The 60,948-nt window shown below is 36.7% G+C and overlaps 4 protein-coding genes across 7 annotated transcripts in view; 1 reads left to right on the forward strand and 3 right to left on the reverse strand.

Annotated features, from left to right (window-relative positions):
• LOC128238606 (uncharacterized) overlaps nucleotides 1-18,979 on the reverse strand; it is a 27,132-nt gene extending 8,153 nt beyond the window's left edge. Inside the window, exons 1-7 of one of the 3 annotated variants that reach the window (XM_052954698.1) lie at nucleotides 18,842-18,979; nucleotides 12,524-12,641; nucleotides 9,592-9,621; nucleotides 8,287-8,450; nucleotides 4,801-4,915; nucleotides 4,140-4,212; nucleotides 3,617-3,684 (exon numbers count right to left, since the gene is read on the reverse strand). In XM_052954698.1, coding sequence (XP_052810658.1) covers nucleotides 3,617-3,684; nucleotides 4,140-4,212; nucleotides 4,801-4,915; nucleotides 8,287-8,450; nucleotides 9,592-9,621; nucleotides 12,524-12,641; nucleotides 18,842-18,896 — 623 coding nt within the window. In that variant the 5' untranslated portion in view covers nucleotides 18,897-18,979. Of the gene's footprint in view, nucleotides 1-3,616; nucleotides 3,685-4,139; nucleotides 4,213-4,800; nucleotides 4,916-8,286; nucleotides 8,451-9,591; nucleotides 9,622-12,523; nucleotides 12,642-13,213; nucleotides 13,320-18,841 lie in introns of those variants that run through there. The other 2 variants (XM_052954699.1, XM_052954700.1) reach the window with 2 other exon arrangements.
• Nucleotides 18,980-33,569: 14,590 nt separating this feature from the next.
• LOC128236379 (BTB/POZ domain-containing protein 3-like) lies at nucleotides 33,570-36,383 on the reverse strand. Its single transcript, XM_052951226.1, has 3 exons — nucleotides 36,238-36,383; nucleotides 35,674-35,939; nucleotides 33,570-35,400 (listed from the first exon to the last, which is right to left on the reverse strand). Exons 1-3 carry the CDS (start codon nucleotides 36,247-36,249, stop codon nucleotides 34,191-34,193), a joined length of 1,488 nt encoding a protein of 495 aa, XP_052807186.1. The 5' UTR covers nucleotides 36,250-36,383; the 3' UTR covers nucleotides 33,570-34,190.
• Nucleotides 36,384-40,407: 4,024 nt separating this feature from the next.
• Nucleotides 40,408-47,142, reverse strand: LOC128239193 (prefoldin subunit 3-like). Its single transcript, XM_052955708.1, has 6 exons — nucleotides 47,046-47,142; nucleotides 45,302-45,423; nucleotides 44,780-44,846; nucleotides 42,742-42,840; nucleotides 42,163-42,301; nucleotides 40,408-41,533 (listed from the first exon to the last, which is right to left on the reverse strand). The coding sequence occupies exons 1-6, from the start codon at nucleotides 47,115-47,117 to the stop codon at nucleotides 41,472-41,474; spliced, it is 561 nt and encodes a 186-aa protein (XP_052811668.1). The 5' UTR covers nucleotides 47,118-47,142; the 3' UTR covers nucleotides 40,408-41,471.
• A 1,643-nt stretch (nucleotides 47,143-48,785) lies between these two features.
• LOC128239194 (uncharacterized) lies at nucleotides 48,786-54,286 on the forward strand. 2 transcript variants are annotated; one of them, XM_052955709.1, is made up of 3 exons: nucleotides 48,786-48,837; nucleotides 49,086-49,133; nucleotides 53,415-54,286. In XM_052955709.1, the coding sequence occupies exons 2-3, from the start codon at nucleotides 49,104-49,106 to the stop codon at nucleotides 53,931-53,933; spliced, it is 549 nt and encodes a 182-aa protein (XP_052811669.1). In that variant the 5' UTR covers nucleotides 48,786-48,837; nucleotides 49,086-49,103; the 3' UTR covers nucleotides 53,934-54,286. The 2 variants fall into 2 exon arrangements, with proteins under 2 accessions (XP_052811669.1, XP_052811670.1); XM_052955710.1 differs by lacking the exons at nucleotides 48,786-48,837; nucleotides 49,086-49,133 and adding an exon at nucleotides 51,651-52,560 and having other exon boundaries at nucleotides 53,415-54,285.
• Nucleotides 54,287-60,948: the final 6,662 nt, after the last annotated feature.

The following is a 60,948-nucleotide window of genomic DNA, read 5'->3' on the forward strand; positions in this document are numbered from 1 at the left end:
ATATTCACTGAAACAGCAAGCTTCTTGTCCTTAACATCATGGTACAAGAGAGTTACATCACCCATTAACTTGGTGATTGTAATTATACACTAAAACTAAAGCATTCAAGCATAATTTCAAAAGGTCCCATCGTGAGTGCCATGATAGTTAATTATTACTTGAAACATTTTTTGAATCCATCCTAGATACACTTTTATATAATGTATATTTAACTGTACAATCTTTTTGACTTGTGTTCACTTATTTCAACTTAGGGATCAAATTCTACAAAAAAGTTACTTACAGACTAACAATAGATCCCAGCCAGCTGATCATTCGTAAGTCAGCAACATAATTACATAATTTGTCTAATCAATTAAAGAAGTATACACTAGATTCTAAAATTTGTCACCGACATTCGTCATTTCAAATACATCCCCAAGGAATGTTTGTATCAACTAACAACTCCCCCTACTGCCCGAGGGTCACAACTCATGTGTAGGCTGTACATAACTATAAAACAGCAGCTGACAGATGACCACTGGTTAAACATATTGATTATAAATTGATTTCCTGGATAGCTAAAACTATTGCAGACACAGACCATGAGAAGGCTGACATTTTGAGATGCTATTGAAATATGTCAAAATCAAAGTTATCATTTATATGTACATGTATCATAAAACAACTAATATTTGTTTATCAACACCTAATATAAACTTCAATACATTTTATTCTTATCATAATAATTGCTTAATTAAATGTAAATGCATGAATTTAAAGAAAATAATACAGCCTGGATTTACAACAGTAACTTTAATTTTTTAAATGATAATAAAAATTTTTTATAATTATGAATGTGGTACCTACAAAAATCAGCTATCCATTTGGATGTTGACCTTTACTCTCTCATAATGCAGAAATTCATTAACAAGACAAAACACACACAGAGGAGACATTAGAATTCACTTAATCAAAATCACCAGCAATGATATTGACAATAAACGTTACGGAACTAATTATTTTTTATCACATCTTAGCTATTGCCCCCTGTCAATTATTGATGAATTCATCAGGGACTTCGTATTTACTAATAATATTGACACTTACTGTTCTGGTTAATGCATGATCAGTTGGTAAGATATATAAATGTATGGTTAAGTTGACAGAGGTATTTTCATTGATGTTTTGACTTATGGGGCCCTAGGGGCAGTAAATGTTTAATAGAACTCTGCAATGGAACAATGACTACTAAGTATGCAGTCTAGTTATTTTTATAAATAGATTTCCAATGATACAATCACAAGCAACAACATCAACAAACAATTATACTGTCTAATTGGCAAATTGAAGGTTCAATCCACAATGTCATTAATGAGGACAAAAGTATGCCTCTTGTTGGTTTGAGCCCCACCAGGCTGAGAGTGGACTAGAGATATATGTCCGTCTCTCCCCAAGAGGTTGTTGGTTTGAACCCCACCAGGCTGAGAGTGGTCTAGAGATATATGTCCATCTCTCCCCAAGAGGTTGTTGGTTTGAGCCCCACCAGGCTGAGAGTGGACTAGAGATATATGTCCATCTCTCCCCAAGAGGTTGTTGGTTTGAGCCCCACCAGGCTGAGAGTGGACTAGAGATATATGTCCGTCTCTCCCCAAGAGGTTGTTGGTTTGAACCCCACCAGGCTGAGAGTGGTCTAGAGATATATGTGTCCGTCTCTCCCCAAGAGGTTGTTGGTTTGAACCCCACCAGGCTGAGAGTGGTCTAGAGATATATGTGTCTGCCACTCCCCAAGAGGTTATTGGTTTAAGCCACACTAGGGTGAGAGTGGTCTAGAGATATATGTGTCTGCCCCTCCCCAAGAGGTTGGTTTAAGCCACACTAGGGTGAGAGTGGTCTACAGATATATGTGTCTGCCTCTCCCCAAGAGGTTATTGGTTTAAGCCACACTAGGGTGAGAGTGGTCTACAGATATATGTGTCTGCCCCTCCCCAAGAGGTTATTGGTTTAAGCCACACTAGGGTGAGAGTGGTCTACAGATATATGTGTCTGCCTCTCTCTGAGAGGTTGTTGGTTTAAGCCCACCAGGGCCAGAGCTGTCTAGTGATATATGTGTCTGCGTTTCACCCAAGAGATAGTGGGACTTAGCCCTTCCAGGACGAGTGTTCAGGTGGTAAAGGTGTTTCTCCCTTACACAAGAGGTTAATGGGCCCTACTAGGGTGAGAGTTGTCTAGTGATATAGGTCTCACCACTCCCAAGAGGTTGTGGGTTTGAGAGTGATCTAGTTTTACAGGACTGGTGTCCACCTCTCACCCAAGTATTTAAGGGTTTGAAACCCCACCAGGGTGTATGGTCTAGTGGTATAGGTGTCTTCCTCTTCCAAGTGGTGGCTGGTTAATGCCCAACCAGGTTGAGAGTGGTCTAGAGGTACAGGTGTACCCTCACAGCCAAGAGTTTTTGGGTTTAATCCCCATGAGGGAAGTATTCACAAAGTGGACGTTTCTACCAAGAGGTTAATTTTTCATGCACCAATATAAAGCTAAGAGGAATTTGTATAAACTAATCCACAAAATGCTTCAATGCTGAACATAAATCATGACTTTTTTGTGGAAAAAGTCTTCTATCAGCCTTAAAAAAACGAGACAAAAACAATGTTCAAAACATTTTAACCCATGCTACGTTAATTTTGCTTGTTTAACAAAACCTCTCTTGATTGTGACTTGTTTTACCTATGTTTTTCATGTTTGGATTTATTTCAATGTCAGATAAAAAAGACACCTGCATTAAAATAACAAATTATCCTGCTTGCAAAGGTTATACAGGGAGGCTGCGGGCATGTTGAGAGTAAAATGTTGTGTCCATGCATTACATAGTTGCTGGACTGAGTAATCTCAATATGATTCAGCAGGCTAATAAGGTCCGTGGAAAAAATGGTTCAGGGGCGTATCAAGCAGTATGGCATAGACTTGTATGCTTGTGCGTTACAAAATCAATGGAATGGAAATTATTGTTAACTGATGAGATGAGAGGGTAAATTAGGAAAATGCTCTTTATTCCCTAACCACTGTACACAAATGGCCAAATTGTGTCCCTGTATTTAACTACTTTTGGTAAAATTTACCTTTTTGAGTTCTGATATCAATGTATCATCTTTAAATACAAACATAACTTACTTTTGCAACATTTATATGGAATGATATATAAATCAAGAAATATTTCACCTATCAATAGTTTATCTAAGGTTACAATCAAACCAATTATTTTCCATCAAATACCTAGCTGTATGATTTATGATTTATGACTAAATTAAATGTTTATAGTTCACATATATGTCAATTTAAAGGTAGAAAATACTTTTGAATCAATAATATGGCAGGAGTTGATTTATTGGAAAAGTGTCTGCTTTATTATTTATTTTTACTTTTTTCATCCTTTTTCAATAAGACGCTCATTAGTTGTATATAGTTTATTTATCATACTGGTAACTGCTATGAGCTTGTATGAACCATGCTTGTGTATTTGGGGGGTCCCTTTTTTAAATCAAGGCAATGCATTCCTTGAGGTGCTCCATCCCAAAACCTTTTCAGTCCATTCTGACACCATTTAACCTCACTACATGACAGACATAAGTCATCCTACCCTGGTATTGTCCACTGCCTAGCTGTGTAGCTGGTCACTGCACCATCTATATCTGACCACTGGTATATCTGCAACCCAAATAACACATAAGAAACGCTTAAAACATGAATGGTTACTCTTAAACACAAAACATTTACACAAACTGCAAAGTTACCCCAAGACTAGTATCAGTAGTTGTATATATTTACATTGGTGTTTAATGGATGTTCTATCCTGCCTCAGTTTTGTTTTTATTGTATAAGTCAAGTTGCCATTATGACTTTGAAGCCATGAAAATGGACAGAGTGAGTTTTAAAGGTGAAGGTAAGATATTTGTCTCTATGATGAAGATGTTACACAAGCGATGTAGAGCTTTCAGCGACAAACATATCTGCAATGTACATCTGATATAGAGTCTGATATGTTAACCACTCAGCCATCGTCGCAGATTTACTTTTCTGCTACTGGAATAGACCCTATATGTCCTGTACGAAAATTAAAATAATTTATTAAACTTCATGTAGGTACAATATTGTTGCCTTACCATAAAAGACGAGTCGACAGCAATGATAAGTTGTGAGCCATCAGTTGTCCAACAGCCACATCGAACCTTACCACTGCAATAATAACATGGACATAGTGTAGTAGATCATTTAAGGGAATATCAATGGATGCTTTCTTTGAATTTCATTATTCATTCCTTCCAAATGCCGGCACACAGCAAGCAAGGACTCTCTCTGAAGTCGATTGAACCATATATTCATCACTAAACAGTCAATGAAGCCTTGACTTAAGACTGTCCGAGTTGCCTCCTTCTTTGTCGTCAGCACTATATCTATTTTATTTGACTGCACAGCAACATGGCTTCTAAATTAATTTTTGTCCATGTGTCCCTCTAACCTGTGAGGGTGAATTTCTCCCGCTTAGCAGCAAAGTTTCTCTGTAAGCCACAAGGGGGAGGTAATGGAGTCAAGCCATAATGCAATGGGACTCCTTTATCCTTTATTATCTCCAATACTGACAGACTGATTTTATAATTCATTATTCATAATTATGTCAAAGGATACCCTTCGGTACAATGTCACAATCATTAAAAGCAGAATAAAAGATAACTTCTGACATTGCATTATATGGTTTTCAGAACTATTTATGTGGTGTTTGAATTTGATCAAGGTTGCCAAATATTATGTTTCATAAATAGTTACCTGTCTATCTGCAGGAGCACCTGGGATCCCTTGTTGGTCACATGACTGTAGTAGAGACTGGCCTGCTGGGGACACAGAACACACAGAACGTCACGGCCCGGACACCAGGCAATGCCTGAAACCAATCATCAACGTTAGAATTTTAGGCATTAAGCTTGAACTCATATATTTCTCATTGAATAGGAAATTTGAAAAGCTTGGTTTTGTTTCATTTAAAAAATGTATAGGGTTTCAGCTAGGTTTTATAAAGGACAGAGAGTTGCAGAAAGGGACAGGGTGCAATGGAAGAATAAGGACAGAGTGTTGCAGAAAGGGACAGGGTGCAATGGAAGAATAAGGACAGAGTGTTGCAGAAAGGGACAGGGTGCAATGGAAGAATAAGGACAGAGTGTTGCAGAAAGGGACAGGGTGCAATGGAAGAATAAGGACAGAGTGTTGCAGAAAGGGACAGGGTGCAATGGAAGAATAAGGACAGAGTGTTGCAGAAAGGGACAGGGTGCAATGGAAGAATAAGGACAGAGTGTTGCAGAAAGGGACAGGGTGCAATGGAAGAATAAGGACATAGTGTTGCAGAAAGGGACAGGGTGCAATGGAAGAATAAGGACAGTGTTGCAGAAAGGGACAGGGTGCAATGGAAGAATAAGGACAGTGTTGCAGAAAGGGACAGGGTGCAATGGAAGAATAAGGACAGAGTGTTGCAGAAAGGGACAGGGTGCAATGGAAGACTAAGGACAGAGTGTTGCAGAAAGGGACAGGGTGCAATGGAAGAATAAGGACAGAGTGTTGCAGAAAGGGACAGGGTGCAATGGAAGAATAAGGACAGAGTGTTGCAGAAAGGGACAGGGTGCAATGGAAGAATAAGGACAGAGTGTTGCAGAAAGGGACAGGGTGCAATGGAAGAATAAGGACAACGTTGCAGAAAGGGACAGGGTGTAATGGAAGAATAAGGACAGAGTGTTGCAGAAAGGGACAGGGTGCAATGGAAGAATAAGGACAGAGTGTTGCAGAAGGGGACAGGGTGCAATGGAAGAATAAGGACAGAGTGTTGCAGAAAGGGACAGGGTGCAATGGAAGAATAAGGACAGAGTGTTGCAGAAAGGGACAGGGTGCAATGAAAGAATAAGGACATAGTGTTGCAGAAAGGGACAGGGTGCAATGGAAGAATAAGGACAGAGTGTTGCAGAAAGGGACAGGGTGCAATGGAAGAATAAGGACAGAGTGTTGCAGAAAGGGACAGGGTGCAATGGAAGAATAAGGACAGTGTTGCAGAAAGGGACAGGGTGCAATGGAAGAATAAGGACAGTGTTGCAGAAAGGGACAGGGTGCAATGGAAGAATAAGGGCATAATGCATCTGGCTGTGAAGATCTTGAACATTATAAATTTGACAGAATAAGGAATTGCATTTAATTGAAGTTTTATAAGGTATCAACTGCCAAATAAGTAAAGTTTGGCAATGTATTTATAACCATATTATAAGTTTTAATAAAACCAAAGAAATATTTTATTATCTTGAGCATTTAACTCTAAGAAGGCAGAATGGTGTCCATGCCTGTCTCCCTGAGGGCAAGAAGGTGCTACCAAAAAATTACAGGGTGCAGCACCTTTCAATAATCCTTATGCTTAAATCCTAATGTATAACACAAATCATGGATACCATACAATGTGATATCTTTAAACATTACATAAATAGATTTCAGTCAAACAAGGGGCATAACTGAACAATTATTAAATCAACAGATGAGGACTTTGATATACATTTGTATATTATCACTGACAACATGTGTACTAAGTTTCATTTGAATATCGGAAATTGTTTTGAAGTTATGGTCGATGTTAAAGTTTTGGCACAACCCAGCTGACAATGACACCAAGTCTATGACATAAACTTTTTCATCAAATAACTGACAAGCTTATATAGAATGACCTTTTTGTATTGAAATATATAGAAGAAAAACAAGTGACAATAGGTGAAACTTTGATAACTGGGTATAAAACTTAACAATTATAAACAAAACATAAAAGTAAATCTAATACCTTTAAACTTGGATTGAAATTTAAATCCTTGAAAAAAGCATTCACTTTTGTCCTTAAAATGGACTATTTGCTATGCCCCTTATACTTGCTACACAGAAACGAAATGAAAATGAATGTAATCTTAGCAAATACAATACATACATTTTCATACTCAAAATATTTAATTTTACCATGAAAGCTATAAATCCACATCAAACGAAATAACTATAGCTGATAACAAATATTTACAAAATTCATGTCTGTGATAGAATGTAGATGTCCAAAAGATTTATATCATTATATAATATAGGTGGATTAAGTCCCATTTACTCTGACATCCGAAAATGGTAAAACTGGGAGAGCATTGTAACTTTCAACGAGCAAACAAAGACATTCAAAATAATTGGGGACGCAGTTTAAATGGCTTAAAACTCTGGAACAATTTACTTTTTTCTGATTCAAAGGGAAGCATTTATAAATGCAATTACAGTTTTCAAACCCATCGATTATCTTCTTTGAAACTGGTTTAAAGCTGCATTGATCATTTCATACGTCATTTACTCTGGTTTTCAAAATAATTTACCGTTGTTAATTGAGTAATTGCAAATATTTGATCATTTCATATTGTCCTTAGAAAAGCTATGTTTCAATTCACAATGCACTTAAGCTCTCAATGAGGAAGAATTATTTTAATACCTGTAAATCACAACACAATATCCAAACAAGGCATCTAAACAAGATATGTCAAGTTGTCCAAGTAAAACACCGAAATGAGCCAAAATTATCGCTACAGGTTAAAGGGTCGATCTTTAAAGAAACTTTTTTGGTAAGATTATCAATGATACCTGTCTTATCAAAGTTTCTTTTTGTATAACCACGTTCTGGAGTATTGTACATGTATTGTAGCGTTCCCTTATCTGTTACCCATTATTCAAGCCCTATGGTTTTCAATGATTGAGACGGTATTTGTTACTTTTAAAAGGCTTGGACGAAACCACTCTTATTTATCATGCACTTGTTCACTCTCTTAAAACATTCTTCAGAATGTCATGAATGGAAATATGCAATTGCATTAATGACCGAGTCATAGATGGATATATGACTGCATTTCAGAACTTCAAAATCAATGGCCCAGTCATAAATAAAATACTAAGTGTCAAGCATGGTAAAAGCATGCGTTGTATCTATTTTTAAAATTGAGGGAGAGGGTTTAAATAGCACTGTGTGAATTTCAAACAAATGTAGATCATTCCTCCCTCCCCCTATACTTCCCAGCAATGAAACAACAGTAGACAGAATTAAATATGTTATTAATTGTATTAGACTAAGTAAGGTTAAACTGAGGTCAATCTAAAATTAATTGAAAGTAACATACAAATACTATAATTAGTTCTGCTTATATTAAACTAACTTGAACATATTTCTTTACTGCTTATCAGTACTGCCCAGTGGTAGTGGCAGTGAACTCTCACCGTGAGGTAGAGGCTGTATGTTGATTTTGCGGACCTGCTTGAAGACGAGGCTTGGTTGTTTTCCCGCGACCTTCCACACTGAAATGTTACGCTCGTGGACAACGCACATGTAACACAGATCCCCTACTACGGCCCCGCTCCAGTGGACCGACCGAACACCACGACTGTAAAACATGGTGCAAACAATAGGGACATTCTATTACAATTCATCACCTTACTTCGACATGTATTTAATACATGACATTCATATGATACATTTATGTACGGATACATAATGATTTACTGGTATATTTTTATTAGTTTAACTATATACATACTTGTTTTGTAACATGCGCAAGTTATCTTTTCAACATTTAAAGAAAGAGTTGATAGATTCCTTTTTTTTCATTTCAAACTTAAATCTTTATTCTTCTACATTACAGGAATTCTCATTTCTTGATGTAAAAGCAAAAAACATGGTCAAATTAAAAATGACAAAATACCAAAACACAGAATGATGAATGAGTGTTTTCCATTAACCATCTCCATCACCAGGGATGTGTGAATTCAAATATCAGCCATTTTACCAGTACAATGAAAATAGAAATATCTATAAATACAGAATATAAATAGTCTGCTTCATTCATCACCAGGTGGTGGAAAACAAAATGAGAAAGACAAATAATATACAAGCTTAGAGATTTAAGGCCTAGCACTGAACACAACTATGATGAGAAGACACAGATAGTGCTTTAAATGATATTAGTGTATTGCACTTATTAGTCGACCAATGAAAATTGAGTATTATTCAAATCTCCACCTGTTAACATTCCATAGAATGCAAAATAAATATGATATGTTTTAGACTATTATTAAGTCAAAATCATAAGGTGACAATCACATAAATTATTGTAATATCTTCTATAATCTGACATGGTGTACAATGAAGAAAGGTAAAACCACCACAGCAAGGGCACACTGCATTCTGTTTCATAGAGGGTAAAAGAAAATAATAAGAGAAGAGCACTCAACAATACCGACACAACAACTTTTGGTGGGCTTGTGCAATACTGTATAACTTCAAAATAGAATATATCACCTTTGATTTCCAAACTTTATCAAACATATCAGAACATATTTTCAATTTTATTTAAAATAATTATTTTCTTGAAAATTATATAACCCCCTCCACCCACAAACCATTTTATAAACCACACCCAACATTATGAAGAGTACATTAGAAAACAGTTGTCATTCTCAGTATTGCTTCTATGATTGCCATAACTCCACTGCATTCCCCTCCGCCAGAGCGGAGAAATACCATACCTCTCCTGGGGACTGCACCCGGCACCATCACTGTTCAGGAACAAGCATGTACATATATACGGTAACCCGGGTATAACAGTGGTTGTTATTATAGGGAGCGGGGCAAAGGGATCACATATTTTGAATATCATAAAATTAACAAAATTAAAACATTATGCAAGTATAAATTGTACAATGACAGCAAAGGAATTAATCTTTGCAATCATGTGATTAATGACCGCAGGTTACAAGCCAACTGACAGGTGTGGTGCTGCTGATATACACATGCGTAACATGAGTTTTGAGTTTCAGCTTGCAATATCATTAAAATTGCCTTATAAGTGAGAAAATGTGGCATTTTCATTACTGTTTGTAACAATAAAAGGCTCCAAGTTAAATGCATATTTGATTTCATAATTATTTTGTAAAAAAAATAATACTTGTTATAAATGATCAGATTATACAATAATTTTCTATTATATCAAATTCCCACGACGGCCAGTGACATCCGTCTTCATGACAGATCTAACCACTAGACACCTAGCTGTTGGCCATAACAAAATATTTACACTCTAAACCTTTAATACCATTTGAAATGTTACCAACACAAACAGGAAAATCTTGTAAATCCCCTGTTGACCATTCAGTTTACAATGTCAAAGAAAAACACTGGTCGGAGGACTATCAAATAAATACTGGCGTTATCATCCGCCTCCGCTCAATGCTGTAACTATTACCACAAGGAATGTTAAACTCCTCATTTACTGAAATAGTTTTGCCAAATAATTTAAATAGCACATTAAAATATTATAAATTGTACAAAAATATGGTAATGTTTGCCTGTTGACGTACATTTGAAGCAATTATGTGAACTTATAAATTGTTCTCATACTTTCTGTTACAGTACACTCCACGCGGAACTACCACTTTCCTCGGTGACTCGGAGGCGTTTTTAATTTATCGCGGATTTCCGCCGAGTACGCAATCTTTTTCCTCGCTAAATTTCGCCGAGTTGCACCGAGTTAATCGTTTTCTATGGAGGGTTTTATTGCCGGTAGCGCCGGTGATCGTTTCGATTTATTGACCTAATCGCGGAACTCCGCGTTTTGTGCATAGCTACTACAGTACATTGCTTCTGTTAAAACAGTATTAAATAATTAGATAATTATTTTTCAAAGTACAGTAAGTTTCTTTTTAAAAAACAATTATTGTAAATTTTCATCAGCATCGTCAAACAACTGTTGTTTTTCACATTATGTAATTAAAATATATACCATAGCGTTCGTTTGTGTTTGTTATTGTCATCTTTCTCTTACTATATTAAGGTGTTGAGAACTTAATTAGATTGGAGTAATGAAGGTGTTGAGAACTTAGTAAGTGTGAATATTTTTCGGTCATTATTTCTTAATTTGCATTTTACCACTTATTAACACTTCTTAATTTATCCGTAGTTATCAATGGTTCTAAACTTATTTATTACGCATATAAGTGAAAATCCCTCATCAAGTTAATTAAAATCCCATTAAACACCATTTTATACATGCATTGAAATGAATAACACATTCTATCGGCTTCAGATCAAACAGTCACACTGTGTGACGTCACATAACTCACAGTTTTACCCACGAGGATCTCATGGAGAGCATGTATATTGTTATGCAGGATTAATGTGTCTGAGTGGTGTTTTCGAATGTAACTTAAGTATTGCATTTCCAACTTTAATTCATCACATTAATTAGTTAGCTTGTCAACAGTGGTGTATACGGTTAGGTAGATAGATAGATAGATAGATAGATAGATAATCTTCGTCTGTGAAACTTGGTAAGTGTGAAAGTTACGATTGGTGTCCTTTGGATGTCCGAAAATTAGGTACGCGAAATAAATTATTTTTATAAATAATTACGGGTGTAGCAAAACATATCAAATAAATTAAACAAAATTAGATACAGTGGGAGATTCTTATCTGTTTTCCTCCGAGTTTCGCGGTGTTTTTACCTCCGAGTAACGCGGCGATTGTAATTATACGGTCCACTGATTAGCCTCGGTGGGCGAACGAGTAAAAACGCCGAGGAAAGAGGATTATGATGAATTGGATGTCGTGTCCGCGATGACCAAAATCCGCCGAGGAAAACGGAAAGTGGTAGTTCCGCGTGGAGTGTACTGTATGTTCTAACAATTTATTTATTTTTTTGTAAAACATGGTGAAAACATTTTTTTGTGATAACTCTGTTAACTCTGATGTGCATTACTTGGTACAAAATACAGCGATGTTCAATCTATTTGTTATAAATAAAATGTTATAGATTGTTTTTCAACATCAGAATGATTCATTTGACTAAAAACAAAATTAGTGACAGTTTATCCAAACATGAATAAAAGTATGTTTCAATCACGAAAAGAGAGGGTTACTTTTACCGCAAATGTTTACGATGTTTATCAAGCATGTCAACAGTCAGTGTTAGATGTTTTCTTGTACACCCATTAGTTCAAGCGTCATCTGTTATGTGAGAACACATTTGTTTACATTCATTTTTTACAGCCTTATTTCAGTAACATTTTTTACAGCCTTATTTCAGTAACATTTTTTTTACAGCCTTATTTCAGTAACTTATAATATAGATATGCAGCCAATTGTTTAAAAGGTGTTAATTCTTGGATTGGTCAAAGTTAGACTAAAAGTTTATTGATTGGTCAATATTTATCAAATCATTAATTTAACCCATGAATCAAATAATTTAAATGTGCAAACCAACCAAAAGATTACCTTTGGATAACATATCAAGTGTTATTCAATTAGCTGCTGGATTACATCAGCTTACTGCACCCACGAGATTCCGTACAAACCTATGGGGATATTTTGACTATATTTATAAGGGACTATCAGAACATGCATATATTTATGATGATATAGAGCATAAAGTGACTAATTTTTTTTTGTGTAATTGCAACTTACTCGAACTCTCCAAGCTTGCTTGGTTCCCGGTTCTCTATTTGTCCTTGGAAGAGGGAGATAGGTGCCAGGAAGATGCTACGTCCCTCGGTCCACACTGCTCCGTGGCTCTCGTGCACCGCTGAAATAAAGATACACAATGTATAACAGTCAGCCACAGACAAACATGTCACTAAGCCCGGGAAGAAATCACCCCCTTGATGCACGCATATTTTAAAATTATACATGCACACCTGTAAAAAGACAGCCTTAAACATTAATTAATACCACCACCATCTCTATTCTTTTCCAGAAGCATACCACCACCATCTCTATTCCTTTCCACAAACATACCACTGCCATAGATCTCTATTCTTATCACAAACACACCACCACCATCTCTATATCTTTCCACAAAGTTTGTGACAAACATACCACCACCATCCCTATTTTCCTTTCCACAAACTTACCACCACCATCTCCAGAAAGAGGCTTTAGAGACTGCACTTAATTTTATTATCTTACCTCATTACCTATAAAGTAAAGAACTTTTCTTCTTTGTTTAAGACAGTAGGGTCATATTGTCCTTTGACAAGATAGCAGAGTATTTTTTTTCTCATAAATGCGACAGTAACTGGAACCAATCATTGAAGCTTTTAAACTTTATTAAAAAAATATTCATATAGGTGAATTCATTTCATAAATGTAACTCACTTGAGAACACCTTTATCACAGTTAAGATCACTACAATAGTTATACAATTGCCAGAACTCCCACAATATCACGAAAATAATAATGCAATGTTCACAGCCAAATTAATTCACAAAGACTGTTTAGTAATAGATTTTAGTCTTAAAATAAGTTGGTAACCCGAATCTCGCAACTACACATCATCAATACAGAAGACATGAAAGGTGAGAGCGTATTAAGGCCCTAAAAACAATGGCTTATGAGGCCATCTTGGGGCGTCTTCATGGACAGCCCAAACCTGATACCAACTTGCGAAAATGATACCATCTGCCCGGGCAAAAAGTCAAATTCCTCAAAATCCTTGCACAATTAAAATGTGACTTTTAAAGCATAATTGAGGCATAATTAAAATAAATATTAGTAAAATTTAGACTAGAATTAAGGCAGCACTGATAAGGAATACTAGTTAATTGTAAACTACACAGGCCAGCAATAACAAGAGGGTTTTATGAAAGGGAGCACAATGCATTCTATGAACAAAACTGCCCTGAGACAGCTATAATTGATTTTTAAACCAATGATTCTAAAGAGGCAGTGTTTTGACATGATTAAAGAGTCGACCTCCATCCTGGAGTTTGGTTGATTTTGAAAATATAAGCTTGATGCCACCCCGCCCCCACCCCAAACTGGGGATTTTAACAATCCTCCCTGCTACAGACAGTAAAAGTGTGCAGTTCGTTTTTTTAAAATGACAAAAAGAAACACCTACGACAGTCTTCACTTGCAATTATAGTGAGTGAGGTATTTTACAGAAGTTTCCAAGCATGATTAATCTAATTGGAAAGCATATATGAGAAAAATAGTTTGAAAATATAACATATTTTCAAAGTCTATGTATATATAGTATGTACATGGCAAGCTGATTCAAACTGCTGTTTTATTGTATCCATGCTGCAAGGCGCTGGGCAAATATCAAGGCAGGATTACATATAAGCCTTTATCAATAGTTTCCATCCGCCTTGAACCTCTTGCATTGTCACACTAATTAGGTGAGATCTAATATATGTATTTATAGGTCTTTCAATAACTATCTTAAGTAAGAAAATGCACCAAAAATATTTTCATCTATTACAGGACAGATATGAAATTTGAAAAATTTAATATTTTCATTATACTCTCTTTGACCTAAGTGTTTGTTTGACATTTGAAGGCCGTAACCCTACTTAGTAGTGATAAATTTCAAAAGGAACATAATTTAAGCTTGATATTAGAAATTTGAAACATAATATAAAATATGATTGTCATATCATAACAGATATATTCTGAATCAATTTTTTGTCACAATTCACAATTTGTTAAACTAATGACTTTAATCTACATGCGAACATTTCCATTTTAGTTTTCCAGTAGGGGTCTAAATAGTCATTTGAGAACGTAATATCCCAATTTTATCTTGCCAATCTGAACAAACACAATCATAGAAAATAATAAACTTGTGTTTAATTTCTCTTCATTCATACCAAAACATCTATTACCTTCATTCTATACCTGAAAAGCCACAGTAATAGACCACACAGTTGACCTTAATTAAGCAATTTTTTGGTGTTGAATTGAGGCACGTTTCAAAATAAAGTGCTTCAATATTAAGAAAAAAAAATAAGTTAGAAGTTAGCTTGTTTAAGTGTGAAAAGGAGAGAAATACTTTTATAGGTGTCAAAATTTGAGAAACACAACAAATAAGTTACATAAATCCCTTCATGTATGACAAAGTTTTAGCCTGGACATGGACACTATCAGTATGCATAATCTTATATCATTATATGCAGCATATACCGTACTGATTTCCTCTATTAATTACCTTAAATTCTGAAAACCAGAAGGACAGATAGATTCATGGACAGACGGTGCAATTTTAATATGTCCATATCATTGAGGGTATAAAAATAAAACATTTGTCTCTTATAAAGTTTTACATTTATTTTGGTAAATCAGCTGTCTGCAGCCGTAATTGATTTTAATCAGATGAATCGGTTGATTTAAACAGAGTCTGGGTTAATAGGCAGAAAATAATCTTGACCACAAAGCTGGTTAAATTGTAAATAGTGGGACGTAGGTAGAAAAGGTTGTGTAGGTATGATTTACCAAAAAATGGTTATGCGACATGTGTTGTATTATGCCATTTATTTTGGTAAATACCTATAACCTTGAACCATTACATAGTCATCAATCTGAGTATAATAAAGATTATATAAAAATAACCTGGAGGACAAAATGACTATCTTAATGCAGCATCTGTAAATGTTTGAAATCACATCTTTCACCTGAAAACACCCTTGTCTGGTCATGGATGTCACTCGAAAGATTGTAAAGCTTGCAAATGAGATAAAACAGTGTCTGTGCTTTATGTTTCCCATGGCAAATATCAAAAAAGAATTCACAAATACAACATAATTTACAATTAAAGAAAGGGATAAAGTAACACAAGACTTGCAATGTTTTTCAAACATTCAAGGAATGTGAGTCTGTAAATTATTGAATCAACCATACTTTCTAGGGCTGCAACAATATGTTATATAGATCTATAATAGTTACCAGTAACCTTATTCATGTTCCTTTCTGACAATCTAGCCTAATCATCATAAAAATTGTTTTTTTTAACATGAAACATTAACATAAATCTAGATTGAGCAGTCAAGACAAATAGGGTTCTAAACAATTATAGAAGGGTGCTGTGCCCTGCCCTTAGATTGAGCAGTCAAGACAAATAGGGTTCTAAACAGTTATAGAAGGGTGCTGTGCCCTGCCCTTTTTGGTTGAACCTTTCTGGCCTCCTGAAGACCACCTTTGGCAATCTTCTGCCTTCATAAAATTAAATGTTTTCCTGGATAATTATACAATGTGCCCTTCAACCCCCCCCCCCTTAGCCCCTGTCCCTCTTCTGAAGCACTGTCCTTTTGAAAACCTGGCTAAAACCCATCACAAGGAAACTCTGTTGTAACATTTAACTTTGCGTGAAACATCAAAAAAAAATGTTTACGAATAATGGTCAAGTTCATCATGGTACATCTTCACAGGCAATTTCTATTATCTGGTGATGACTTTTTGGGAAATTTCTTTCTAAAAAGCATAATACAATATACTGGCGTGATAACCATACTGGGGTTCAATATCTTCAGCCAATTTATCAGATTATATCAGTATATATATTGTTGCAGCCCTTATTTCTGTTGCAGTTTATTATATGAAAGTTATTCATGCTCCACTGACTCAGCTATCTTTAATATGCACAGTATATATTACTCATATTCACAGTATAATGCATACATTTTTGTTGACATTCCAAAGGCAATTTTATAACATTTTATAAAGTCATTAAGCTAAAAATAAATTTTGAAATAACATTGTGTAAAACCAAGCAAGCAGAAAATCAAATTTATATTATTTCACAATTATACAGTTGTATACAAGAAAAATATAGCATTATAAGTTGTGTTTTTTTCAATATTAAACAAGAGCTCCAAAACCTGGTGCCAATGCTCCTCTGTTTTTCCCTGTCAATTAGGCCCTGACTCACAATTCCATAAATATAGAGTCATGGGAACTCCCTCACTTACTTGCATTTTAAAATGAAAAGTATTATTATGCTGTCACATTGACTTCTTAAGCATGTTAAAGCTATAATCAGAGGTTAACTATTTGGCATGACAACTATGACAGCATTTTTTTAAATGGTTTTCAGTGGTTTATAGAAATATATCAGTGAGATATGATTGACATTTTAATAATCCAACTGTTTCAAACAGGGAAATAAGAGTTTGATATCTGTCATTGTTTTGAAATTTAGCAGGAGTCATTATCCAAGGCTAGCATTAGCCATACATACATGGGACAAAATATCAATTTAAGTAGAGACGTCATCAAGAATTTAGCATACTTCTCCCATCATATACCAAATGATGTCAATTTAATTGAGTAAAAAGCATAATTACGGGAAAAAAAATGTTTGTTTCAGTCGTATATCAATTTGATTCATCTCGTGCACACTGAAAGATCTCATGTTTACTCATGGATGAAAATGTTCCTTTAGTTTCAGCGCTCATTCAAAAAAAAAGTTAATTGATATCCCAATGAAACCATGTTTTGACAACATCTGGACATTTTGTTAAGAGATTGGGAAGCTATCTTTGCAACAACTTCTTAACAAATAATATAATAGTATATTTTCAATACAATACAAAAAAATGAATTTTTATACTCTCTGATTCAAAATGGGAATTTTTCATTGTAAACAAAATATATAAACTTTGGACGAAAACTTTTTATTACCACGTAAACTAATGAGGCTGAATAAAATAAGAAAGGTTTAAGTTGGATTACCAGGACAACTGTGCTTTTGAACGCAGAGCCAATATCATTCTCTTATTTGTCTTTTTTTTTGGTTATATCTATGTAAAAATAAATGTCGATCGAAAATGATCCAGTCTAAAAACCAAATTTAAATGGTAATTTGACCTTACTATTTGCCCAAAAATCAAAAATAAATCTACCATCCGTGGTAGTCCAAATAATTGTATGTTGGCGGATTTTTTTTAGATTTTTAATATGGCAAATCCTTCATGTACAAATTGTTTAGTATCAAAAGTGGGTAGTTGTTCCGATCAGGATTTAAGGGTTTAAGCATATAGAGTCTATAAAATATCATAAAAACAAGAAATATTACCAGATAATGTTATTTTATATTAGTTCCGTACACAAAAAATAAATATCCAACTTATAATTATGAGTTTACCGGCTTTTCTTCATTTCTTTCTGTCAAAACATAATGATATATACATGAAGGGCACCTGCAAGGCTTCAGGGCACAGTTTTAAATCGCTCAGAACATTTCGGCCATGGCCGAGTTGTTACGATTGTATAACGAGGTCTATCTCGAAGCTTTGTCGGAGGAGGCCGAGTTATTACGATTGTATCGAGTTGTTCCCCTTCGCATATTTGTTTTCTGTGTCAGTCAACTTTCGTTTTATTGGAAAGGTAAACAACTTGTTTTAATGCATTAAATGCTTGTTTAGTGCAAAATAACATTTCACTTACATGGTAAAATATGAATATAACTCTTTATGATCAATTTCAACCATAAAATCTTTCACTTAAAACAATTTCAGTATTTTTAAAACACCCCCGTTTTTTGCACATTCCCGTTTAGATGTTAGGGATTGGAAGAATCCTGTATAACATGTCTATTATTTTAGACTACCATCCGTGGTTATATTGTATAAAAAAGGCTCTTTCAATACCAAAAGGGAAAAGACATGCATGAAAAGGTATCAAACATACGTATAACATTCAGGTTTGATGTGACCCAAGTTTGGCCAGTAGTAGGGCTTCGTTAGACTTGGAAACTTCAAAACACGCCCTTAAGATGGATTTTTTTAATCCAGACCATTTCATAGTTTTATATACATAATTGATACTTTGGAAGTTCTAGTGTGCTTTTAAATAAAATTCTCCCTTTTCGTTAATTCTATTTTTCACCTTTCCCTACCTGACGGAGTGTACCTTTTTAATAGCTTAAAATTAAATAATTAATTATTTTTCATAACAATCACAACTTAAAGTAACATAATCTATTTAATAGACAAAAAATGTATTTACCTCCATGTAACGCATTTCCACCTTTACAATGAAACTTCAAAACCCCCAAATCCATAACTTTAATTATAAATATCAAGCTTAAAAATTACGCCATAACCACTTTCAAACTGAAAATGAAACGACTCCTGTCATTGCTTCGGTGGGTCAATTTAGGAAATAAGGGAAGTAACTGTGCGTATATTTTGTTTTGTGAGGGAAGCAACTGTGACCTTTTTTTAAGGCTATAACCCACTGATTATCTACCGACCACGAGATGACTTTCAATCCGTTTTTGGCCTGAATTCAACAAATCGACCGGGAAGCCTAAGTAGGTCTTAGAATATTATTAAAATGGCGCTTTGAATTTTAACATGTTAAGTATACCTTTTTATAGCACTAGCATTGTCAAATTAGATCTCACATATGGAGCGGTAGACTCGGACCGTGTTGCACTTGAACGCCGGTGTAACGTTGTAAAGTGACCCCCATAGAATAATGACCCCCCGGTCATTATTTTATATAAAATAATGACCCCCGGTCATTATTTTATATAAAATATTGACCGGGGGGTCATTATATTATGACTGGGGGGTCATTATATTATGACTCCTCACACGTAGAAAAATGACCCCTCACGTAGAAATGTGACCCCCTATAGAATAAGGACCCCCCCCCCAATCCAAACCTTGACCTAACCTATCTAAGGTACACTTGCACAACATAATTATCTTCATCCATAGACATCGGAGGAGAGATGGCACCCGTCCGTGCATGCGTCCATACTGCACGTTTTTTTTTGACCGCAGTTAGATGGAATTGATCCAAGCTTCAGGGATTACCACTACCGATGCCTATTTGTGTGGAAAGAAAAAATGGTTAAAGTCTCCGACCGAGAATCACTTGCCCCTCACCGTTGTGAGTTCGACGCCTACCAGGGTCGTGTATGGGTGACAGGCATACAAACTGTGCGCTGCTCAGTTTATCATTTAAAACATAGGCGATGGACTGCATAGGAACGTTCCATCAACAAAATACGCAACTACTTGTTGTAATTTACGGCCTGTTTGAATATCAACAATCAAAAATATTTATAATCACAGAACTAGCTAGTTTTCAGGGGGCGAGGGTGGCTGGATTTCAATCTAGTATCGTTGGACTTCTTACCAGAACTCGTCTAATCCTGATCTGATGTAACATACTTCGATAGCTTCCTCGCCTAAGAATCGAATCTGTGCAACTGGATTAGGAGTCAACTATATAAACCTCTCTGCGATTGAAATTAAATAATTATTAATTATACAAGCAGAATCACTGTAAGTGCACTGTAAGTGACAAGTGTTTGTTAGTGATTTGAATCATTTTCGTAGTCATCAAAGTTGTATAGTGATTAAACGTCCCACACAGATTAATGGAACTAGCAATGATGAATGACTTAAAAATATTATCCCTTTTTTCTTTTCATGACCATTCGAAAAGTGGTTTTAGAAATCATTTAGCACAAAAAGGATAAGCAATTCATGCAAAAGATCTGAGTTACAGGTTAATTACAGCAACCTCTTATTATCATAAATGTTCTTTCTTCCCCAGGACTGTGTACCATTGGAACAACCTACCACTTACTGTTGCCCTCCTCCCTACCCCTGAGCAGTTCAGTGCAGCTATATTTAAGAAATGAACGCCTTCTCGCGTCGGTTCACGATTATATGAATACAACAAGTCTCGTGCATAGTTCGTAAACCCCGAAGGGGTTTACGTTAACTATGCACGCTACTTGTTGTATTCATATACCCGTTGAACTATAGCGAGAAGGCGTTCATTTCTTATATTTATATTATCATTTATATTATTTCTACTTATATCAAAAGAATAATAGTCGATTTATTGGATTATCTTCTAAGAAAATCGATTGCATCTTATTAACACGACGATCGCGTCCGTTATTCGGAAGAGCGGTGGCCAGCCCATATGACGTCACGGAGACTTGTTTATTTCGTATGTGCCAATCAGATTGCGTGACGAAATATCTCGCTCATTTTTTGAAGGAATTTAACATTAACTTGAGATATATTTTAACCTTAATTAGAAGACGTGTCGCGCACACCACCCAGATCCGCTCGTCAAAGGTCAAGGTCACACTTGGAGTCGGCGCAAAATCCGTGTCCGGAGCATAACTTCTATATGGATGGAGGGATTTTAATATAATTTGGCATAAATGTTCTCCATGGCAAGGCGGTGTGTCGCGCGAAAAAATTATGTCTCTGTGGCAAAGGTCAAGGTCACACTTAGAGGTCAAATGTCAAATAACAAGTTCAAGGTTACATAGACCTTAAAACTGAAAACGGTTTCCGCTCAATAACTTAATTATTGTTCAACCTTCAGCTGCCAAACCTGATAGGATGATCACCCATATTGAGTAAATGACCCCTATTGTTTTTGGGGTCACAATATCAAAGGTCAAGGTCATTATCATTCTTTCATCTTCACAAATGTCCATTATGAATCTTTCTGTGAAAATTTAAACCTACAAAGCGGGCTCGACATCTGCCCGTGGGCATGCAGAATGTATTTCTAGTTAACCCTTTTAAACATTCTTTTAAATCTTTTTAAACTACTCTTTAAACCTTCTTGCGATTTTGACGCGCAACCATGTCTACGTCCCCGGGGGTGTTTGACATTACCGGAAGACAGACAGACAGACGGACGGACGGACAAACGGACAGACGGACGGACATACTTCTAATTTTGACCTAATATGACTCAGTTTTAAACTCACTCGAATTAACTAGCATTCTGACCAAATTTTATAAAGATTCATATAAAAATGTGGCCTCTAGAGTGTTTTTACTTTTGTGTGAATATAGATACGGGTCTTGGTAGCATTATCGTTGAATTTGCTAGATCTGATTTTATCACATGACATCGCTTGTTTTTCATGTAATATAATCATTACGAATTTCTTTATATTTAACACGTGTAATATAACTTTGACGTGACTCATTTCCGCCAATACATTCCATATAGAAAAAAGGCGTGAAAAGCGTGCGTACTCATAGCGTTAAAAAGGGTTTATTTTATATGTTTTATTTTTATGTTTTAAGTCATGTGATAAAACGAATCTCACATTCGTTGTCAAAAAATATAATATTTTATTAAACTCGTTCAAGAAAATGTTATAAAGCTCGCCCGAGGCTCGCTATGTAACATTTTCTTGAGCTCGTTTAATAAAATCTTATATCATATGACAACTCATGTGAGATCCTATATATCCGTGGTTCGGGAGTGTTGTTCGGTATATAATAAGGACAATTTCATAAACGAAAGGACTTTTTATTTAAAACTGTATGGAATATAGAGGCGAATCCAACAAAACGTCCCAGGGTGTTGACCTGTGCTTTGGTAAAACTACATGTCACATATGTTTATATCTTAAGCTATTATTTTAGTTAGTAAATCACACAAGGTATATTTAGCACGCATTGTTATGCTCATCAGATGCAATATGTTAAACCAAATTTAGCATAAATTGTATCGTTCTCCACTGAGTTGTTGATTTATTCTTGCACGTGTCACTTATCAATTAAGTATGTTTTCGACATCGCTCCAGTCACATACTATATTGAAAATATTTGCATCCACCTCGTCAGATAACCCACGCAGCCCTTCTACATTGTAAGGCGTGTTAGTAAAAGCCTTCACATATACAGTCTTTACACTTTTGTCAAGTTTTAATAGCAAGGCTTCGTCTGCGTAACAATTCACTAAAGCAGCATCTAATATGTCATCACTTATAAGGGCGTGGTATCTTTCTGGAATGTGGTTCCGAATTCGTTTGTATGGCTTTCTTGAGAACTCTTCGCCATCTACCTCTAGCACCGGGACAAAATGGTCGCTGGAATTCTGAATGTACACTGCTCGACCCCTTAAATTACCACCAATGAGGCCTAACGGTTTGTATTCTAACCAACGCCACTGTTCCTTACTGCCATACTGTGAATAAACATACACAACGCTTCTGGTGAGAGTTGCAAAAGCAAATATCTCCACTTCTGTTCCCCAAGTGTTTTCGGAGGCCATCATTGACGTGTCTAGATATCTGGAAACCGAATCACGTGTAATGCCTTTCATTAGAGTTTCGTTTTCTTTCATGAAGTCAACAATCGCTTGCCTTATCAAGCTATGGTGTGTTTGTACGCCAAAAACTAAATAACTGAATGTTCTAAACAAACAATTGCCATCCCCACGCATGTTTACAGTTTTAGTAGGTTTGGCGTCTCGTCGTATATATTTGTCTGGACCGGATGCATACGTGTTTTTGACTGCCGACTTAAATACACTCGAGATTTGTTCCTGCCATTCTTGATTAGATGGTCTGAATTGAAATGGTTGGGGTTCTTGATTAGTAGATTCTGTAGAATTGGTAGGTTGTGTTGCAACATCTTCTCGCGATACTCTTCTCTTTTTTGGAGGGAGATTGCAGTCGTCAGATTTATCGTTTCTTTTTGCAGGTCTTTCAAACGCTTTCTCGTTTGCTTGGGTTCCTGTTTCTTTGTTTATTAGACTGTGGTCATCTTTTGGACCTTCAGTTGGTCGCTTTTCTGTGTTATCTGTAGCAGCATCGTCATTACTCTGCCTATAGCGATTCAGTCTGTTCCCACTTACACTTGTTTTCATTCCTTCTAGGAAATAAGTGCCTTTTCCAGTTACTTTTGTTATTTTGAATGGTCCTTTCCATTTTAGACCCAATTTCCCTCCTTTTCTCGTCAATTTTCTGGTGTTATGAAGAAGGACTTGGTCGCCGACTTCAAAACCTGCTGTATCGTCTTTAGGTAGTGAAGAATCGTAATATTTCTTCTGCTTCGATTGTGCCGTTTTAATATTGGACGATGCTTCTTTTCTGTTGCACGACAGTTTAATGAACGAGTCTATTCTTTCCTTTAGTGACAATTCAGAGTCTTGGTTATCATCCGATTGCATTGCTAAGTCTAGTTCTATTGGTAAGCGTGCGTGCCTTCCAAACACAAGATAGAATGGTGTTTGTTTCGTCGACTCATGTTTAGACGTTCTATAGGCAAACAGTACGTATGGTAACTTAATGTCCCAATTTTTCTGCGACAAATCTACACTGTGCACAAGCATATCGCACAAAGTCCTGTTAAATCTTTCAGTATGTCCTCCTGTTTGTGGGTGATATGCTGATGCAATTCTATGTTCTATCCCAAACTGCTTGCAAAACTTTTCATTCAAGTCGTTGCAGAATTCTCTCCCCTGATCCGTTATTAATACGCTGGGGCAACCATGTGTCGTGACAAACTTTGTGAATACTGATAGTACAGTTTCAGATGACTTGTCTGGAATCCCTTCTGCCTCTACCCATTTTGTCAAATATTCTGTTATAACGACAATGTACTTGTTTCCTGAAATGTATAAATGTAAGCATTTTACAATACTTATTTTAATCAACGATGCATTGTCAAAGACAATACTAGTATATCCCCAGCCGATAGATGTTTCTTTTCAAGTTTGAGTTTGCATAGAAACTAGAATTTCATTCTGCATGTCTACGGGCCAGCATCGCAGTTTTAAGATGTTGCATAAAAATTCCCTCATGCATATAGGATATCCTCTAGAAAAGCACTTCTAATGACCTCTGTTATCTTTACCTTTAACTGGAGACCTGGTTGATGCGTGCGACACTAGATCTCATGGTAGTTAACATTTGTGTGAAGTTATAGTAAAAAAAATCTCTTCATGCAGTTACCAGATATGCCCTGCACAAGCATTTATCAGTGATCTCTAAGAAGACCTTTACCTTTGACCCATAAACCCAGTTCATGCGCGCAGAACTAGAACTCATGGAGGTGATCACTTGTGTGAAGTTTTTACAGAAATTCCTCCATTTTCATTCAAATTGGAGTTATGGTCCGTAAAAATCAGGACGGACACATGCACGCACATATAGCGAACATCAAAACCTGGCGACTAAGGGTCGAGTTCACCGAAGGTGGGCTCGACAAAAATGGAAGGAAAATAAAAAAGCACTACTCTGTTTCTTAATAATATCTTTCTCAAGTTTACAGTTGATATGTTCTATACAAACTACTTTAAGAAAAAAATCCCCCATTCATTTCGCTTGAAAATTGCAAATTGCTAGTCAAATGCTATAACTCTTAAAAAAAATAATTGAAATCTGGCCAATAGTCTTCAAGAAATAGCCCGGAAACAAAATTTGGACGGACGGACAGACGGGACAGACGGACGGAGGGCAATCCTATCTCGGTTACACCGGTAGGGGAGTTCCATAAAAAAATTCAATGTACTTTTGGAGATATAGTGGAATCCAGTTAGGTTAAAGATGTGTTGAATGTTTTTTAAAGCAGACAGACAGACGGACGCAAAAACGAAAAAAATAAATAAATAAAAAGACGTGCATAATCTCCATATTGCCCTTTATCACTATTCCAAGTTTCATGAATTTTTTTTAAGTATTTTGAAGATATCGCGGGATCCAGATTTTCGGACGGACGGACGGACAGACGGACGGACGGACAGACTGACGGAGGGCATTCCTATAGTCCTCGTAGGGGACTAATAAGCCTGATCATATTTGACTGACAGGTCATAAACAGCTGGTACATTGACATATCAGCTGGCAACCGTCGACGGCGTTTAAGTTACAGAACTATCAAAATTTAATTTAATAAACTATGGTTTTCCCGTAAAAATACAGAACTATCAAAATTTAATTTAATAAACTATGGTTTTCCCGTAAAAATACGACATATATTTACAGTGCTTAAAAAGAAATGCAGTTGCTTTCGCACATGGCCCTGTTTCACATGGGCGGTCGCTTTGCTTGTAACTAATCGTAAACTGCGTAAAATCTATTTCAGTTTACCACCACTCAACAGGTGCATTACCGATACGTCTCTACCGCTCCAGTAACTAAAAATCTCAAGTTAAACTGACTACAATGTATTACAACGTTTCAAATGAGTACGGTGGTACAGAGGTGAAATACCCAGTAGGTTGTTTTCCACCATCATTTAGCATTAACTTCACCGTCAAACCACGTGAAGACTGGACATGGTGATTTTATCAATATAAGTATATTGTAACTTAGCAAACTGATCCTTATAGAAATATGAGTCGCATCATTACTTTTATGCATAATAGTGACTAAAAATGAGCAGTGCAACCGTTGGTACTATGTGAAGGGCGTTTTCTATGTGTAGGGGAGATGTAAAATTATGACCCCCAGTCACAGTTTATGACCGGGGGCACAATATTATGACTCTGCCTCACACAGAAAATAACCCTCATATAGTGGTTTGTGTGAGACTCATTTTCCTATGTGTGGAGGAGTCGTAATATTATGACCCCCGGTCACAGTATTATGACCCCCCGGTCATAGTATTATGACCCCCGGTCACAGTATTATGACCCCCGGTCATAGTATTATGACCCCCGGTCATAGTATTATGACCCCCAGTCATAGTATTATTACGGGGGTCATAACATTATTATGCCCTGTGGTGCCGCATAGCGGTGTTGCCGCATAAAGGTGGTCGGACTCGTTTATGCGGTGATTTTCAACGCATATAGAGGGTGACCACCTTTATGCGGCGACATGCCACGCATAAAACAACTAGATATGTGTCCATAGGACACTGGTGCACCCCTACATGATGCTTAGTAACATGTTATATCATTTGATCTTTAGCGCATATTAAGTTTGTCTTAAAAAGGTTGTTGTGCTCAAGCATGAAGAAAACTAATAAATAAATAGCAAAGTTTTAGTCACTTTTGGGAAATTTCAAACTTTAAAGTCCCATAAGGCTTTTATTTTTATGTTAAAAATGGGTTTAACATTTGTCTAAATAGGGAATGTCAACAATAAAACGTAAAGAAACACTCACTTTTAATTATCCTACATGTAAACATATAGTAAAAAGAATTAAGGGAGGTAATAAAATATTTTGTTTTCCTTATAATGCTTATTGGATATACAAATCTGTTAAAAAGCTTTAAGAAAACAGTTATTTCTTATATAATTTAACTTGAAAAATATATAATTTCTTTAGTATACTTTAGTCACAAAAATAGTGGCAGCCACTCCAAACACAAAGGCCTTATGAGGCTTTAAATTTGAAGGTCAAGGTCATTCAGAGGCCAAGGTTATCTTCATATTAATTTTTTGAAGGTCCAGTTCAAAGCTTTGTTGTGTTCAAATATGAAATTAATAAGTATATTAATACCAAAATTATTACTTCACAAATATTTCCTTATATAATGTATAGTGAATAAAACAACAAAGGGCCATAATTCTGCTAAGACTAAACGCAGCAAAAATTCCTGTCTGTACGATCATCAACATATTAAGGTTGATCATCTGTGAAAGTTTGAACAAAATCCCCCAAGCGGTGTAGGAGGAGTTGCGTTCACAATTTTTTTTCCATATATAATGTATAGTGAATAAAACATCAAAAGGCCATAATTTTGCTAAAACCAATCACAGCCAAAATTCCTGTCTTTACGATCATCTACACATTAAGGTTGATCATCTGTGAAAGTTTGAACAAAATCCACCAAGCGGTGTAGGAGAAGTTGCGTTCACAATTTTTTTCCCTATATAATGTATAGTGAATAAAATATGCCCCCACTTAAGATGGAATGACCTTCGGAACTTAAGACTTTTTCAGAGGAAGAGAGAGTGAGTACATAAAACTAGATCCTGGTCTGGTTGAAACTTCATAGAAGTAACTAGTAATTATCGTTTATGTTTTAATGGGTTTCTTTATGCGGCGAAAGGGGGCCTTTCTGCCGCCTAAACATGCCCTCTGCATGCGTTGAAAATCGCCGCATAATTTTGTTTGACCATCTTTATGCAGCAACACCGCTATGCGGCACCACAATGCCCCGACATATATTGTCTACGAGTCAAAGTCACCAGGGTCTACCAAAGCAGCCCAACAAACCGACAGACAAAACTTACCCTGATAAGAGGTTTCTAGAGGACCTATAAGGTCCATGCCCACTTGCTTGAAAGCCTCGGCGGGAACTGTGATAGGTCGCAGTGGCTTCTTTGCTTTCTTCAGGTTCACCTTTCTTTGACAGTTGTCGCAGTTCTGTATAAACGTGTGTACATCTTCGAAACATCCTTTCCAGTAAAACCTAGTCGAAATCTTTTCCCATCTGAAACAAAGCAAACATAACTATTAGTCCAGATAAGTTACCAAAATACAGTCAACCTTGCCTTAGCGACTCACTGATTTAGACAACTTCCTGCCGTATACGACCCTGTTTACGACCGCCTGACGTAAAAAAATCTATATAAAGTCACTGACTGAATTAAAAGACTCCCTGTCTGACGCCACAAACGACCGTAATGTTTGCACCCCGTGATGATAATATGGCTTAATTAAACGAATTTCATGCATTTTTCAGTCATTAACATATAGCGCTTCGGATCTTGGATTTCTTACCAGCGTGTTAACTTTACTGTGTGCTATGGCAAAAATGTTTATTTTTCTCTTTTATTATCTGAGTTAAGTCAATTTAACCATAACTTCTAATATGTCCAAAATTGGACGATCTGTGGATGCACGAGTTCATTTTATATAATCCGTACGAACAACTTTTCTTGTGAGAAAATCGAATTGGAGCTACCAACCTAATTAAAATTTCGAAATTTCAAAATCCCTGCTCCTTTTAGTATTACCAAACAATAATAAAATATGATGGAAATATAATCTCATATAAACCTATCCATTACCCGATGAATAAACGCGGGATTTGAAAACTCAACCGATGTGCAGTAATATGATATCACGGCAGACAAAATGGCTTGCAAAACAAGTAAAAAGGAATTAGACAAATAATAATGCAAATACGTATACATATTCTAAATAGGGAATATCTTATATCAATTTAAATACCATAATCCAAGAAAAAGACAGGCATCAGGATTTACAAGAACAAATAATAAATTGAAACACTTGACGTTAGTGGACCTGAATTAAAAGACTCCCAGTCATACGTGACCTTTTTGTTAAGGTCTCACGGAAAGTCACCTATTACAAGTTTCACTGTAGTATCATTACTAAAAATAAAGCTAGCCATGGATGCACCTGAGACAAGTTGAAATCCAATACATGTTGTTCTAAATGTTCTAAATGACGATAGAATTATTAGAATTAGTTTTGAGTTTACATAAGCAACTTTCAATGACTGTGGCGTAGTGGTATAATGGAAGAATGCGGAACACTACACATGTTATGATCATGGGTTCGATCCTCATAAGTGCACAGATACAACCTTTTCCTTTTCGGCGGAATTCAAATACTTTCCTGGCATTCTTATAGTTTACTTGGAGGATACTGTCTACTTATTATGTGTACTCGGACCTTATTTGAATTATACATGCAAAATCGAGATAAGTGAGGTTCTCGTGATTTAGATTTTTACATAACATTACTAAATACAAACTATGTAATTCTTTCCAAAAATGAAATAACAAGAGCTGTCACTGTAAGAGACAAATGCCCCCCTAGCACATTGACCTTAATTTGACCTTTGACCTTGAAGGATGACCTTGACCTTGAAATGTTTGAACTCAAAATTTGCAATTCTGTGAAGTTTGATTCAAATCCATTCAATAGTAAAGAAGTTATGGCTGAGACACGAAAAAATTGAACTTTGACCTTTAAGTGTGACCTTGACCTTGGACCTGGGGGACCCGAGAGTTGGATGCGACACACCGTCTCATGGTGCTTTACAATTCTGTGAAGTTTGATTCAAATCCATTCAATAGTAAAGAAGTTATGGCCAAGACACGAAAGATTTGAACTTTGACCTTTAAGTGTGACCTTGACCTTGGACCTGGGGAACTGAGAGTTGGACGCGACACACCTTCTCATGGTGCTTTACAATTCTGTGAAGTTTGATTCGAATCCATTCAACAGTTAAGAAGTTATGACGAAGACACGAAACGGGACGGACGGACGGACGAACGAACGAACGGACGAACGGACAGACAGTGCAATCACTATATGCCTCCCACTTTGTGTGGGGGGGGGGGGGGCATAAAAAAAACTTCCTCACTTGAGGTTCGAACCCACAACCGCTATCGTCATAGATCTGAACGATACCACTGGGCCAGCGACTCTATATGAGAAATTAATATCTGTAATTTCATTAAGTACAGAGCATTTTAGAGGACAATTAAATTAAAGTGAATATGCTAATGCATCAAGTAAATAAAATACTTATCAAAACAATAACATTTACCTGGAGTCATCCGATCATTACACCCCTATTTATTGACAATAAACTCGTATCTCATAATCAGCTTTTTTAAACGGACTATACTTTAATATTGCACACTGCATATCAAAATAAACCAGTATCATTTACTATTGGCATGAAAAGCGGACAATATATAGACAAAACACTTTATTTCAGTTTTATCTAATAATGGAATGATCCAAAGACCTGTTCACCTATATTATAAACTTTAAAATCAAGTACCGTTATATATTCTTTACCTTTTTCAGTATAATGGTTTTGTCAGCGAAAACCAAAATATTGCGTTCGGACTGTTCTCACAATATATTTACAGTTATTATAATCGAAAATTAATCATAACTGATACAAAGATCTAGAGCTTAATGTTAGTTTGTAAAACGACTCATCTGATACGCCTTATTTATACATACATGACTGTTTTAAAGCATGAAATAACTTTGAGAGTATCCCCTGCCTGTCGGTTGTTCGCTCTCAGTGTCCGTGTCCGTCATAATCCGTACAAGTCTAATAACAAGATAGTTGTCTCGTTATAACGAGATACTTAGTCGTTTTTACGAGATATTTATCTCGTTATTACGAGTTCAGTCACGTTTTGACGCTTTTGTTATTCAGCTTTCGTACTAATTTAAATAATCTTAAATGTCATATCTAACACAGGCTCACAGGAATCACAAGTTCCTTTTTGGTCATGATAATGAAATCATTATATCAAACTTACGTTTTTGAAACTCCCAAATGTCCTCCGTGATCTGATGCATGCATGCTCTGAATGATGTCATCTGTCTTCCCTTTCTTAACAACTTGCAAACGTTTTGATGAGCTGGTTTTCTTATAATACAACCCGTCATCAAAAATAAAAGGTTTGCACTTTCTACGAAAATTCCTCTTTTTGTTCTTGTCTTTTACAGAAACGGGATACTTCCCATTTTTTACAAACTCTACAACATCTGTGTAATCTTTCTCGTCCATGCTGCAAGGTTGGACTGACTGCTTACCACAGACCTTTATATATACACGCGTTTACGTAGAACTGCTTTCGGTGTCGCTGTCGTTTTCTTTGATGTTGAACGAGCGGCTTTTCTGAGGTAAATCAAAGGAACTATTTTTAGAAATGATGCAGTCTGCATAAAACATAAAAAACACCGCTCAGTGACATCATGGACTTTGATGTAAGTCATGGCACGAACAGTGACTGCTTAAATAGCTCCTCAAAGCCTTGCATTTTTAACACATTCGTTTTAAGCAATGCCTCCACGGTATGAACAAAGGCTATCTAACGTCAGATGAAGTAGAACAATGTTGTCTTTGAAGTTGAATCATATACAGCTACGTTAAAGCGACTTATGTATATTGTATTACATTGATGATAATTTAAATGAAATTCAAATGGAAGCAATTTTATATTTCATTTCAATAGATGTAGACACAGCAGCTTCTGCAGCAGTAACATGCAGCGGCTCCAGAAGCAAAAACAACAACAACAAATATAAAAGCCATAGAAACACGACAGTGACTTGAATTGATATAGATATGTTAGTAACAGGCTAAGTGGGGGGGGGGGGTCAATATTTTACAGATAAAATCGGGGGGTCATTATTTTATAAGGGGAGTCAGTATTTTATAGAAAATGGTCATTATTTTATATAAAATAATGACCGGGGGGTCATTATTCTATGGGGGTCACTTTACAACGTTACACCGGATACAAGCTGAATCGGGGAGGTGATGCGGAATAAGTCTGGTTGTCGGGCCACCTTAAACTGATGCTGTACCCTTGTTATACGACGGCCACACTTGCCTCTTTGGTCGTATAATGTCAAATGTTGTAGTGGTTATAAGGTCATCCAAGAACTTTCAGAACAGTACCCATGGTTCAAATTGCATTGCCGTAGCTTCAAATAAGATAAAATAAGTTGGTCAAAAGGTCAAGTGTAGCTCACCCGAAGACGACATTGATATTTGTTTGCAAAACTGCCCACATGGCCTAACGTTCGTTGCCGCAGCTTCAGATATAAGAAAGAATGCCAAAAGGTCACAATCAATGCCATTCATACACAGCATTGATGTGTTTCAAAAACTGTACATGGTCCAAATTTAATTGCTGTAACTTCAAAAATAAGAAAGTCAATCAAAAGGTCACAGTCAATGTCATTTAAGCAAAACATTGATATACATGTATTTGTTTTCAAAACTGCACACATGGTTCAAATTACATTCCTGAATTTAAAAAAGTAGGTCAAAAGGTCACAGAAAATATGTTCCTAGGACAACACTAAACCCTACGGCGTGCTCAGTTTTATCCCCAAGCGGATAATTTGAATAAACTTGATTGAGGATCAAAAGTTTTTCTTATTTAAGGATATAGGAAAGTTGTGACCCCCGGGGCTGGGCCAGTTTTGACACAGGGACACGATTCGAAAAAACTTGATAAAGGACTACTATATTATTGATACTAAGATACAAAAAATCTCAAGGGTCTGGGTCCAACGATTTCAGACAAGACTATGTCAATAAATGTCCCTAGATATAAGTCTAAAGGACACTTGTGAAGCCCATAGAGAAATAATATTATCAAAGAGTCCCCTATATAAGTCTTTAGGTCAAGTGGCGTGGCGATTTTTGTCTCCAGATGTTTGGAGGTCTCCTGTATGCATATACAAACACACCATCAAGTGTCTGGACCTACCGGTTTCATAAACGCAGATTTTCAAAGTTTATCTAATATACGTCTAAAGGAAACTTGTTAACCCCGGGACGGGCCGGCTTTGAACAAAGTTGATTTAGTACTACTATATGATGCTACATGCAAAATATCCAGGGTCTGGGCCTAGCGGTTTAAGACAATAATATTTTCAAAGATTTCCCTATATACGTATGTAAGAAACTTGTGACCCCGGGGCGGGGACATCTTTGACCACGAGGACATAATATGAACAACCTTGGTAGAGAAACACTAGTCATTGTAACACACCACATGTGTAAGCTCTTGACGTCATGGTTTTGTCTCGAAATTTTAAAGGGCCTTCCTTTCGGTTGCCATGGCAACCAGAGTTCTTTGAAATATTTAGAAAGGGCTCCTGATTTCATCTCAATTAGCCAGGCGGTTTAAGAGGAGATGTTGTTTGAAACAATCGGAGTGCTCAGGTGAGCTTAAACCACTACATGTTGGTCGTTTCTACTTCAATCTCTTTGGCTTTGCTAGTCACCTACTGTTGGGGGTAACACCCACCAGTTTGACGAGGGATACGGTGACATGGGTAGAGCCATAATGCAACGAATGGGCGCGGGCATACTACATCGACATTACAAATAAAAGAAAACATATATTTCTCATCAGCCTGTGGCTTATATTGTAATGTAAGAGAACTCACATGAGTATATTATAAAACAATGTAGGCCCCTAGATCGACATCATAGAAAGATTTATAGGAAGTGTCTTGTTTATTAGTGACAGTTGTTATTCATTACACAATAGAAAATGAACGTCGGATAATAAATCCATTAGTACATGGCCAGACATTATGAAATTGATTTCTGGTTTATGATAACAAAAATCCAAACGCCGTGAAAACACAGATATACATTTTGGGGAATGACAGCCGAAAAACAATAATTCAAAACATGTTATTGTTAAAATGACCGTTATTGTTGTATAATATTCTAGTTGTACGTAAATGGACCTCTTGTCAACGACCGTATCGTGCGATCGAATGCTCCCATCCATTATCATTGGTCACAGTGTAATGAAGGTTTGAACTTTTGAAACAAAAGATTGACTGGAAAAAATACTCTAGGCTTGTTTAGATTTAAAAGTTTTAATTTCATTTTCGAAAATGGTAATCGCCGCCGGAGTTTTGCGTTCAAAGAACAAATGGGAAACAAAAAATGCTTGTACCCAGTAAACACAATAAATAGGCCATCAATAAAATCTGGCGTGTTCACCATAAAGAAACAGACTATTATTACACAACAAAACATGTTATGTACGCCTAAAACAGTAACATTAACGCATCCTTATGTACAGTTCATGGTTATGTGAGTCATTGGTCGCGTTTTTGATTGCAAGTCATTCGGTCTTGTTGAAGAGAAGTCCTGGTATTTGACCAACGGTGACGTCGGTTCCGTTTGAGCTCCTGTTACTGTCAGAGAACTCGAACGTTACCCCTTCAACGACGTCCACCCGGCTTCCGTCTACGCCCTTGCAACAGGGGCTACCCTTGATTATCACCATCACGGTAAAAATACGGCGGGGCGGTATCCTCACAGGCCGTGCGAATGTGACGTCATACGTGCGCCGGATAGTGTCCGTCGTCACAGTTACATCATTACTGCGGACCTGTTCCTTCATGTCGTCGAAGAGGTAAAGTTTCAGTTTGTAGGTCTCCGTCCCGGAAGCGCTGCCGTATATTTCGATGCCGTATAGTACGATAGGGCTGGAACATGAGAAAGAAATGGCGTCCGGCGGTCCGTTCTGTTTCCACTGTCCGTCGTATGTACGGAACCGGTTCACCCTTGAAATGTTTGGGCTCCGCGGAGTCGTAAGCGGAATGGCTTCCATTACCTGCGGGGAGGATTGCTTCCGCTTTGAGGGTGGAACTCTCAACATCTGGCGTGATTCGACGTATTCAGCCGTCGTCATTTCCACTTTCTTTCCCTGTCGTGTATTTCGCTTCTGTTCACCTAGCGGTTTTCTGTTCTTTAATCTATTCCTTTCATTGCGATTAAACTTTCTAGACAAGTGTCTCTCTTCTCCGTGAAAGTACTGGAATATAGCGACGGCTTCGTCTTCCGAAAGGATGTCGCGAAAAGACACTTTTTGAGTAAAGTACGTCACGTCCATCGTCGGGAACCGAATGTGGTACACAATTTCTCCGAGAGCTACGCGCCTGTTGGCGTCTGTAGGTTGAAGCTTCCGACGGCGGCACTCAGCGGTCGCCCAGCCAATCATGATCTCAAACACAAGCTCTTCCTCTGCCTTGAGATTGTCAGACTTTATTACGGCGGTCACACATTCCGAGCACAGGTCGGTAAACCCGTGCGTGCGCAGAACGTCATATCCGCCGGCGTGGATGAACTTTAGGCATTTATCGAACAGCCCCGTCTCCTGGAACCTGTGCGCCTGCTCCAGGATGCGGCAGGCGTTTCCGACCGACATATGTTGGTCGAGAAACTTGAAGCAGAGCCGCGAGAGGCCGTTCACCTCGAGGCGGCGGGCCGCGTGAAGCAGGGAACCCACGTTCTCACCGTGGATGTCCACGTGTTCCGTGTACATGTACCTGGAACAATAGTTTGTCTCTCTTAGAATTAAATTCTTCGTTTATTTATTTATAAACATATACAAATATATAGATTATTAATTGTAAAATCCCTCAAACCAATTCACGAACAGTAATTAATTGATTTCGTTTAAAGAGGCGTTATATTTGCAACTTTTTTATTTTTTATTTAATGATTTTTTTCTGGTCTTAAATGTATAGATTTTTACTTATTCGAATATCACTTACAAGTAACTAATTCAAAAGTGACCATGTTTGTATCATTTAACTCACGTAAGAACGTCTTTAAAAGTCTCAGATGAAATATCCGGGATGCTGACGGCGAGGTTCGTCTTCACCTCATGCGTATTGAACAAGCGATGCAAGGCGGGACTTCGGGCCATCATTACGTAACGGTGGGCCGCCATCTCTGTCTGGCCGTCCCCAAGCAGAAATATGACGTCACACGCGACCTCGTTCTGCAGCATATAGTCGCTTGCCTCGATGAGCGTTCGGCCGTCCTGCCAGTCGTCCTGACCAGTGGAGGAGTAGTCCAGCTGCTATAAAGGAAAATGAATAAATTTAGTTATACTGTAAGCAAGATAACGTATATAAGAAAAAAAGTTGTTAATTAACAAATCATTGATTACAAAGAAGGCTGAAACGGTGTGGCCGTTGGGTCATAAACACTTTAATTACACCAAAAACACATTAACCCTGACTGCAAAATTCGTTATGTAAATATCCGATGAAATGAAGTTCTTCATATTTTTGCTAAATATTCTGCCAATTAATTATGGTTCCTCTCTCTCGCTCCCCACCCATACTTGGCGCCTACATGTACATTACAAAACTCACCATGTTCGCCATTTCTCGTTATCCTACTTTATCTCGGAGTACATTTAGTCCAAACTCATCCAATAAACAAATTGGAAGGCACAAAAAGCATGCTTTCCGTTTAAGTATTTAATTTATAATTATAATTGATTGTTGCATAATATGAATGCTTTTGTTCCGGAGTAATATTCTGACTTGATTTTTCAAATGTAGAGTGTCTTATTACAGTGACTGGAGTTGAATATTTGAACAGGAATCAGTCGATGAGACTTCACTATCTAGCTTATAGAATTCAGCAGCATCCTTTGGCGGACTTTTGATTTAATTTTCATGAATAGATGCCGCATTGATTTGTGATCGATCAGTCCGCCGCGTCTTCAGAACAGCGGAAATGGCGCCGTGCAACGGACAGGGTGTCGGGCGGCCATGAATGGAGAGATTTGTTGGTCATATGACATATTGTATACATGCATTGTTGCTAACTTGTTGAACGAACATCAATATCCATCTCCGTTTGTTTATTGGAAAAAATATTGCATGTCTAAAAGCATTTGCTTTTAAATAAACACCAACTTAATTTATCGTTTACTTAGTAAAAGTTAGTGTTTATTTTCGGTCTTCTACACTATTAAGTCGGTCGGACAGGCGCAGCTCGGCGCCAAGTTAATGGTTTAGAAGACCAGATATTATTGCTAACTTCTTTGGTTTTCTGCGCGAAATATCTATATACTAGCCGGTACTCGTACGAGAGCTTCTAAATAAAACACTCTATATAACCAGTTAATGACTACATTGAATTTTGGCTTTTTTTTCGTCAGAATTCATTATATCTTATAAATTACGAGATTTATATTATTAGCGCCTCAAAACTATGGCGTACCCAGTGGCTCAAAAGTTGAACAAAAATGTAATTACAGCTGTACACTTACAGCTTCCGTTGTATTTGAAAGCTACAGCTGTAATGTCATAGCGCAGTAGCTGTATTTTACTGCTGTAACTATAACACAAAAACAACAACAGTGAGTACATATGTAGCTAAATATATAGCTTTAAAATAAAACAACCTATTGTGAATGTGTTGTAGCTGTATTTTGGCACCCAAAGTATAACTACGATGTATTTTATAGCCGTGTAGCTTTACCTTGGAATATAACAACGGTTATAAACTACAGCTATAGGTATGAATATACGACTGTAGCTATACTTTGAAACAACAGCTAGACATAACAGCGATATGTATGAATAGGTCAAATTGTAGCATTTGAGCCACTTGGCGAGCAATACCAAACAAGATATGAGTAGTTTAGATATATGTACTTTTACAATCTTGTTATGGTCCCTCTATGACTATTGTAAAGCAGGACAGTAAACTTGTAGGTACATTCTTATTTATTCCTACTGCCAAATCTGCCCGAAAGGCGACGAGAAAAAATCTAAAAGCATCAACCCTTCACATAAAATTGGTGATCGCTTACACTTTCTAAATGTAAGTCCTTTCCCAATCTATCAACAACACAGCCTATGAGATTCTATATCATTTAATTATTTTTGCTTGCTCTGTATTTTTGTTGTCACAATAGTTAATAAGCATTTTTCAAATACAACGTTGTTGCAGTTGTTTCTGTGGGTGTTGTAGTGACTCCGAATGGAGGCATATAGTATTCATACTGTCCGTCCGGCCGTTACTATCGTGTCTCAGTTGTAACTTACTCAGTTTATTTGAATTTCAATCAAAGATATGTATAGCAGCATAGCATTGGGCATAGCATTTGCGTTCTCGCCTTGAAGACCATAGTCACAATAAGCCCAATAAGTGTTCGTATCTAAACTTACTTTCAATCGGATTTGATTCAAAATCAGGGAAATATACAGCTGCATGGGAATGTGTGACGCGCATAGAATTTGTGCTGCCGCCTCTAATGTCAAGGTCCTGTTTAGCGGTTAATGAAGCTTGATAGGTATACCATATTAACAATTTAGGTCTGAATTGTTATTTTGTCATTTCCGATCTTCAGACTTTGACAGCAGAACGGGAAGGTGTATGATGTTCATGGCATTCGTGCTCTTGCCTGAAAGGCACCGATCGGGTAGTCAATAAGCTGTTAGGGATTTCATAGTTTTTATAATCCTGACTCCGCTGTAACGCCAAGGAGTTGATTACTTTATAGGGATTCAAAGTAATAATTCTTGCCTCAGCTGTGACGCGCATGGCATTCGTGTTCTTGCCTCAAAGGCAAAGGTCAAGGAGTTACAGGATAGGGATTCAGTTATAGATCTTGACCCGGCTGTGACTTTTAATCAATTATCTAACTAAGCATAATTGTAAAGCAGCATGGTAAGGTGTGTCGCGCTTATCAGGGATTCCATGTGATTGTGCCTCAACTCTCACCCAAGAGGTTGTGTTCACCACAAGCGATACTTTCTCATCGCCTCTTAAACAGGACACCAGTTTTTACCTTGGAAACAGACTTGAGAGTGATTCACTGAAGCTATCAGCCGTCTACACAATAAAGCTTAAATAAACAAGAGATGTTTGTCAAACATTATGCCCTTCTGAGCGCCATGTTGTCAGGATTATATGGACAATTGAATGAACTATGCATGGACCGAAATGACAGCTGGTTTTTCACTGACATTGAATGCCGTTGAGGCAGTTTTAAGATAATGACCATTCAAAGTGTGAGGAAAGAGTGTATTATGACCATGACCTTTGACCTCAAAATCCATAGGAGTCATCAGTTGGTCACAAAAAATCTAAATGTCAAGTTTGAGGGCCATGAATGCAGGCATTGACAAGTTATCACACAAAATATTTTTTTGTTCAAGGTCACTGTGACCTTGACATTTGACCACATCACCCCTAAAATCATAAGGGGTCATCTACAGATCAGACGCAACATCAAATCAAGTTTGAGAGCCATGGGTGCAGGCATTGTCGAGTTATCACTCGAAACATTTTCGCATTCAAGGTCACTATAAACTTGACCTTTGACACGATGATTCCTAAAATCAAAAAGAGTCATCTTATGGTCAGGCCCATGTCAAGTTTGATGATTATAGGTTCAGGCATTGTTGAGATATCACAGGTAGAAGATTTGTTCACTTTTTTGCGTTAAATACAACTGTGTCCTTGACCTTGGCCCAATGACCCCCAAAACCAAGAGGGGTCAGACCAATCCTTCATGTCAAGTTTGATGACCATAGGTCCAGGAATTGTTGACTTTGCTTTCAAGGTCACTGTGACCTTGACCTTTGACCCCTAAAATCAATAGGGTCTTCTACTGATCAGGCTCAACTTCCAAGCCAAGTTTGAGGGCCATGGGTGCAGGCATTGCTGAGTTATCATTCGGACAACCTTTTACCATTCAAGATCACTGTGACCTTGACCTTTGGCCCGATGACCCCCCAAAACAAAAGGGGTCATCTACTGCTCAGGCCCAACCTCCATGTCAAGTATGAGGGCCATAGGAGCAGGCATTGTCGAGTTATCACACGGACAACCTTTTACCATTCAAGATCTCTGTGACCTTGACTTTGGCCCGATGACCCCCCCAAAAATAGGGGTCATCTATTGGTCAGGCCCAACCTCCATGTCAAGTATGAGGGCCATGGGTGCAGGCTATGTCAATTATCACAAGAACAACCTTTTACCATTCAAGATCCCTGTGACCTTGACCTTTGGCCCAATGACCCTCAAAGCCATAGGGGTCATCTACTGGTCAGGCCCAACCTCCATGTCAAGTATGAGGGCCATGGGTGCAGGCATTGTCAAGTTATCACTCGGCTACCATTTACCATTCAAGATAACTGTGACCTTGACCTTTGGCCCAATAACCCCCAAAGCCATAGGGGTCATCTACTGGTCAGGCCCAACCTCCTTGTCAAGTATGAGGGCCATGGGTGCAGGCATTGTCGAGTTATCACACAGACAACCTTTTACCATTCAAAGTCACTGTGACCTTGACCTTTGGCCCGATGACCCCCCAAAACAATAGGGGTCATCTACTGGTCAGACTCAACTTCCATATCAAGTTTGATGACCATACGTCCAGGAATTGTTGAGTTATCACTCGGACAAGCTTTGGTCTACCGACGGACCGACATGCCTGTGCAAAGCAATATACCCCTCTTCTTCGAAAGGGGGCATAATAATGAAGGTATAATCTTACACAAAATAACTCAAAGCAAGAATAAAGTTCATACTTTTTTTTATTTTACACTGACAGTTTAGTTTTATCCAGTCATGAATGTTATACGTAATCATGCAAACTGTATTGCCATACACTAATATTGGGGACTGATATTCCGGAAAGATTCATCTTTTGCAGAACTAAGGCCACGCTTATCTGATGTTTCATTTGAAAGATTTAACCCACACGTTTTGAGAAAATGAAAGTGTTTTTTAAAGCAACCACTATTTAATTTACCTGAAAAAGACTAAACAAAATTCAGTCCGATGTCATATTTTGACACACTATAATGTCATGAGGCTTTTTTCAATGATGTTTTTTCAAACATCGCAAAATGCATGTCTCTGGCAATACTGAGAGGGCTGAAACAGTTGGATATAATGAGTAATCTTTCGAATTACATTTAGAAGGTAGAAAAAAGGATAATTATTCAAGATTGTGATTCTAAATATGAAGACCATATAAAAAATGGACGTCCTTTCTTCAGATTCAGTTTTGGAACTAAATAATAAAATGGTTTATATTGGTCACTCACTCCTATTTCTTTCAGCCAATTGGTCAAACAAAACATCGATTTGGCGTGGTCTTAAGTATTCATGTGGCCTTAAGTATTCATTTTGAAAACAAAAGCAATAAGAACGCATGTTATGTTGTTTTACCTGAACAAGACGTAGAAATTATATATTATATCTTTTTATATATTTGAATAAAATGCTACATTTCAGCAATGACACAATAAAAATGTTGGACAAAATAGACTCCAGCTACATGTAGCTTACTGTAAAATTGGCCTATTAAGCATGATAATGTGGGAAATATTTGTCAACATAAGCTCAAGTGCATGCCATATAGTAAATCTTTGTTCTTAATATAACGTGAATAATAAGTAAGGTACAAAACAAAAGTCACAAATCATAAATACATTGTTCAACATGTTTAAAGCACAATGCAGTCCAGAGAGAGAACGAGGGCTGGATGGGTCTGATGGATGATTGGGTCAGCAATTGTGCAGACCTCACAGGATGTAATGCCTGAACAACCGGGGTAACCTACAACCTTTCCCTACTACGACTTCTGTTCCGTTTGCCGACGCTTTTTAACATCATAATTATAAACACGAGCCATGTCTGAGAACAGTTAAAGAAACAACATGGTTTATCATGATACAATTACATTTGAAACGATTTATCTAAAAAAATAAGTACTGCCGGATGTCAATATATTTCAATTCTCTGCCAATACCAAGGAATACACTCTTAATTAATTTAATTCTTTGAAAATCAAAATTAAAACACTGACAGTTTACATGTTTCTCCTTAAAGCTGCACTCACAGATTGAACGTTTCAACACCTATTTATGCATGGAAACCAGTGAAATAAGACTGCCAACAAAAAATCAGATCGCAGATTTTCATATCAAAGTTCAAAATTGATGTTTTATGCATTTTTCTTAAACCGTTAGTAACACTTTTAGCTATAAAACATTCATTTTCGAATGAAAACATGAAAATCTGGGATCTGATCTTTTGTCAGCAGTCTTATATCACTCGTTTGCAGATATTTACGCAAAAATTGGCTCATTCCATGACAAAAAATAAATAAAAAAAGTTGTCAAAACGGTAAAGCTGTGAGAGTGCAGTTTTAAACAACACAAAATGTTTCCAAATGGTATGTTAAACCTGCCACCTTACCCACAGCGTGAAACAATGCTTACCCACAGCGTGAAACAATGTCACATTTTCAGTGTAAAGGATACTGACTTCAAGAGTTGTTGTCTGCTCCGTGATGTAACTAAGTTGTTCCTCTACCTGTTTCAAGCTCTCGCCTGCAGCCGCCTGGTTTTTCCGTAATAATGCCTCCGCATCATCAAGATTGTACTCTAGCATGATGTTGGCCTAAAAAATGGTTTCATTCAGTGAAAGTTATTGCAGTTGTTATATTTTAACATTTTTTTCCTAACATTTTTTAGATTATATAGCCTAGAGAGGTGCATTCAGTCTAGGTAAGTGTTTATTAGTATGTATTAATCACTTGAAACATGGTAAGGTAAGGGTGACCACTTTTATTTGATAAACGCATATTACCAAACAGTAAATTTATATAACTTTGGACACTTAGTTTTTTATGATGCATAATAAATACCTTTGAAATCAGAATTTAAAATAATAAAGTTAATATTAATAGAAGTTAATATAATAAAGGAAACAAAATGGCAACATGGCATTTATCCTCTTTTTTTTAATGAATATTAACATTTTATAAAGAAATACATTTATTAAAAGAAGGCATGATTACAAAAAAGACAGCTATAAATTAACAAATAAGAGCTGCATACTCCAAGCCATAGGCAGACTTTGTCAGTGGGTGGAACCCGGGCCTTGGCGTACACCTGATCTGACAGCAGAAACCTTGTCTCCATAGCCTCACTGGAAGTCTGTAACACACAAACAACCTTGTTCATATGAAATCTTCTGATAACTAAAACTTACTACAATCCCAAAATAATTTCACCTATATATTTCTATTGTTCAAAAGCATCCAGAATCATTCGATATTGGATGCGTCAACTGTTGAGGTACTACATGTACTTTTTTCTGATGGTTGTTTTTCAAAGTGCATGCTCTTATTACCTTAAAATACTCTAACTGTAATGGATGACTTTAATAAGAAACCAAATAAACAACTTGTGGTTCTGGTACCTAACCCTACCTGTCCCTACTATTTCTATAATCCTCCCTTTATTTTTTTATAAAAAAAATGATTTAATAATTAGATAAAAAAGCTTTATACTGAACTTTAATGCCATTCCCTAATGATTGCAATAATGTTCTTACATAAAGCCTAAAAGAAACAACCTCTCTACCCTACCTTTTTTGGACAAGATGTAACCCTAACCACCATATTTTTAGCCATACAAGGGTTTTTCAAACGCTGTAAATCTTTGTGAATATATTGTAAGATGGGCGGATTTTAGAATTAGGTTAAACTGGCCAAAAGTTATTTCATCCACTAATACACACCAATGTTTTTAGAAAGGCATGTTAACACAGTATAAACAATGTGATTAGGTATTTTGATCTTATGCAATGACCTTAGAAACTAAACATTTCCACCATTTTCACCTCACTGATTTTATGGAAATTGTTAACTATTTACAATGTGTTTTTAAATAAACAAACATTTGAATTAAAACTTGAACCATTTTTGTATGAACCGTATATAATATAAAAGTTATCAAATTTATATGAAACAAGTAACAATGCAATGCGACGAAACCAGGTTTTCGATGATTGGCTAACATTGTTGTGTGATTCAGTTTAACTGTTTTATTTCTTTCTATTTTTAGTAACAGTGACCTTGACCCTAGGGACCAAAAAGCGAACACATGAAAGTCCTCAATAAACTCCTAAACGCTACTACATACCAAGTTTGGTCACGATATGTCAACCCTAACTAAAGTTATTTAGTTTCAACCATTTTTTTTTTATTCTACATTAAAAGTAAGTTTGACACTGCTCACCAAGGCTGTAATTGTATAATGAAAACATGATGAAAAGTGTAGTAAGTGACACAAATTTTTTACCTTGACTTTCAACGGAATGTACCTCAAAAAATTTCAAAGTAAGAGGGCCAAATGTTCTTAATATACACCGAGTTTGATGTCCATACATTGATCCAAACTGTAGTTATTTGCCGAAAAAGAAATATTTATATTTGGAATAGTGACCTTGACCTTGAATTAACAGACCCAAAAGAGATCCCAAGCCAGCTCTCTACGTGTTCTTAATACACAACAAGTTTGGTGTCCATATGATCCGTAACTTAAATAAATCTCTATTTTGAGTCCAGGTGACCTTGACATTTTACGGAATGGACCAACAAGCAGTCACAAGCGACCTCTCCACATCATATACTTATTATACACCAAGTTTGTTGTCCATAGAATGAACAAAACAAAAGTTATTCACTGGAAATTCCTAGTGTGACGAACACACGTCGGTCAGACTACCCACCCAACAACACACACCATTCTAATAACCTGGTATTTGTTGGAAACCTGGTTAAAAAAATAGCACAAGAACTTGTGCACACATTTGCATAAACATTCAATAACCTAAACATATTTCTACCCAACATTCAGTATGTTTGATGAAAACGTCACTAAAGTCTAATGTATCTTGAATATCATTTACCCTAGAAACCCAAATAATAATTAGTAAAATTAAAACTTTTTAAAAACAGGGGTATGTTTGATTTCTATCTGTCCCTTTCAAATCCGTGCCAATTTTTTTTTATACAAGATACACAATTTCTAAATGATGTTGTTATTTTCTTCAAGACCAAATAAAACGATATGACGTGTAATTTCTTACCTTTTTATTTTGCAAATGGGATATAATGTCTAGGGATTTAGTTATATCTGGTATCTGTGCCTTCAGTCTGAAACAATATCATCATAAAAAAGTGAGCATAACACCCAAATTCCTTCCTGTTACTGTATTTTCATACATATATAATAGAAATGTACTTTCAAAGGCAACAATATGAAAGTTTTAATATTATACTTTGGAAAATGCAAACATGATGGTGTTCAACCAAAGAGCCGTAAAGTAAAGTTTAGCAGTCAAACAAGGAATATTACGTAACAGAGTTCCGGGTCTTACTATAACTTTTACTATTATCTCATGCAACGTGTACCAAGTCTCATTTTAATAGCATGATGGTTCTGAGAAAGTCAGATGAGCAAAAAAAGAGCTAAATTTTGGGCATTACACCAAATGTTCTCTTCATTACTGTACTTTTATAGGTAGCTAAATAAATTCTACTTTCAAAGGCAACTATCTGATAGTTTTAAATGAGTGGAAACCTGATAAAATTACAACATTGAGTTTCACCTCTCTTTCTTTGTGTTCAGGTTGAGCTCCATGTACTTGTACTTGTTGTGGAGCTCATCGAGCTTCTTCAGAGCTGCCTCTGCATTCTCATCAGAGTTTTTCATGTAACTGTCCACATCCTCCTGAAATACACAAGGGATAAAGGGATTACCATGATTGTGAGCTAACCCTTGTAGCTAAGAGAGGAAACATCAATTCTAATGAGTTGGTAAAGACAAACAATACAGCCCATTATTGATAAGGCGCTCTTGAGTAACGGTATATATGAGTTAAATAAAATATTTTCATGACATAGAAGTGGATATTCAAAATTTTCTTGCTTTAATTCTTATATTTAACATTTTAAATTGCAGGCTTCAACACTTACGGTAGTCTGAGACTAATGTTTTTTTGGTTTGACTACTAGAAATTTTAAGTCAAACGTTACATTGGACTTCCAGGAAAAGAACTAAATTTATTTTTCAACAGCTTCAATCAAAGACTTTGATTCTGCTATAGCTGTGAATATCTGGTATACTAAGGGGAAGAGGGCAAGGACACCAAACTGCATGAAACTCAGAAAGACATAATAGTGTTCACTGTATGCAGTTAACCTTCAAGCACATGTATGAGTTTGGCTGACATTACCTTATCAAATACTGAATGTAACGTATTGACCACATTTAAAAGGGTCATCTTAGTACTTACGGTAAATTTTGCAAGTTTCTTTTTTTAACAATATCCCAGATGTTTATAAAAGTAAGTTAAGCATAATGGGTATTGAGTTACCATTGGAAATATGGCCGAATAAAATAAGATGTTTATTTAAACTGCCAATTACAGGTGTAATTTTCCACTGTGACATAAATAGCACATGGCCAAAAAGGAAAGTTCACTTAAGCATACAAATTCATGAAGAATAAAATTATTTCAGATTGAACTTTTACTTAAATCATTAGAAAAAATGCGAGGATGAGAATACAACGGATAAATTTGCTATGAAGTTTGTATCCAGCATAGGGTAAAAAATTTGCCAACTTTGCAAGCATCTGGGCAACAGGGCTTTCATGGTCCATGATTATAAAGAGGTTATAAGTAAAACAAACACTTGATTAATTTGCTGGATGACACTAGATTATCCTGCCATATTTCTGTGTTTCATACACTGGAACATCAATCTTTTTAATTCAAAAATAGGTACCCCCGCACCCAAACATTTATTGTTTTGTTAAAACAAATTTCGCAAGGCTGTATCATTAATGTAGATGTTGGAATTGAATCTTCGGTTCAAAACTCATGATTATTTATAAACATGCTGGAGCTGGAGGGCATTTACAAGTCATAGGGCTTGAGCAAATTTGTACATATTATTTAACTCTTAAAAATTTTCAAAGCTTCTTTATTCAGATTAGGCTATAACGATAATAAACATTGCCACTTTTTAACTTTGCCAAAGCCTGTTTAATAACTTTAGTGCTAAGGTAAGTTAAAGACTGACAGTTCAGACAAACATTAAAATACCCAAATGCCTAACTTAGTGATTGCAATGGCAAGATCACCGGAACACGCACGAGGAGAGCTGAATAAAATACAAAATACCCATGCTATAAGTCGTTACCAAGACATGTAAACACGTGTTTTGTCATGAAAATAATAGAATGTTGAAGTTCAGGTTGAACTGCCAAAAAAAATACTTGGCTCAATACTATCATACATATTTGGCAGGAAGATTATGAAGCTCAATAAGAATAAGCATGAACATTACCAGAAATACAGCTTTGGGGATTCCTAAATAGTTCTTATTTTCAATTTCCGTAGAAACCTGTGTTGACGCCATTTTGATCAAATTAACTCAACGAAAATGTAGCAGACAACAGTTTTAAGAAGTTTGCTTTTTCGGGCGCGAAGTGACTTGGGTTGGTAATGGGTGGTTCAGGGTAAGATTTATTTTATGTAGCAATGATGAACTTGTAAAAGCTCTTTATGAGGGTTCCCGCTCTAGCTCTGTTAACATGTCACTGACGCTACTGGTCCTTTAAAAGTCATGATTGACAAAGCGAGTTGGACCTTCTCGAGTTGCTTGGTAAGGGTGTCTGTATGTCGTGCCCATACGGTAGATGAATACTCTAAGGTTCGCCGAAGGTAAGTGCGGTAAGCATTTGCATTAGCTTTGGGTAGACTTAATGAGATGTTTCTTCTGATGAAGGACATGGGTGAGTTTGTCTTCTTAGTGATATTATTTACATGATTTGACCATGATAGGCCATGAGCGATAGATACTCCAAGGTATTTGAGTTCATAGAGAAGAAATGTTTCCATAGGTAATGAAATGAGTATGGGTGATGTTACGTTTAGTGGGTATATTAGTCAAACACATCAAGTTTACACAATGCTAAATGAATGCTGCTGCTTATGTTAAATTATGATTTCAGTCATGCTTACACACTGTTTGTTATTTACAACCACATTTAAGAGAAATTTTTACATTCATGGTCACACTCCTTTTCACGAAATCTTGTCAACCATTTTTTCAAGACACGTGCCGTTAAAAAAAACATCACCACCGCTGCCCATGTTGCTGCTTGTACTCCTGCTGCTGCCGCTACTTGAAGTTCGGCCTTTATAAAAAAAATAGCTCGGATTGAACAGCTTTGTGAATTTCTTTACTTTTTGGAACTGCAAAATCTCACTGAACAAAAAAAGACGATCTTGAACATATAATTATATAAGGATCCAAAGACTTGACACGAGTATATCAGTCTGCAATATATTGTTAGATAATGTTAATAAACACCCAAATTCAGCAGAAAACAGAATTTTCGTATGATAAGAAAATCATAAAATAAATAATTTAATATAAGAATGTGGTCGTCTCCTATCACTGATGAAGTATGTTTTATAAATACAGTAGCAGATTTGGCTCAATACACTATTGCCACAATTGTATTCTTTTTGGTCCTATATCCCACCAAGATGTATTTATTTTGTTGTTAAATAATTTGTTTAATCCACATTTTTAAACAAGGAATTTATGGTATTCCAAAAAGCGAATAAATTCGAACATTGTATTGTAACCGGGCTCTTCGGGCTTGAGGTGTGGACGGAAGTGTGTTTGAATCTCTAGGAAAAGGAAAACTAGACTAGATAAAACTCTTTTAAAGTTTTTAATTTATTCGCTACAACCCCCCTTTAATATCAATTACAACCTGTAATAACTAAACCAATGCGAGATTTAAAACCTCTTTGGTCTTTTGGAGCGAGATGGTGATACAAGGATTCGGGACCCTTCACTAGCTCAACTCCCAGATTGCAATTTAATAGGGTATTAAGTATACATACAAATAAACATTGTCAAAACAATATAATTATAATGAATATAAAATGATTCATAAGTTTTAACAATAAATATATATTTTGTATGTAATATCTTATAATTTTATAAGAACATGAAAGGGACATAATAATATCATCGAACACGAAACTAATACTAAAGAACATGTAAAGCTACAGATATGTAAAGCTAGGAGCCACATGAAATGATGACAGAAATATGAAATGTAAGTTACTTTAATATATATTAAAAGCATGATTTAAGCGGACTATTACATATAAACACTGTTCATAATTTTCTACTTTATGGCAATATATGCATAATGGGTAGTCTCTAAATTTCCAGGTGAATACATTCAGGCTAATTGCCACAAGATTATGTAAGAATTTGATTTTGAACTGTTAAACTTTGTTGTCAACGATGCATTTATGATTTATATCATACCACGATTTCCATTCTACTTTTTTCTCGAAGACGTCGATTCCAGTAACCATGGATGTAAGGTTTGCCGACCACTTGCTGGTAATTCCTTTATTTGCCATTTCGATTAGAACTTTATTGTTAAACCTAATATCCAGCTTTGTGTTAACTCTAGTATTGAAGGATTCATTTGATTTTACAATATTTTTCCACCTAGCTGGTATAGATAGTTTTACTGTTTTATTTTCTGCAATCTAATTCGTTTTGTTTTTAAAATTATTTAAAGTTAAATGTGTTTCTAAGTCGTCGGAATTGAAATAATGTAATTCATGAATATCAAATTAGAATTAATCCAGGTTCTGAAGAAGATTCGTATATTATTATATTTTATGAATTAATTACCCCAGATTATTTACTTCCGAATATTATAAAACTTATTAGATATTTTGTCCTGATTAACAGCCATTTGTGAAAAATGGATCCATATTGACAGTAAGTCAAACTGGCAAAATTGTTTGTAGTTCGTTGAATGGACTTGCTACAGTCTAGGTTCATAAGAAGATGAAAAAGTTCTTGTCGAATTGGTTATACATTTCAGGTGGTTTTGTTTTTCAGCTGGCGTTTGCTTTAAAGATAATGTGTGTAACCCATTTTATTTTCATGGTTTTAGAAAAAATAATAAGAAAAAACACCTTCAAGTTTGCTCCCAAGAATTTTCGAACGTTCGATAATATATTTTTTCCGTTCCAGAAAAAAATCGAAGATCATAAATTAATTATCTAAAATGAATAATCAGGAGTTATAAAATGTTAAGCTAAGTTAACAAGCATTGGAAAAACTTGGGTTGTGAATTTTTATCATTTTCACAACGAGAATGTGACACCACGAAATGGCAGAACTTATTGTAGATATCAAGTGAGGGATCTACGTCGCGCACTTTGAATAAATTAGTAAAATGCTGGGTTTTCGTGTTGCATATTTAAACATGGACACAACGGTCCGTAAATATTAAGCTTTAAGAGCGAAGAATGCTTAGTGTTGTTAAATCCACAAATACAAGGAGAGATTCGCAAACAATTTTCAGTCCGACTGCAACTTTTACTTTTACTTTAGCTACACTGTCAAGTCCACGGCCTCCAATAACCTCTTGAATAACCTCTATACCAACCCCTCTAAAATCTATCTAATATCATCTCTAAAACCTCTACAATAACCTTTCTAATAACCTCTATACCAACCCCTCTAAACATCTATCTAATATCATCTCTAAAACCTCTACAATAACCTCTCTAATAACCTCTATACCAACCCCTCTAAACATCTATCTAATATCATCTCTAAAACCTCTACAATAACCTCTCTAATAACCTCTATACCAACCCCTCTAAAATCTATCTAATATCATCTCTAAAACCTCTACAATAACCTCTCTAATAACCTCTATACCAACCCCTCTAAAATCTATCTAATATCATCTCTAAAACCTCTACAATATCCTCTCTAATAACCTCTATACCAACCCCTCTAAAATCTATCTAATATCATCTCTAAAACCTCTACAATAACCTCTATACCAACCCCTCTAAAATCTATCTAATATCATCTCTAAAACCTCTACAATAACCTCTCTAATAACCTCTATACCAACCCCTCTAAACATCTATCTAATATCATCTCTAAAACCTCTACAATAACCTCTCTAATAACCTCTATACCAACCCCTCTAAAATCTATCTAATATCATCTCTAAAACCTCTACAATAACCTCTATACCAACCCCTCTAAACATCTATCTAATATCATCTCTAAAACCTCTACAATAACCTCTCTAATAACCTCTATACCAACCCCTCTAAAAATCTATCTAATATCATCTCTAAAACCTCTACAATAACCTCTCTAATAACCTCTATACCAACCCCTCTAAACATCTATCTAATATCATCTCTAAAACCTCTACAATAACCTCTCTAATAACCTCTATACCAACCCCTCTAAACATCTATCTAATATCATCTCTAAAACCTCTACAATAACCTCTCTAATAACCTCTATACCAACCCCTCTAAAAATCTATCTAATATCATCTCTAAAACCTCTACAATAACCTCGCTAATAACCTCTCTGATAACCTCTCTAATAACCTCTCTAAAGTCTCTCTAGTCTAATAACCTCTCTAATACCCCCTCTAAAACCTCTCTAACTACTTAGATAAATTAAGGTTGAGCTCTTCCATGTTGGAATTGGTTCCTGTGAGGTACTAAAAATTATTATTCCATTAACATAGGAATTAGGCGCCTTTCCATAACGGTCCACCATAAGAACTGCCAACTGTAATAGTTATGGTAACAAACTCCACTAGGGTATATTCGATTAAAACAATTGGAGAACCGGTTCTGGTAAGATGATAAACTCATTTTACTTTCAACATCAGGGTTTTTGGAGGAATATGTTTGTTAAAACGAATGTCATATATAGACAATAATGTCATAGTGACCTACATGGATCACGATATCAACATTTAAAACACTGTGTAGAAGGGATTACGTAAATATATATACCATTTTTGAGTGTACAACCACGTTTAAATGTTATCTAAGTCAGATAAGAAATAAAACAGCTCTAAAAGTGTCCATAGCCGTGTGAATTTAAAGTTCAACTGTGATTTTCTTAATCCACTATAAAACATGGAATTAGCAAATTCTTTCTTTCTTGACCTGGTCTCTAAGAAAAAAGCCCACACATTTGATTAATCAGACGTTGGTCGGTAATATGGTCTAATACAGCTATAATAGCATTATATGTTAGTGAGGCAGTAAACATAAACATGCTATATCACGGAGCGAACATCAATAATTGATTTACATAGTATACATGGAGCTATATTCGTTCATTTAATGACAGTCAATAAAAATCTTTATGGTTATTATACTCTGTAATTCTGAAAACAAATCTATACTCGTCACAAAAATATATATTTGCGAGGAACAAAGTTAATTACATAGTATTTTTTTTAATTAATTAGACAGAATTGGCTAGCGCAACAAGTGCGTGAAACTTTGCGTTGGTTATTGTGACTGAACAGTTCGCATCACCATTGGACGTTCTAACACTGGATATATCTACGTTACATATGAACTAATGACATTTCAGAACTAGAAAATCAAATACCTGTTTACTGTGAAGTGTTATGTTTAATAGTATGTTTATATCGAACACCAATTCAAAACTACGAACTTCAATCCAAATGTGAATTGACTTATGAAAGGAGACTTTACAAATATATTACCATGGTCGATAAATATTAAATAATTTGAAACAAAATTTCTCCTGAAGTTTAAAACTGAAAACAAATGGATTGAATAGCATTTGATTCAGTTTGTGGAAATAAATAATTCACAAAGAAAAGACGCGTTCTCAATCATTGTCGATTACCGGAAGAAAGTGATACAGTACAAAATGACTAGCTGCATGGGTATGCTGTGATTACAGGAATTAAAAGAAATTGAAATTGCAGTGCATTAAAATGGTACGCTGGTCTTAATTGAATATCTTTAGCAGTGTGCAAAACTTCATGCGGTTGAAATTATGATTTCATGGATATATTACATGCATTTGATGGAGTATGACATAATTTGTTAAAATGTTTTGACTTTCGCACGGCATTTAAACAGTTTGTTTAACATTGTTTAAAAATAAGAATTGCTTTGCGAAATATTTATACATATTCTTCAAACATTTGAACACATATTTTGCAAATGCTTTAGAACGATAACTGGAATTTCTTTGCTGAAAAATAAAGATATTATATTTGTTAAGTTTAGTCTGTTTACGCCTGATAGTCGTTAGATTTGAATGACATTTTCGATTAATGTTTGTGGGCAATATACGATTATAATAATGCCAATTACTATCAAACGAACGGTTCGGAATCGGATTATATCACGGCATTAGGCCATGGCTTTCTTTTTGAAGAAATAAATATGCAATTATGATTTCATATATGGAACGAAAGGGATGCCCAGAAAAAAAATGAAATATCAACGTTACATGCTGACAATGTTTACCATTAAACAGGAGATATGCAAATCATCGTTGTAATAATTTCTTAATAAAAAAACAAAACAAACTTTTTCTGTGGAGCGCAAACACTTTACGTAAGCATAAAATATGACATAAATAATATAATGGCAGATGCAGGAGTAAGAGCGTAGCTTAAGTGTTAACAATGCGCAGAATTAAGGCGTACTTGACACTTTATGGAAAGACAGACGAGTTAAAAAAAAAGTCAAAATACATGTGCATCAAATATCTTTGTTTTTTATGTCCACTGCAACTAAATTGTACAATGTAAACATTTTACGGTTCCTGTATTTGTTGCAGGGTTGTTCGCCCAGCGTGTCTGACAAGGCTGCTAGGGAGAAAATCTTACCAGCGAATGATTCCAATATGGTTGCCATAGAAGACAAACACTACAGTAAGACCTCACAGTATGATGGTGACGTTCACATCAACCATACACATATACTCATACTACCAAGGGACCCTGGACAAAAACTCCCCTGTTTAAACGACGGCGACTGTGTGGTGCATATGAATGATAATAATGGTAAAACTAATAACTCCATATTTCAAAACACTCAAACTCTCTTTCCTAGCACGGACATGAAAGGAAAACCAGAGCAAGCTAAGATATCCCACAGTCCTAAAGGCGATACCTGCATGAGTATGAGCCAGAGACTGAAATCTGAACATCGTGATATAAGAAGCAATAGTTTACCAGGAGGAATCAAAAGTGTGTTAAAGACGGGAAAAGGTGACCCCAGTGATCACATGCTCTCTAATCGCCCAATCAAAACCGTGACATTTGTGGATTCAGTGTCGGTATTAACAGTGCATTAACGAACAAAAATGATCATAAAAATATTATTACGCACAAATTTATCACACTGTTAGTTTTACAATACTTGTATGTGACAGATGTAATATTTACATATCATCTATTATTGTGAAAGCTCAGAATTATTAACACTTTTGAAAATAGCTTGTTCAGTATTAACGTTAAACAATACATTTGCAACAACACTTTTTTCGCTTATATTTTAAAACAGCTTTAACCTTTAAATGAATCATTCGACATTCAGAATGATTGCGCTGTTCCTGCGACATCCTTGCATAATGCATATGTCTAAAAAATGCAATTTCACTGAAAGAGTACTGCGTGATAACGTTACGGCTTTAAAGCTGCACTCCCACAGATTTACCGCTTTTCCAACTTTTTTTTATTTTTTGTCTTGGAATTAGCAAATTTTTGCGTAAATATCTGCAAACCAGTGATGAAAGACTGTTGACAAAAGATCAGATTGAAGATTTGCATATTTCCATTCCGAAGTTAATGTTTTATGGCTTAAACCTTACTAACGGTTTAAGAAAAATGCATAAAACATCCATTTAGGAGCGGAAATGTGAAAATCTGCTATCTGATCTTTTGTCATCAGTCTTTTATCACGAACTGGTTTTGAGATATTTACGCATAAATGTACTCGTTCCAAGACAAAAAAAGTTATCAAAACGTTCTATCTGTGAGAGTGCAGCTTTAAAGCTGCACTCTCAAAGGTGGGCCGTTCGGCACCTTTTTAAATTATTTTATCTTACATTGCGCGATTGCTTCGTAAATGTCTGAGAACTAGCGATGGTTGACAGCTGAACTAAGGATCCGATCGCAGTTTTTTAAATTTTCGTTCACAAAAGGATGTTTTATGCCGAAAAACTCACTTTTCTTAAAGCGTTAGTAACGCTTTTAGCCGCACAACGTTTTCCAATGTAAGTATTAGAAACTGCGATCTGATATATTGTCACCAGTCTTATATCACTGGTTTCCAGATATTAATGCAAAGAATGGTTCATTCCAAGACAAAAAAAATAAGTTTTCAAAACGGTCAATCTGTGAGAGTGCAGCTTTAAAAAGTAATCAACTGAAATTACTTGACCATAATGCATTGTAGTCATAAGAAAGTTATAAAACTTTAAGACAACTGTTTGTTCAATGCACACAATGCACAAACACCTTTTGACACGTTTACCGACCTCGTACATGGAACAAGTTGCCAAGATGTAGATTTCATGTATTCTATAGTTATTGACGTTTAGGTTTTTGAAGATAGGGTATTATCTGTCTTTTCAATGTTGTTGGGTCTTTGGGGATAGGGTATTATATGTCTTTCAATGTTTCCTGAAAATATAATACCGCTTCAACCGGTACCAGGGGAAGTTTATAGTGATGTACTTATCATTACTGTCAGTGAACAGTTTCAATCATACCTGGACCAAAACTCCCTGACTGTTATAAACCAGGGCAATGGGTGCTTATAGTGATGCACTTTCATTACCGTCAATGGACAGTTTCAATCATACCCAGGCTGTTGTAAACCGGGGCGAGGGGTGCTGATTGGCCAATGGACAGTTTCAATCATACCCAGACTGTTGTAAACCGGGGCGATGGGTGCTGATTGAGATACACTTCCTTTATGGTCAATGGACAGTTTCAATCATACCCAGGCTGTTGTAAACCGGGGCGATGGGTGCTGATTGAGATACACTTCCTTTATGGTCAATGGATAGTTGCAATCATACCCAGGCTGTTGTAAACCGGGGCGATGGGTGCTGATTGAGATACACTTCCTTTATGGTCAATGGACAGTTTCAATCATACCCAGACTGTTGTAAACCGGGGCGATGGGTGCTGATTGAGATACACTTCCTTTATGGTCAATGGACAGTTTCAATCATACCCAGGCTGTTGTAAACCGGGGCGATGGGTGCTGATTGAGATACACTTCCTTTATGGTCAATGGACAGTTTCAATCATACAGAGACGGTTGGTAGGCTGAGTCATGAATGCTGATTAATAATGGACTTATCATTACTGTCAATGATCAGTTTCGATGATACGAGGACCTCTGCAAGCCTGGACCATGGGTGTTTACAGTGGTGCGCTTTTCATTTCTTTCCATGAAAATTTTCAATAAAACGGGAGACCGTTGTAAAGCTTGGCCATGCGTGTTGATAGTAATGCACTGTTGACTACTGTCAGTGAACAGTTAAAGTCAAACCAAAACTTCTATGCTTTGGAGAGAATAGCTTCCGAAGCACCCTCCATTCAGAACTGATTGGTACATGTGTGGCCTGGTACATGTGTGGCCTGGTACATGTGTGGCCTGGTACATGTGTGGCCTGGTACATGTACATGTGTGGCCTGGTACATGTGTGGCCTGGTACATGTGTGGCCTGGTACATGTGTGGCCTGGTACATGTGTGGCCTGGTACATGTGTGGCCTGGTACATGTGTGGCCTGGTACATGTGTGGCCTGGTACATGTGTGGCCAGCACCCTCCATTCAGAACTGATTGGTACATGTGTGGCCAGCACCCTCCATTCAGAACTGATTGGTACATGTGTGTGGCCAGTAAATGTTATTTTTACTTCCAGGATTGCTTCTTTATTTTTATTATAATATTAAATTGCTGTATTATTATAGAATAACTAAAAAGCTAGGTAAAGAGATCATTACCCCAATATTTTACAAACCATTATCTATCCAATTACAGCGTTAATTTGTAGTATACGCCGCATATCTTGGGCAAATCGATTTGAAATTATGAGTTATTTCATTGAAGTGCTAACTAATCTCGTTCAAATATGTTTTATACCAAAGCTCGTTGCTGATCATTTCACGCGGAATAATGATAGTAGTTACAAAAAAACACAACTAATCTGAGAAATCCACACAATCCCCTCTCGCAAGACGGGGTTAATACCATTAGTCTGATCGTGCCAAACGAAGCCAGAACTAGCCGGTAATGAGGAAATCTACACTCAATGGTATGACTCATTACTTAGTTTGATTGATTTACCTAATCTTATAATACAATAGCAATAGAACGCACGAGAGACCATGCAGTTGCCCATACTCTACGATGGTCTTAGTAAGTGACATAAAGATCAAAGTCAGACGACACACAGACATGACACAAACAAGGCAACACGCATACAACAAGCATGGCACACACAAAGCAACAAACAAATCTGACACACACAAAGAAGTTAAGAAGTAAACATGACACACAGAAAGCAACAAACACCAAGACACACACACACACACACTAAACAAAAACATGACATACACGAGGCAGCACACAAACATGACATACATAACACGATGGAAACACACACGGTAACAAACACACATAACACATTAAAACAAGCATGACACACACAATGCAACAGACAAACATGACACACATAAAATGATAAACCAAGCATGACACACACAAGGCAACATGACACATAACAAAATAAAACAAGCATGATACACACAAGGCAACAAACAAACAAACATCACACAAGTTACACAAAAAACTAGCATGACACACACGAGGTAATAAACAAACATGACACACACACAGGACAGCAAATAAACATGGCACACATAACACAAATACATGTAATACACAAACAAGGTAACAAACAAGTATGACACACACAAAAGGCCACAAACAGACATGACACATTAACACAATAAAACAATTTTGACATACTTAAGGTAACAAACAAACATGACACACACAAGGTAACAAACAAACATGACACACACAAGGTAACAAACAAACATGACACACACAAGGTAGCAAACAAACATGACACACACAAGGTAACAAACAAACATGACACACACAAGGTAACAAACAAACATGACACACACAATGCAATAAAACAAGCATGACACACACACAAGGCAACAAACACACATGACACAAATAACGCATTAAAACAAGCATGACACACACACGGTAAAAAGACACACACGGGGCAACAAACAGGCACTTAATCGATATCTATAGATATAGAAATGAAAGTTGAGATAACCACATTGGAACGGTCAACGAAAGTACAGGGGTTAACAATGGGAAATGACCGTGGATAGAGACAAATATTTTTCTTAAACTTTAATCGCAACATGCTTAACAGCATACATGTATTTACATCGGCACGTCCGGAGTTTTATCTTTCGGTGAAATGCCCATGCATTGTCATTCCTGCTTAGCATATTAATTAACTCAGTCATTTATAGCCAGAAATGATAATCAAATAGCCACAAATACAATAAAAGAACGTACAGTGACATTCTAGACTTTTGTTATCGACTGCGTGACATATGATGGGAACACACCAACCGAGGCATTTCCACCACACCAATAAGTGGAGTGTTCTATCTCGTCGGAGATTGATGTTCAGTTATAAACTAACCAAAGACACCATGATGTCACTGTTTTCATGATATTGAGTCCCATTGCTTTTATCTTATCAACTTCTTAACTAAAGCTTCATAGCAGTGCTATTTAATGTTTGATGATCCCGGATATTTCTGCATTTATTACAAGATAATTGCTGTTTTAAAAACTTTTAATGTTCGAGTGTTGTTATGTTCGACATGTCCATGTTTGAGTGTTGTCTTATTCGGCATGTCCATGTTTGAGTGTTGTCTTGTTCGGTTTGTCCATGTTTGAGTGCCGTCTTATTCGGCGTGTCCATGTTTGAGTTCTGTCTTGTTAGGCGTGTCCATGTTTGAGTGTTGTCTTGTTCGGCGTGTCCATGTTTGAGTGTTGTCTTGTTCGGCGTGTCCATGTTTGAGTGTTGTCTTGTTCGATGTGTCCATATTTGAGTTTTCTTTGTTCGGCGTGTCCATGTTTGAGTCTTGGCTTGTTCGGCGTGTCCATGTTTGAGTGTTGTCTTGTTCGGCGTGTCCATGTTTGAGTCTTGCCTTGTTCGGCGTGTCCATGCAGTTTGAGTGTTGTCTTGTTCGGCGTGTCCATGTTTGAGTGTTGTCTTGTTCGGCTTGTCCATGTTTGAGTGTTGTCTTGTTCGGCATGTTCATGTTTGAGTGTTGTCTTGTTCGGCGTGTCCATGTTTGAGTGTTGTCTTGTTAGGCGTGTCCATGTTTGAGTGTTGTCTTGTTAGGCGTGTCCATGTTTGAGTGTTGTTTGTTCAGCATGTTTATGTTTGAGTGTTGTTTAGTTCGGCGTGTCCATGTTTGAGTGTTGTCTTGTTCGGCGTGCACATGTTTGAGTGTTGTCTTGTTCGGCGTGTCAATGTTTGAGCGTTTTTTGTTCGGCGTGTCCATGTTTGAGTGTTGTCATATTCGATGTGTCCATATTTGAGTTTTCTTTGTTCGGTGTGTCCATGCGGTTTGAGTGTTGTCTTGTTCGGCGTGTCCATCTTTGAGTGTTGTCTTGTTCGGCTTGTCCATGTGATCTGAGTGTTGTCTTGTTCGGCGTGTCCATGTTTGAGTGTTGTCTTGTTCGGCTTGTCCATGTTTGAGTGTTGTCTTGTTCGGCGTGTTCATGTTTGAGTGTTGTCTTGTTCGGCGTGTCCATGCGGTTTGAGTGTTGTCTTGTTCGGCGTGTCCATGCGGTTTGAGTGTTGTCTTGTTCGGCGTGTCCATGTTTGAGTGTTGTCTTGTTCGGCTTGTCCATGTTTGAGTGTTGTCTTGTTCGGCGTGTCCATGTTTGAGTGTTGTCTTGTACAGCTTGTCCATGTTTGAGTGTTGTCTTGTTCGGCGTGTCCATGTTTGAGTGTTGTCTGGTTCGGCGTGTCAATGTTTGAGCGTTTTTTGTTCGGCGTGTCCATGTTTGAGTGTTGTCATATTCGATGTGTCCATATTTGAGTTTTCTTTGTTCGGTGTGTCTATGTTTGAGTGTTATCTTGTTCGGCGTGTCCATCTTTGAGTGTTGTCTTGTTCGGCTTGTCCATGCGGTTTCAGTGTTGTCTTGTTCGACGTGTCCATCTTTGAGTGTTGTCTTGTTAAGCGTGTCCATGTTTGAGTGTTGTCATGTTCGGCGTGTCCATGTTTGAGTGTTGTCTTGTTCGGCGTGTCCATGTTTGAGTGTTGTCTTGTTCGGCTTGTCCATGTTTGAGTGTTGTCTTGTTCGGCATGTTCATGTTTGAGTGTTGTCTTGTTCGGCGTGTCCATGTTTGAGTGTTGTCTTGTTCGGCGTGTCCATCTTTAAGTGTTGTCTTGTTCGGCTTGTCCATGCGGTTTGAGTGTTGTCTTGTTCGGCGTGTCCATCTTTGAGTGTTGTCTTGTTCGGCTTGTCCATGCGGTTTGCGTCTTGTCTTGTTCGGCGTGTCTATGTGTGAGTGTTGTCTTGTTCGGCTTGTTCATGTTTGAGTGTTGTCTTGTTCGGCGTGTCCATGTTTGAGTGTTGTCTTGTTCGGCGTGTCCATGTTTGAGTGTTGTCTTGTTCGGCGTGTCCATGTTTGAGTGTTGTCTTGTTCGGCGTGTTCATGTGTGAGTGTTGTCTTGTTCGGCTTGTCCATGTTTGAGTGTTGTCTTGTTCGGCGTGTCCATGTTTGCGTGTTGTTTGTTCGGCATGTTCATGTTTGAGTGTTGTCTTGTTCGGCGTGTCCATGTTTGAGTGTTGTCTTGTTAGGCGTGTCTATGTTTGAGTTTTGTCTGGTTCGGCGTGTCCTTGTTTGAGTGCTGTCTTGTTCAGCGTGCACATGTTTGAGTGTTGTCTTGTGCGGCGTGCACATGTTTGTCTGTTTTCTGGTTCGGTTTGTCAATGTTTGCGTGTTGTTTGTTCGGCGTGTCCATGTTACAATGTTGTCTTGTTCGGCGTGTCCATGTTTGAGTCTTGCCTTGTTCGGCGTGTCCATGTTTGAGTGTTGTCTTGTTCGGCGTGTCCATGTTTGAGTCTTGCCTTGTTCGGCGTGTCCATGTTTGAGTCTTGCCTTGTTCGGCGCGTTCATGTTTGAGTCTTGCCTTGTTCGGCGTGTCCATGTTTGAGTGTTGTCTTGTTCGGCGTGTCCATGTTTGAGTGTTGTCTTGTTCGGCGTGTCCATGTTTGAGTCTTGCCTT

This window comes from Mya arenaria, chromosome 6 (genome assembly GCF_026914265.1).
Source record: "Mya arenaria isolate MELC-2E11 chromosome 6, ASM2691426v1".
In the NCBI taxonomy this organism is placed as follows: Eukaryota; Metazoa; Mollusca; class Bivalvia; order Myida; family Myidae; genus Mya; species Mya arenaria.

What these genes read in the sequence shown, in the direction of transcription:
- LOC128239194 (XM_052955709.1), top strand. Translation starts at nt 49,104, where the DNA reads ATGGATGTAAGGTTTGCCGACCACTTGCTG. An exon ending in GGTTTGCCGACCACTTGCTG is followed by an intron (nt 49,134 to 53,414) that starts GTAATTCCTTTA and finishes TATTTGTTGCAG; the next exon opens with GGTTGTTCGCCCAGCGTGTC.
- LOC128239193 (XM_052955708.1), bottom strand. Translation starts at nt 47,117, where the DNA reads ATGGCGTCAACACAGGTTTCTACGGAAATTGAAAATAAGAACTATTTA. An exon ending in CTGAACACAAAGAAAGAGAG is followed by an intron (nt 44,847 to 45,301) that starts GTGAAACTCAAT and finishes ATATTGTTTCAG; the next exon opens with ACTGAAGGCACAGATACCAG. An exon ending in CCCATTTGCAAAATAAAAAG is followed by an intron (nt 42,841 to 44,779) that starts GTAAGAAATTAC and finishes TGTGTGTTACAG; the next exon opens with ACTTCCAGTGAGGCTATGGA.
- LOC128236379 (XM_052951226.1), bottom strand. An exon ending in ACTTTTAAAGACGTTCTTAC is followed by an intron (nt 35,401 to 35,673) that starts GTGAGTTAAATG and finishes CTATTGTTCCAG; the next exon opens with GTACATGTACACGGAACACG.